Genomic DNA, 72089 nt, shown 5'->3' with positions numbered 1-72089 from the left:
GAAAGCAGGTACAGACAAATGTCAGCATCACTTAAGCAATGCCTAAACATGTGTTTATTCACGCTGCAGACGTCTCACCACTGCAATGCTGTGCTTGTCCCCAACACTTCAAAGAGGCCCTCAGAAGCCAGCTCTTTGTGTGGTGTGGCAGAGTCTGCATTGTTCTCATTACCACTCACAGAACTCTCATCCAACCATTAAATTATATAGCTTTCATCTGTTTCTTAAGAAGACAAGGCTAATGCAATCATGCCGAGTACGTGCATGTGTGTGTCCATCCATGTATCTCCCAGCAATTTTTGAGCATCTGCCTGACTTTGATCACTGCTGGCAGAAGGTCAGAGACCTTGACAGCACCAAGCCCATGAAAGTTGTCAGGAAAACGAGCACCTGGTCTGAAATAAGAAAAACATGCTTACAGTCCCAAAGCAAAAAAAGCTTCCCAGCTCACTCTTGGATTCTAAAGGATCCCACATGAGTTCCAAGATCAAGAGAAACAGGGCTCTGCCAGTGCTGCAAGCATCATGTTGAAGCATCACAGTATAGCAGCGAGAGGCACCACGAGCTGTGGCCTCCCACAAGGTACCCTGGTCTCCCAGAGCCCCATTCTGCCTTGAGCCAAGGGCTTAAACAGCCTTTGGTCAACACAGTCCCCTCCCAGCTCTTATTATGCCAAAGAGAGAGAGAAACACCAACTTTCCCATCCATATCACCTTTGGTGACCTCAACATGCCAGCTGAGCCATTAAAGATTTATGCCACATAACTCTCATGGGTTACAAGGAAGCTCTGATCTTGCAGGACTCAACAGGGGCTTCAGTTTCAGAAGAAAACAGAGCTGGAAGAGGCATACATGTCAGGGAGAGAAAATTACCCAAAAAAAGTAGTGGTGAAGAAAGTGCAACAGGATACTTTCTTGCAGACTTTTCCTGAGGAAAGTAAAAGGAATACCTTTCCTTGAAATCACCTGCTAAGATAGTTTAAAAAAAATAACACTGCAATTCTTCAGGATTCAAGCTTCTACATTCACACTATAAATAGATTTAGATATTTTTGTCCTCTTCCCCTGACTAGATGCACAGTGAGCTGGGAAGTCAATCCACACACAGCATGATCCCACAAATACTGCAGAGTCTGTTCAAGCCCTCCTCCTGATCTTAGAGCTGCCAGCTGCTGCTAAATGAATCAAGAGCATTACAACCAGCAGAAGACCAAGAGGCGTGGAAGTTGCCTTCCTTCAAATATATTCCTGTCACTCAGCTTCAGAGGACCTAAGCACGAGAACCAACCTCACCAGGAGGTCACTGTGAAAATGTTGCATTTATAAACACAAATGCACATACAGGTATGCACACACACCTGTGTGCAGACACAGAGTCCCAGCAGAGTAAACATGGCCAGCTGCTACACCTCTGCATAGCACGCACAGAGACATTCTCACAGCTGCCAGGAGAGCACCCTTTTGATATACAAACTACAGAGGTGAACTTCAGCTATTTTTAATGAAATACAGTGAGTGCTGCTTCTGGCAAGTGAACTACAAAAGCTAATATTTAAACAGCAGTAGCAATAAAAGCTATGAGTTCCAAGCAGCAGAAAAGATTTACGTTAAGAAAAAGAAAGTTCTTTTCTCCTCTTTTTTTCTCTTTTCAAAAAAAATTTGTGGTTTCAGGTAATCACTCACTTCAGTAAGGAGCTATGTTCTGTTTGGTGGCTGCAGCTTGAGCACGTGAGTCTAAGTCCTAGCATTAATCAGATTTTTAATTCCCTAGGCTGCCCTAGCTCTTGCCCATTTTTCAATTTTTTTTAATCATCTTATTAATGCTTCCATAAAAACAAGTGAAATATCCCCACAACCAATCCTTCCCTCACTTCAGCTGCAAATTTTTTTCTATTCAGACAACAAACTGAAAAATTTTGAGTGGTTTAAAAGTCAATTTTAAAAGCATTGTGCCTACACATCTTTTTTTTAATTCATTTCTGAAGTACTTTATATAGTTTTATTTTTTAAACAAAACACTGAAGGGCAAAGAAAACCCCTTTTTTCTTGCTATCTATATGTCATCACAAAGCTGTTGCAAAGCAAATTTCACAGAAGATTGTTTAAATTTTAGCAAAATTCATTCATACACCTTTATTTCTGGATAAGCCAAGGCATCCTAGTGCATAGCTAGCTCCCAGCTAATGTTCAAATCCCATTGCCACAATACCTGCTGTTGGGGTGCTGATATTTCCATGGGCAACTGATGCATCTTGCCATGTAATTTTAGCATTTCAAGGTCTAAAACAAGGTATTTCAAGAAAAATATGGCCATTCCATAATAAGCCATTCACATTTTTAGTGCAAGTTAAGGCATCTCTCATATATCACATATACACCAAAGAACAGGGCTTTTGGAACTACATCCATAGTATATCCCAAATATATCAGCAAGGAAAAATTCTTTAGTATAAGCTTCTTCCTGAAGAAACATTCTGAAATTATTTGCAAAGGGGCATGCATGAATTTGAATTTAAATTATTCAATATTATTGAAAAATGTTAAAGATTCATTTCTTGTGCGATCTTGTGGTTCATATGGTGCAACACTTCCTTCAACAGGCACCACATGAAGAAGCTGAGGGGCAGACACTGATCTCTTCATTCTCCTGTCCTGTGACAGGACTCAAGGACATGGCATGAAGGTGAGTCAGGAGAGGTTTACTTTGGATATCAGGAAAAGGCTTTTCCACCATGAGGGTGGTTGGGCACTGGAACAGGCTCCCCAGGGCAGTGGTCACAGCACCAAGCCTGACAGAGCTCAAGAAGCATTTGGACAGTGCTCTCAGGCACATGGACTCTTGGAGCATCCTGTGCAGGGCTAGGAGTTGGACTCATTGATCCTGATGGGTCTCTTCCAACTTAATATGTTCTATGTAACGACTGGAAAGAGAAGCCTGGAAAAGCAAGACCTCAGAGCAGACTTCCATTTTCTAAAGGGAGTCTACAAGAAAGGTGGGAAGGGACTTCTAACAAAGCCATGTAGAGCTAGAACAAGGGACAATGGCCTTGAACTGACAGAAGGCAGATTTAGATCAGATATTATGAAGAAATTCTTTACTGTGAGGGTGGAGAGGTATTGGAACAGGTTGCCCAGAGAAGTTGTGCCATATCCTGGCAGTGTTTGAAGCCAGGTTGGATGGGGCCCTGAGCAATCTGGTCTAGTGGAAGGTATCCCTACCCATGGCAGGGCTGTTGGAACTAGATGATCTTAAAGGTGCCTTCCAACCAAAACCATCCTACAATTATGATCTGGCTTAAAATAATGAAAAATAAAAGCATGGTGCATCAGATATGCTCCAATGGGCATTTTAAATCAGAAATCTGTCCAATATTATACAAGTAAAAGAGCACTTTTTTTTTCCTCAAGTTGTTAAATAAGTATAAAAAAACCACCTATATGTCTGCATGTGGTTTCATTAATCAGTGTGATGCACCGCAAACTAAGAGAACAAAATTTTTACTTCTCTTCTACTCTAGTAAAAGTGCAGTGTGGAAGTCATAGCAAATGTTCCCAACCTCCCAGGTAAAAATTACATTGACTGAAGGCAGCCTGAAATTCTTGTCTCACATTATTATCTCTAAGTTCATATAAAGACTTGTAATTAAAAACAGCTTTTAAATTCCAGCAAAAAGTGAAAGGATAGTCTGGTAGAAGTGAAATAGCAAACAAGCCAAAAAATAAAACCCCAAATTTTGAAGTTCCTGTCCCTTAACTTAGCTGACCTTTCAGGGGAAGCATACAGAAGGAGAAGGCTGGCCAGGCTGCTATATTCAGGGAGTGGTGGGAATGCCCACCCTACCTACACCAGAACTGGCCCCACACAACTCAGGAAAACACAATACACCCACTTCTCCCATAGCTGAGACCACAAGCGCCCCATATCGCACACAGACACACCTAAAGCTTGATTCACACCCAGCGCTGGTGAGCAGCAAGAGTGAATTCGTCTTCTGGATCCTATTTTCTTGTCCTGTTCCCGTGTCCAAGCAGAGCCTAAGCAGCTATGCCAACACATGACTTCTATTACATTCAGGGGGCTGCTGCCACAGCTATGTAAGCCCTGGGGCAAGACAGAGCAGCATATTCCCCTCCTGGTGAGTATTTCCAGCCTGACATTAATGGAAGCTCTGGACAAAAATAAGAGATGCATCTTTGCAGCTAGTGGGACTACTGGATTTTCCCCTCCATGTTCACTTGGTGGTTTTGAATTAAATCAAATCGGAGGGCTCGGAACGAGTGCTCTCCCAAAATAGCCCAGCTCAGCCTCGTTGCAGGGAAATCGTCTTGGGTCTCCAGTTTCTGCTGTGGACACGGCCTCTGACTCGGGGGTGCCAGGCTGAAGTCTCCCGGCACAATGTCGTCAAAACCTCTTCAAGTCAAGACAAAAGCAAAGCCATGAATGCTCCTTATTGCAAGCGTCTCTGCTGAATAGGTTGGTATTGCCCTATTCCCTATGACAATGGAGTTAAGGGAATGAAACATGTTGTTTGGAAACAGTAAAAAGCTGTCAGCAGTAACCACTGTCAGTACTCATGCTGGGCTAAGCTTGGTACTCCCGCTTGTCATTTATTTATTTACTTATTAAAAAACATGTTTGATACAAAACAGTTCTGTAGGCAAGCAACAATGCCAAACTAATAAACCAGTGATTAATTTTGTTCTTGTCCTAGGTTTGTTTTCTTCTTAATAGTCTACATAAATACATTAGAGAAAACATTCATTTGCCTAGACTTTATGTGGTATGAAGCAAACCCAGAAGCATTTTGCAAAGGCAGCTAGTTGTCACAGAAGAGCTGGGCGGGCAAACAAAAAAGAAAGACATGAAAACATATGTAGAGAGCTTAATGCAAGCTGTAGAAAGGAACAACAGACATTACAATTTAAAAAACAAAAAATTGCTCAGCATATTATAAAATGCTGCCAGTCTAAGAAATGGCGTTACAGTCTTCAGAAGGCAAGAAGTAGCCAGATGAGGAAAAGCAAAACAAGAATTTATTAATAATTTTAGAGAGAAGAATTAAAAAAAGGAAAGTTTGATGGAGGTCTCCACTGGTCACTTTTTATATATAGAGGTGCTTAAGATTTTAGATATCTGGATGCTTTCCCTTTAACAGCCAGCAAAAATCCTAACTCATACAGAGAAATACTTGTCATGGAGACTTTGCTTTTATTTCTGTGCCTGGGCTGTAGCAGAACAGTGCTCGTAGCAAGTTTTCTTAGATTGTTTTTGGTGCTACCAGCTTCCTTGCTCCAAAACAGTAAAGGGTATGCTCCTTCCCAAGAGCAAGGAGGGAAGCAATTCATGGAGTGCAAGAGTGCTGTTAATGCTGCTCGACCGGTCAGAACACTCCAGCTCTCAGAATGCTCTGCATACTTCTCATGCTAACAGTTTTACAGACAAAGAAGAAAACTCACTTCGCCAAATTGAATCCCCCCTCATAAAAATTCTTCAAACTGCAGCAAAGCTTGAGAAACAGAGAACATCACGTTCCATCTCCCTTTGGGGCAGCGGCAGCAGAGGACCCACTCCTACTGGCTTTTTGCACGCCCTCAGTTATTGCCAGCTCCAGTGGCAGCTTGGGTCATGCAAAAAATACAGAAATAGATAAAACAGTCATATTCCCCACCCTGGATGGTGGGAGATAAACAGTCCCAACAGGAAAAGTTGGGAGCAATGGCATCACCTCCAAAAGGTGCAACTTTGATGCACTAGGAGGTCATTTTTTTTAAAATGCCTAGAAAACATTTATATTCTATTATACTTGTGTGTATTCTATTGCACAACAGAAAAAATATGGTGCGTTTAATTTTTGCCACATAGTATTGGAAAGCTATTTTAAAAATGCTTTGAAGAACACTCCAGAATGTTGCTGGTATTGTTTTCATAATTCCAACTTAGCAGGCTACAGAAAAGAAAATGTTAATGAACAAATTAAAGAAACTTCTACTAAAAGTTGCCCTAGCAAGTAATTTTTCTGAAAATTATATGAACACTGGCATCCTGTCAACCAAGATATTTGCATGGCCACCTAGGCCACATTGTGTGAAAGTCTTTCATTTAAGAAAAGAGATCTATTAAATTAAGGTTTCTTTAAACTTTCAAGATTATAAGAAAAATACCATGGGTTAGTGGCAAGGAAACTTACAGCATTTTACACCATGCATGTGAAGTAGTGTACAACACACTGGCAAGGAAGACAGACAAATTCAAAGCCAAGATCTTTGCATTTGGTTCTGGATAGGGCATGGGACTATCTTACCCTTAGAAAAGGAATATTTAGTAGCCCAGCATCATCTCCCACCCCAGGAGTCTCTCTGTACTGCTTTCACAGCTTTTGGTTTCACTGAAGCATAACCAGTCTTGGTAGGAAGTTGTTGCCAAGGTTATCTCTAGTAACTAAACCCAGCCTTTATGTGGTTTTAACAGACAATTTGAGATGGAGACAGACAATTTCTTCAGGGAGAGCCAAATAGCTGACTTCCAGGGTGATGTAATCCTTGAAGGTCATTGCAAAGTAAACCCATAAGCACCACACTCTCCGTTGTTGGGGTTTCCCTCTGCTCCCCAGAACATGGGGTGTAGGAGTGAAAGTCTTCAAGCACTCAGAGACCAAAGTGCAGCCTGATACCTCCAGGCTTCAGGGCAGAGCTAAGAATCTTCCCTTCCAAATAATAGAGAATTTCCAGCTCTCACTCACGCTGACACAGGGATGACTCTCACGATAACAGTCCTGATTCATCACCCTAAAGACCTCGCAGCTCATGTGAAGGAATTCCAGATACAGAAGAAACAGCTCCCAGAGCAAACACAACCAGAGGCAGCCCTTGGGGCTGGGCTGCACAGGGACCACCAGCAGCCACATTTGTCCTTGCCTCATTTCCCAGCATGGGGAAGCAGAACACGGGTGATGGGAGATCACCCTGCATGGATGCTTGTCCAAGTGCTCTGAGATGCCCTAACTCATCCACAAGTGAGCAGGAAGAGCTGCACTGTTGAAATACAGATAGAGTTTGATTTTCAAGTCATGATGGTAAACCAGGTATCAATGCCCACTCTTTCCACAAGTTTGTATTGAGAGCATTCCTGCCAAAACTTTGATAAACAGACAAATCCAGTATTCACTTTAGCAATTTTAAAAGTCCTGTGAATTCATGTTATTTGAATTTTCACCAGTTCCCCTGAAACCCTTAAAAATCTATAAAAAACTTTTAAATCTTGCCTTGGCTTGCTTTCCCCACCCCCATTTTAACTTATGATTTTTACAGTCCACACTAAATAATCAATATTAGTTAAAATCTTCAGTTCTCTCTAGAGGACAATGCCTTCCAGGTTTATAATAAAATACCACAATGTTCAATCAGACTTGTATATCATAGATATATATTGTAAAATAAACATCTGAGGGCAGCCATGATTGAAACTCTGTAGAGCCAAGAATTACTCACTGCCTTTTAGAAAGCAGATGATGTTTACTCTTCCCGAAAGTTTCTGCCTCATGAACAACATTTCTTTCACACATCCTTCCCAGGATTACAATTCATTCTTTGATAGCCCTCCGTGATCCCTTATCTCAGTTTGCATGACATGCAATCATTCAAAATTGCAAACTGAATTTAATTGCCATAGACAAGTGTTAATAGATTTTAATAATGCTTTATTAGACTTTATGCAAATTGGACTGCACTGAAAAATCTGAATAAAATCTCAGCTTTAGCAGCAATTTCCTCCCCTATGCTGTCTTGAAACACAGAGCAGGAAGAGGAAGCTTTAATTAGTAGTTTCTGATGGAATCTGATGATGAAAACGTTCTTCTTCTGAATAGATATAGGTGACAAATATTATCTTTAAACCTGTAAGTTTCATGATTCATTAATTAGCACTGAGGGCTTTTCTCAGGGGATGATTTAATATTAATACCAGCCAACAGATTTTTTTACATTAGGATTTTTATCTCTATAGAAGTGTGGATGATGTCTCAGAACAGTGTTATGCTGACAACACTTTAGAGCATTCAGTTGACTCACATTTTGGTGCAAAAATAAGTAAAGAGGAGAAAAGTAACATATGAGCAGAGATTTTTGAAAAATTAATACAAAAATGATTCAAAATAATCCATTCTAGTAAGTAAATCTGAGTTAAATTATAATATAAAAGCTATTCAGGACTAATAACCATTGCTTTATTCTTCAATTCCTTTTGTGCTGCTTTTTCTTCAGCACAAAATCTTACGATGCATGGAAGGTTTCCATCTGCATGATAACTTCTTGGTGCCAGTGGGAGAGGCACACAAATCAAAAACCACAAATAGCCTACATGTATTTTTTTTTTTTAACTCATGAAAGAACCAAATTATAGAAAGGAGCACATTCATAGGACTATTTTTAGTTCTGCCATTATTAATTAATACTGGAGGAAAAATATCTCAAAATAGTTCAGTTTCTTCTGCCTACCCATGCATGTAGACACTGTAATTTGCACACCACATACGCCATAGTTAGGGAATCCTTCCAGGGTAGAGTTCCTTTGGAAGCATTGCTATTTCATGTTACTGACAAAGCTATCATATTTCTTCCTGAATCTATGAAGAAACAAAAGAAAAGCCTAATGTCATAACTAGCCAAGGTGATATAATATTACTTCAGGTCTTAGAAACAGCCAACCCAAATATTTTCTGTTGACAAGCTCCACTGAACAGTGCAGGAGCCAGGCATTACATCACACATGCCAGATAACACTTCCTATCTTGGATTAAGAAAATCTGCCAGAAGAGTATTAATAGTTGCTCCATTTAGAGATAAGGAGATCAAATTACTAAAATCTTACAGGGGTTTACTCAGAAGCAGTAAGAGCCTGGCTACGTTTAAGTTGGTGGCAAAACTTCAACAGAAGTAGGATTCCACTCACATATTTACTAAGCCAACTCAAATCCTTCCTCTTCCATCCCTTATTGCCCACCATAAAGCAATTACTAGGCATAAAACCAGCCTTTCCCTATGAACACAGTGCAAATCAATAGAACTTTAAAATTCACATACAAGATAAACAAAGATCATTTGTAGCAGATATACAGCGCTGTGACATGCAGCAGCTGTAGTTCAGAATGCAAGAGAACATTCAAAATAAAAACAAACACAAACAATCCTACCACAAGGCAAAGCTGAAAAGCAAACCTGGAGTCTGAGTTTTTTAAGTTAAAACAGATGGAGGCCATTTTTGGTAGAACACTAATTTCAATCATATAAAGGAGGTACAACAGAGCACAAAGGAGCATGAGTCTTACTGAAACTGCACAGATACCTCACATTTCTCTTCTCTTTGGAAAGCCTCCACCCACATACCTCACCTGAGATTTACAAGCTCCTTCTGAGCCACCTGAGGTAGCCCTGCCACTGCAGCCAGGCCAGCTGAGGGGCGTGAGCAAGGCCCTCACAGTGCTCATCACTTTCATTATTACTGCAAACCAGCAGCCTGCCACTGCAGCGCCACAGAGCCAGGGACACTGTGGGCCTGGGACAGGGACAGGCTGGCAAAGTTGTACCAGTGGCACATGTGGCTCTGTTGCTTTGAGGGTCCTTTAATTGCATGTAAGCTGACAAAACATAAAGCTCAAAATAAAAAATATAGGTTTCTCAAATGGAAATGATGACTAACCCTTAATGATAATTAATACCAGACACTCCCAAAGACCTTTTTTCACCTACAAATGAAACTAATTACAAGGACTTCTAGCTTATAGTTTGCTGTGTTGCAGAACAGCAGCAGCTGGGCTGTCTTTTTTATTTACTCTTGAAGAGCTTTCAGTAAATCTGTTTCAAATTTTGTTAACCCTACTCAACCTCCACACCCTCCCCTTTCTACTCCCCTCCACCCCCAATACTCATTCATGAGCTACAGCTGAGTAAAGTGATTTATAATAGTGCAATGAGCTGCAAAACATGCTCTGGCAAGGGAGCAAATTCCTCCGCCTTCCCTCAGATACCATCAGGTGTAACTGCAAATTCTGCCATACCCTTAGCACAGAGAGAGCAGATAAGCAAGACAGTGACTTTTCCTCCACAAGCTTGCTTGCTGGAGTGGGATGCAATGGAATTACACCCTGCCCCCCCAGTACTAGCCCCATCATGCCCAGGCATAGTGCAGGAAAGGAGGAGGGTCAGCTAATCCCTGGGCTTCTCTTAAAGCCTCTTGGATACAGTGAAAGGAAGCAGGAGAAAGCCTGTTATCCTAAATTCAGGTTCCATTTGCAACTAAGGAAAATTTGCTGATTAGCAAGTGTTCCACAGAGATTTTCAAATCCGAGTCTGCTTACAAATAGGAGCAGTGAGATATGGTTTCCTCAAACTACCCAACATAAATGCATCTGGTTTACTGTCTAAAGCTTTTTTTTTGTCTTTCCCTTCTCTGCAACATTATCATGCAGTGACTATCTGGACTGAAATAAAGCCATCCCACAAGAGTACAAAAACAGCTCTGCAGGGTGTATGATTTTATTGCACGCCTGATACTTCATTTTATTTTACGTCTTGACTCCTAAAGATAGGTCAAATTCCCAGCTTTCCTCAAATGGAAATAAGCCTTGAATTGAACTAGTCTTGGAGAACATTTTGTAAATGTGAACTACGAATACAAAAACAAAAAGAACAACTAATTTCTGTTAAACTCTGTCTCAGCAGTACTGAAACACACAGCTGTTCCCACAGTGGACAGCACAGTTTGACTATTTCAGCCACACAAAGTGTGAAAGAAATTATCAGATGGCGCAGGAAATTGAGCAGCTTTTCTAACAGGGAATAAATAAGTCAGAGACAATGTTGGTATAATCAGTGTTACGTTGCACAAAAGTGGGCTGTGTTAAGATATATCCTTAAAATATATATATAAATAAAAATAAATATGGAAACACATTGTAAATATGGAAAATATTGAAATAATTATTGAAATAATATAATCAATAAATAAATATGGAAATACGGGGGTTTTTTGTTTGCCTTTTCATACAGGGCCACAAGTCTCCTTTCCTGTTAGACCTCTGTGGATAATGAAAGGCAGTTTTGAAGGAAAGCTTTGAAAAGCAGTCTGAAGGCAAACATCAGCAGTGATTTGGAAATTCTTCTAAAGAAGGATCCAGAATGTAGACAGCTTGCACCACACCTAAAAATGTCAACTCTAGCTTTTATCAACATCTTAAAAAAAAAAAAAAACTCAGACTTTCCCTGCTATTGGCAATAAGGCAGAAACTGCTTCTATCAGCACATCTAAACACAAATTTTCATGTTCACTTCAAATGAAGCTGAACACATTTAACAGGGTGGTCAATCATTTGTGTATTTTATTTTATTTATCATTAACTTGTTAAACAAAAGGGCATCAAGAAAACCTTGCCTGGGTTCTGGATGAGACATTTCATTTACACATATCTCAACAGAGGAACGTTTTCCAGAAATGCACAGTAAAAACCGAGGATACTCAAGTGACTGGAAAATGGGGAAAATCATCTAAGTGACACACAAAAGAAATAGGACCCTTTTAATCTTGCAGGCATTTTTTAAACTCTTTTTGACAATCCCTTCAGGAGGGATTCTTGCTATTCAAGAAGTCACTTTTCAGTAACTCCCTTATGGTAACTTCAATCAAAACTAAAAGAACCAATACACCATCAGGACACCACAGCAAGGCTGCCTGAGCTATTATCATGAGTTTTCATTTCTAGTTTTGTAGTACCTGTTGTCATGGCATATTTGCAGTAAGCTCAGCAATAGTCCTTCAAGTACAATAGGACCCTTTCTGCTAACTCCAGCATTACTGCAAGCACCCATTCTTGCCAAGCAAGCTTTAGCCCTTGTGTATTTAAAGTTGTCTTACAGATTGATCAGCTCAGTAAAACACACCAAGAGGGGAAAAAAAAGACATTGTAAAGCAGATCTTTCAACGTGTTCCTGAAATAACACCCATGCTCTCACTATTAGGACAACGTCTTTACAGCACGGTCTTCAGCCAAGGTGGTGTTAAAGCCCTGCATAAACTCAAGCCCTGACCTAAAAAATGCCTCCAAAGGATTTAGACTCAGCTTGGAGACAAAGCACTTGGGGCTCCACATATGCAGAAGAGCCCTTGTCTGCAGGCACTGAGCCCGACACCCACTTGTACTGAGTGTGGTGCAGAGTTCACCTCTGCATCTCCCAAACACAGCAACACTTCAGCAGCACCTCGGTAAAACCCAGGCAGCACATTTGGGCCACAATTTAAAGGGTGTGTTTTGCTCTGGGAAGCAATTCCATTAAAAATAAGGCTACTGTACAGTTCTGCTTTGGGGCTCTGGCATCACAGCTTTTCCTCCACAGAGCTAGCAAAAATGAGACAAGCAGGAGTGATACCTTGCACCACCAACACAGATCTTCCTGACTTGTAGCCCTTACCCCCATGCAAGCAGACTTACAGGTGGGGCAACAGCAGCACCATCAGGAAAATGTGAGGCTCTAGGAAAAGCAAAGCTATGAAAAATGGTGTGAAACTTGCCTGACACTTGAAAGTACTGATGCTTTTTTTCATAGTAGCAAACAGGAGCTCAGCTTTTCTGCTTGCTCAGAGAGGTTCAAAGAAGTGGTTCTATTAATGCTAGTGATGTACTTCCCAATTTTCTTTGGATTCGGTGAGGTGAGAGGCATTCTAAGGTCTTTTGTTAGAAAAACTGAGCACAAGCTGCAAATGAGGCACATTTGGACTAACAAGGTGTATTTATCATTCTCACCTTAAGGCTTGTGAAAGTCTAAGTGAAAAAATGCCTAGAAGATACCAGTCACTCATCATGAATGGCCAGCCAGAAAGAAGCTTTTCTAGTTTTTCATCTTGCATCCAGCAAAGTGTTGCTGTATTAACACATGATGAACATGTACACCCCTTTCAGGTGTTTTCATGTAACACATGAATATGTACACCCCTTCAAGACCAACTCTAAAATGCTCTGTGCTCTCTGTAACAACTACTGAGGCTCCTGTCCCTTCTCCTCCCATGCAACATACATCCACAGAAACTAAACCAATGGGATTCCCCAGAGATAAAGAAAAGTTCCTCAGCTTCGTACATGAGAAAGAAAAATAAGTTTGCTGCTACATTCAAAGTTGCATCCACCGGCCTGAATTGTTTCTCTATTTGTTTATGGCGTTTTACTAGAGATGAGATACAGAATTTCTTATGAAGAATAATCTAAATACCACACCCTGAAAATGCAGTTAGAGAGCTTTATCCTGTCTTGATCTGCAAGCAAAGGAGAAACACTTATTTCCCTTCCAACCACCACGTCTACCTCGCTGTCAAACAACAGCCCCCAACTGACAACCTCAGGACCAAATATGTTTCCTGTATCAACACTTTGATCTCCAATTGCAACTAACCTAGAAGGGTAATAGTTACATTTGAGGTCACTAGGAGGTCTTGACCTCAGTTATTTCACCCTTCTCCAAAGAAACTTCTACTTTAATAATCAACTTCCGGGTAATCTATTAGTAACTGGCATAAATCATACATCAAAAATGGGCTCAGGCATTGTCACAATGATCCATTAAGCTCTTCCTCCTCTCCCCAAGCAAACACTACATTCTGACTTTTCAAAAATAAAAAAATTAATCAAAGATGTGCCTTAAACTTTCAATTCCTGAGCGTATTTGTTCTTCTTGAATACAGGCAGGAGAAAGGGAGGTGGGAAAGAGTAACCAAAGACAGAGCTGTCCTGAGATGCTGCTCAGTGTAACAAGCCAACATGCCAAAAAGCACATTTGTGCCTTCTCTCACCCATGCTTTCTCCTCACCACCATCCCAAAGACACACAAAACTGAAGACTGAAATAATTCAGGGGAAAAAAAAACCTGTGAGACTTGGCACATGTAAATTTTGCTGCCTGACTTCACCATCACTGATTACAGCTGACAGAGAGTTAATAAAAGAGCAAAGCTGGCTGTCAGAGCAGATTAGTGTGTGTAAAGGACAAGACAAAAGAATAATGCCGTCATTATTATTTATGGTCATTAACTGGGTTGAGTCCACTTCTACACTACCCTACCTGAGCAGTAAAAATGATCATCTAAACATGAAATACTACATTTAGAGTTAAAACACTAGCATTTTGCCTGCACATTGGCTTGATCTCTTTTATAAGAAGGTTTTTGATTCTGGAATTAGCCAGAGCGGGTAACACAGATTTAGTTAATGTGAGTAAGAAAACCATGGGATTTTTGACCTTAACAAAGAAGGAGCAGATAAAAGCTCACTGCCTCCTTGTCAAAAACAATTGAAAGGCAGGCACTATGGGAAGGACAGGGGAAGCAATGGTAGAGCACAACAGACAGCACAATGGAGGTGGAAATAACAAATACAAGCGAGGAAAGGGCATCCAAGAGGCAGGAAAAATGGGAGCATGTGGGGAGCAGGATTCTGGGTGGAAGACTCTGGTGGCAGGGACTTGAGAAAAAGTGAAATGACAGAGATAAAACAGGGCTGCTTTGAGCAACAGATGAATTCCAAGAGAGATAGATACTGTGAAAGTGGTGTTCTGGCTGGAAGAGAGAATGAAGATGACTGGGGGAGAGGAGGAAAATCAGAGGAGCAGAAGCCTAAAGCCTGAGGCAAAACATGGTAGAATATCTCACAGAAAGCACCACTGAGAAGCATCAGGAATAGAACAACTGGCCTTTGGGAGCTTGTGTCCAGAGGAAAGCAAGGCAGTGTCAGATGCTACTGCTGTAGCAGTCGCTGTGTATCTCTGGTCAGAGTAGGTGTGGGAAGTCCTAACTACAGGTTGGAAATCTGATACTCCAGAAACACTCCAAATCCCTTAGATGGTTGAAAACTGCATCAGCCCTTGCTGTCTGCCCGTATCTGCTGCCTCTTATCTTATTTGTTCCTTTTTGTTTTTTTCAAATAAGATCCCAGGGCTTTTCACCTACAAGACCTGAGCTGAAAACACTGACAAACTCTCTTTTTTTGTCCTTGTCTGGCAGGGTGATTAATTCAGCCATGGCTCATTGTCAACAAGAATGTCCATCAGACCTATGCAGACTACAGGCCATGGGACAGGACATCCTGTCATGCACACCTTGAAACCCCTTCTCATCACAGGGCAGATTGGTATTCACCATGTGACTGCAGCCACTCTTGCTTGGTTTTAATCATGTACGTCATGGGACAGGGCTGAAACAGGGTTCAACTCACCCACTGGTGACCCTTAACATTTAGTCCACATAGTTATAAAAGCCCTGACTTTGAGAGAAAAGGGAGAAATGGGGAAAAAAATCCATTCTTTAATGGATTTTAATGTACAGTCTATCCATATTCTTATACATACAATGACATCCTAATTCAGAGGCTGTCTGCTTAGTGTTATCCCTGAAGAAAAATGGGGGCTTTTCCTGTTCTTTAAACTAGAAAAAACGTGATTTTTCAACACTCATTGCAATGTTGCAATTTGTAATACCTGTATTACAGGTCTAAACAGAGAAACTGCAGCTGCTGATAAATGGAATAGCACCTCGACAGGAGTTCTCAATAGCAGACCTCTGTGTTGGTCTGTTCATTTATTCATTTCCAAGAGAATAAGCTGTTTGTTTAGACCTAGAGAGATTATATGGCTCTACCTGTGTGAAACTGCCTTTACCCAGGGCAGCTACTGTTGCTGCAGGAGAGCAGTCAGATTCACACTACACTCTCCCCAGTGCCAGAGAGGAAGATGCCATCTTCATCAACAGGCTCCAGATTTTGAGATTGCATCCTTCTAAGGAGATTCTGAGTAGGAGAATTAAGACATAATTTTTCGTGTAAGCAGAATCATTCACTGTACTTTTCTTATACCTTTGTCCATTTGGGATAAAGAAATCCTGTGCTTTGGCAGATTTAGTTTGGATGATATTTCTGTTCTGATGTATAATCAGGTTATAATCATACTTTACATTCTTACTTATTTTCTTTATGTATACTTTTAAATGACAATGATGCCATGAATTAGCATCCCTCACGCTATAGTCAGAAACATGATGCAGTCACAGAAGCTTAGCCAGTGACAGAGAAAGCTCAGTGGTGACATTCACTGCCATACCAGGAGTAGCACAGGGAGACATCAGGACACTAAAATACCAATATCTACAGGTACTCTTTCCTACAGACTGCCTCCTCGCTGAATAGCTAAGAGGACAAGACAGCTGTGAAGAGGACATGACAGCTGTGGACCATCTTAACAAAGGATGGAGTAATTTCATTCTTTGTGATAAAGAAGAATGGAATAGATGGCTTTCACTAATGCAGAGATGATAGTACAAAAGTTGTTCAAACAGAAACCTGGATTCTTTTTACTTCCCTAACTATTTTCATCCTCACTTACTTGGGCAGTTTTAATTCTGAAGAACATGCAAAGCTTGAAGAGCAATGTATCATATTTAAAATTCAGTTTTTCAGATCCAAATATGCTACAGGAGCAAACCTTAGTATACTGCTGATATCAAGTACCAAGCCTAACTTCAAGTCCAGGCCTGTCTTCCAATTCAGCATTGCCCATACTCCCTATGCTGAGCCCCAGAGGAAACCACAAGTTTTCATTAAGGACGAAGCCTTTTTAAGGATGAGGCAAGTAAAGGGAATAATTATGTTTTCAGATATTTTGAACAATCTGCCTAAACAACTTGCTCCTGCCAGTGGAAACTTAGGAAAGATGCTTTGCAGTTTAATCTACCTAAAGAGCTTTACAAATCTGACAACAGATGATGATGGCACCCTTGAGGGTGGAGTTTCACATTTTCTTGATATCTTAGATCTGAAATTCAGCAAGCTAAAGGAATGAATGTATTAAGAATTAGTTTTTCATAATCTTACTGCAACATTTACTAAGATTTTTTGTGAAATTTGCCAATTTTTAATGTGTATTCATTGCTACAGGAACAAATTGGAAAGGCCAAGAGACAGTCCTTTTTATTGATAAAACATGTCTTTATAAAGTGTGACTGTACCTTTTAAAAGAATGCCTCAACAAGGCATTATTCAAAAGCAGTTAAAGGCCATTGAACATAACTTTGGCAGACCAGTGATGGCATTCTGAAATCTTTCTCAAGGAAATTACGGGTCTAAGGTATGAAACACACATAAGGCTAAGCACATATTAGACACCTTTGCAGAAACAGTGTGCTCCAAAGCGTGAATTCAGTGTTAGCATTTTGTAGGCACAGTTCAATACACAGAGACTAAACCTTCATAGATCCTATGAGTAAAAGCAAATCCAGCACTCTTTCATCCTATGGCAATAACACATTGCTCTCTTTTCTAAGGAAAACTTTCATAACCCATCAACTAACCAGACTGGATGGACATCAGCTGAGTCACCACGGCATTCATCCCTTGGTTGCTTTCATTCTTCAGTCATATTTTACAAAGCAGTTCAAACTGGGTTTTTTCCAAAGAAAAACAACTATGACAGAGGGAAATGTAATCAACTTATAGTTTCACAAACACATCTCAAGGCTTTTCAGTAAAATTTGGCTTCTGTGCAAGCTCACAGTGCAATGACTAGATGGAGTTCTTCTTTTGAAGTTTTGTTTAAGAAAATTCTCCCAGGCTAAGACCCAGTAAGTTACAGTTTAGCCTGGAGCAAATTTTTACAACCAAGTTATAAACCCCTGGAATAGGAGTTCATAATGGAAACAGCTGCTCAGCCCTCACTATAGCGGGTGCAAGTATAATAAAAGCTGCAGGAGCTCACATTAACAATGGCGTCCCCTTACACTCTTTCCTGTTACCCATCCATTAAACAAGCAACACTACTTAATAGAAGGAAAGGCAACAAGCTTTCCTCTTTTACCTACAACCCTGCTTCTTCCCCTCAATAACTAGCTAAGCAATTTATAGGTGACAAAGAGTACACTCCCCAACACCCAGGTCTCTTTCAGCAAGGCATGCTTAGGGTAGGCTCTCCAAAACCAACATCACACACCAGTGACACAACACTGTAGTTCATTCCAGGCAAGTACTTCATATTATAGGATGCACAAATATTGCACATGACACACACCTGACAGCTTGATACTTGTGCTGGGCAATTCCCACTAAATCTCACCCCCAGCATAGTTCTTAATTCCTTTAACCCTCCCTCTGTGGATGATATTTGCAGCACTTTCATACACAGTTCATAGAATCACAGAAAGTTTTGGGTTGGAAGAGACCATAAATATCATCTGGTTCCAATTTGACTGCCATGAGCAGGGACACCTTCCAACAGACCAGGTTGCTCAAAGCCTCATCCAATCTGGCCTTGAACACTGCCAGGGATGGGGCATGCACAGTTTTTCTGAGCAGTCTGTTCCAGTGTTTTACCACCCTCATAATAGAGAATTTCTTACTAATATCTCATCTGACCGTACCTGTCAGTTTAAAGCCATTGACCCTTGCCTCTCTTTCCATTTTGGATGTAGCTTCAGAGGATTATAAAAGCCAAGGAAATGCACTGCAGACTGTGGGTAGGCAAAGAGCCCTGCACTATGATCAGGTTGCTTTCTTTCCCTAAGATGGCCCTTAGTTTTCCACACACTGCTTTTTCTGCCTTGTCTCCTATTTTCAGCAGGTTATGAAAATAATTATTCTGGAGTTCCTGTACTCCTCTGGGACACTGGTTACCCAAGCTGCAGGTTCTGAGTGTGAAATACAGTAACAGTTATGGGACAACCCCTGACACCACCTCCCAAGCTGGGATGACACCGGGCTAAAAGGCTACACAAAGTGGGTATCAAAAACCCAGCAGGAGTTCACAATGACAGCAGCACCTCTTTGGACGTGTTTTTTCCTTTCTATTAACTAGCAGGACTTTTTTTGCCTAGTATTTACCAGTGAGCAGCATATTAAGCATATTGTGACTCCCAGTGACACAATAGGACTGTCCCCACATATCCCAAACACTTCACAGCCAAAGCACCTGTGCAGCCAGGTATTGGAATCTGTGCAAAGGACAAACCCAAAGCTGTCTATAGAAGCTTACTTTTCAATGCAGCTAGGCTCAGGAGAGAGCTATCAATAGTATTGATTTGCAACAGAAATGTTGCTAGAAAGAAGGCAACTTGAAAGAAAGGAGAGGCACTGCCTCCACAAGAAAGGAGAAGGGAGAGATCAAAAGTTGGGATGCTAGACAGAACTTGGAAAAAGCATAATGTTTGCTCTTATTTCCTGTATCTATGTAGGGACTGTCACAGAAAAGGACACAAATCTCATCTTCATAGACAGTCTATCTGCAAATAGGCACCTCAGCCTAGTTAGAGGCAAGAACAGTGTGGCTACAGGTTTGTTAAAATTATTCTTCCTGTCAAAAATAAACCTTGTCTTCTGTGACTCACAAACCAGTAGCCTTCCAGACCCACAGTCAATACCTGCAGGAATTACACATAAGACCTGCTTAAACAATATTTTTTCTATAAATAAGGAAAGTATAAATTTTCCATCTTGGTACTGGCAGTTGTGTCTTGTTTACATATGACATCAATATAGCTAAAGGATTCTCTCCTCTGCATGTGATCAAGCAAGAAAAAGTATAGTTCTTAATATTGACTACTTAATTAAGAAACAAATCCACCTTTGAAGTCAAGTGAATGTAGGAAAGAAATATTATGGGAAGTGGTTTCAGTATCAAGTATTTTCACAAGAAGCCTGAAGAAAACACAAACATCATGAGGGCACATGTTAAAGAGCATGGGGCCAGACTTTATCTAGGGGTGAGCAATGACAAGACAAGGGGCAGCGTGCACAAAATAAAACATGAGAACTTTCATCTCAATATGAGAAAAAAATTCTTTGTAGGAACAGAGCACTGGAACAGGCTTCCCAGAGAGGTTGTAGAGTCTCTTCCTGTGGAGATACTCAAAACCTTGGATGTGCCTCTGTAACCTTCCTAAATGGTAGCAAGCTGCAGTGTTTATGATTGTTTAAATTATGGTGGAGCCATACAAAATCTCTGGCAGAGGAGCTCTTGCCCTGAAGACTTAACAATGCCAGCAAGGCTCCTTCCCGTCGTATCATGTACCAATTTTGTTTCTCACGCCGGACTTTGCCAGTCCCATCACCATATTGTACAATCCAATAATACATGAAATGCCAGCAGAGAACAGTTCTCTTGTAGGTTAGGGACTAACATTGCTGGTTTTGGTGACTGCAGCTCACTGCAACACACCCATTTGTTTGCTTCTAATGACCCCAAGCACTATGTCTGGGCACCATCCTCAGAATTAATGTTAGACAAAGACCACATTTTCCAAAGGCAAAGAAGGCCTGCCCTCCCCAGCAGAAATGTGGAGGCAGAAGCTCCTCTGACTTCTCCCAGGACAGACAAGACCAAGTCATGGTCCTGGTGCCCTTCCCTGTTCGTGTGGTCCCCTCCTGGCTCAGGGGGCAACTAGAACAGGGAGGACTTGCCTACATAGCTGATAGCATGCATTCTCACTAGCTTTTTATGAACATCAAGGTTATTAATCCCACATCTTCATTTTGATCAGACCGGCTTTCCCCTCCACAGAGGCAGTTGTGCATACTAGTAGGAAAAACACAGGACTTCTCACAGCTCCTGTCAGTTTCAAAAGAACAAAAATGATGCCTCATCCAAGCTGGCATAGAAAACCATGGCTTTTTATAGATGGTTGATGGGCTACTATGTAAATTACACTGAAATCTAACAGAGCAAATTACTGACTGTCATCATTAATGGCAAAGTATTCAACAGCAAAAGACTATCACCTTGAATTAATGCCATGAGTTAATATTTTTAAATACAGTATATTTCATACATAGATATGATCATTTTCCCTAGACAGACATCTAAAAGCGAGGTGCTTGGCTCCTTCTACAGTTAAAAAGAGGTCCTATTATAAAGCTTGATAGAATGCCTCCTTTTGAGCCTGTGTTTGCCCAGAAAAGTTCACAGAAACCTCTTTTTCATAGGGAAAAGCCCATGGGCCCCAGGAAGAAAAGCTGAAATGCTCTCAAACTGCATTTTTAAGGATGAGCAAGCAAGCTGGTCACATCAGCTCCCTGGCAAGCTAACCAATAGCAGTAGATATCTGTGGCTTTAAAAGAACTTTTTCTCAATGGTAAGCTTTTTTCCCCTACTAATTTAGGTAGCAGTAAACAGAAAACACAAGAAGACATGCTCACCCTTCAAACTAGACACATCAGACATAACAAAAAAAAAGGCTCTTTTATTCCTAACTGACAAAAGAGACAGAAAGAGAGTATTCTAAGAAAATTGATAAAATCTGCGAGATAGGTGGCAAATTAGGCCCAAAAATCCTGCCAGGTAAGTGACTTCTGCAACTGCACAAAATGAGCCTAAGGCTGTATTCTCCATCCATGTCTCCAAGCACCCCAAACTCTGATGATCCCATCAGCCACCCCCCTGGTTAACAACAAAAATACTCCTTTCAGAAGAAATGCTGTGCCATTTGCCTGATCAGGCTCCATGCAGCCACACAACTCAGCTGTCAAAGACTGAGCACTTACAGCAAACCACTGGCAATTAACTCAAGGAGTAAAGGAGGAATTAAGCTGCTGTTAAATCCAACAGCACAAATGCAGGAGAAAATCATAACCTCATTGCAGATGCTCTATTAGCCAGCAAGGACTCTGAATTTGCCCAAGTGTGTTATTCAGTCAGCCTACTGCTTTAAACAAAAATGAGCTATTTTCTACCATAACGCAGCAAATATCAAGAGGACCTGATCTGGAGTGATGCTGAAGACCTGATGGCCAGCTACTCTCTGTGGAAACAGTGTGAACATTGTACCTCTGGATTTGGCCAGTGATACAGACCTGATGAGACACACAGCACAAGAAATTGCTTTGTTTTCTAAAGCAGAAAAGGGGAAAGAAAAAAGGGGAATTTTTTCCTGTTTTTAGGCAGACCAATAGCTAACGAGTAACCAGTTGGACTGATTCTTTAAATGCTTCCATAGGTGTTTTGATGCAGCATTCAGTGTAAAATGGCATTCTAAAACCTATGTAAACCTCTTCATCTTGCTGTTTAAACCACAAGAGAACATGAGCATTTGCCTACACCTTCTCTAGACAGTAGACTACTGCAGAATCTTTCTGTATGCTAAACCAAATGTAAAGGCTCATTCCAGGAGTTACACATTTACTCAAGTTTTACTACTTAAACCACTTAAACTGAAATGCTTGCAGCCTCAAATTTAAATAGCAAAATTCCTCTGGAAGTTTCAATGAGAGAGCACAAGATTACAAATGTTTAGTCCAACATTTTATATAATACAGGAATTTCCTCTACAGTCTCAGGTGTAGAAATGATTTCCAGAGTTTGTTTGTTCAAAGAAAATCTTGAGAAAAAATTTCATTTGTTTGACAGTGTGGTAAACCACAAGCATGCTTTTCACAAATTATTTTGAAAACCTGCTTTAGTAGCTCACATATTACCAAATCGAGATAATTAGAAACAACATCTAGTAGTTTTGATAACTCCCCAGCCAGTTTAAAATAAAATTACTCAATTGATGTGATTTGCTGTCTGATTTTTGTTCTAAAACATAAGGTGTTCCACAGAAAACTGAGAAGGCATAAAACCCTCTAGGAAGACCCCAGTCAGCTGGCAACACAAAGTTGGAATATCTGCAGTTAGCCCAGACCTCTAACATCTTAACACCGTCTTGTAGGGCACAAAATACAAACATGTACATACATGTTTAAAGATATCATCTTTCCAAAGCAGCATTTGAAAAACCTCCCATCCATGAGCTATTGCTGATGGTGTTTTGATGGTTTGTGTCTCACTAACAAAAAAACATTTAAGTTCTTCACATATTTTATTTTCAAGTGTTTATAGTCCAGTTACATGAAGATTTTCTCTTTGGTATTTTATTCCATACCATTTCCTTAAAATTCTGTTTGTCTCTTAGGCAATATTTTACTCCAATGAGAAGCACAGCCAGCTGTCCAATGTCAGTGGACTTCTCCTACAGGTCAGATAAGCACATGTGACCCTTAGCAACAGTTTTGCCAGTAAGTAAGTGTTCTAAATACATGGAAATTCTATATTGTGGGTGCTCAACTTGAAGAATTACTAAATCCATAATACTATTTCTTCTTAGCAACTCACTCTGGAGAAAAACTCTCTGAATTTCTCCTTACCAATCACATCGTTATCATAATGAATTCATGTCCTAAAGACATTGCATTAAAGGAGCAGCTTGAGCTGAATTCACAGATTTTGCACAATACTAATCCACTCGTAAGACTCAGCCTTATGCTCAAAATATTCATTTTGAGTGAAGCCTCAAGGACAGGTGTTATTCCCAGCTCAAGCCACTGCTTCTCCCATTTTTACCCTCTCTTCTGGACACTTCCTGAGATGTCCTGTGATTCAAGATCACCTGCTCAGTTACAGCTTACTGAACATCCTGAGTAACCCCAGGTACACTTCCAATGTGTGCAATTAACTCTGTAGCCTTTCTCAGGCATAACTGGATAGGGGTAATAGCCAAAACAGCTCACAAGCAATGCCTTGTGATACAAGTACCCCAAAGTCCTGCAAGAGAAAAACAAACTCACAGTACCATATGAAAAAGTGCATTCATCACAAGCTAAACCTGAAGTGTGAAATCACACATTTGTGCACCTAAATCTCTTTAGTTGGTAAACATCATGGTCTGAAACTACACGTGACATATGGCTGCAACATGCTTGAAAAAGGCTGCCAAAAGTGGGGCTGTTTGAGAAAGCAGGTCACCATCCTTTGCATTCTGCTGCCTCACTAGCACCAGTGTTGCTCACAACCCAGGCGACAGGAACTTACACTGGCTCAGTAAAAATACTGCCCAGAACAACCTGCTCACTATGAGAGTGACACGCCAAAAAGCACCAAAAAATCCACAGAAAGAAACCTCAGACATTCCCCCACACCTCCCCACATGTGAAATGCTCTGCTCTTTCATATCTTTTTCCGGGGGGCCACATGTCATCGTGATATTTTCTGAAAAATCCCTTTGCCAGGATTTTTCTCCTGAGAAGCTGAGAAGCCTCAGAGGAAAAGAAACACAATAATTATCTGCTGCTGTGGAATGCAATAGGTACATCTTTGATTGGTTCATGTTGGTTGTTTCTAATTAATAGCCAATCACAGTCAGCTGGCTCGGACTCTGAGAGTCACGAGTTTTTGTTATCATTCCTTTCTATTCCTTGCTAGCCTTCTGATGAAATCCTTTCTTCTTCTCTTTCAGTATAGCTTTAATATTTTCTTTTAATAGAATATATATCATAAAATAATAAATCAGCCTTCTGAAACATAGAGTCAAGATTCTCATGTCTTCCCTCATCCTGGGACCCCTGTGAATGCCACCACAGCCGCGCATCCTCAGATTTCCCTGCCGTGTTCGCTCCCGCCCGCCTCCCCGGTTCATCGGCCGCTGCAGGGCATCTGCAGAGCGGTACATGCTGCCCTGCCAGCAGGGCACTGATGACACCCAGCTCCCCAGCTCCTTCCCTCCTGACCCAGGCACAGCTGCTGGCAACCTCAAACAATGTCTGGCAGAAATTGGTTTCTGGAAGAAGGCCAGCTGGCTGCTGCTCAACCTGGACAAGGCAGAAATAATGCTAATCAGCAAGGGGAAGTGCTTGGAGGACCTGTTGAAATCCATAAGTGCTCCGTCAGCTGAGGGCATTTATCTGGCCATCATCCTAAGCAGTGTTCAGTGCAACCACCAGATTGAGATTTAACTTCCTTACAAACTCACCAAAAGATTTGCTCACTCTTGGTTAAATGCCTGCTTCACTTAGAAATACCTCAACAGCTTTGCTTTGAGTTTGACTGTGAAAACTGCAATAGGAGCCTAGATAGATGGCCAGGAGTGCCCCTTCTGGCCCTCTTCTGGATAACAAACCAAAACAACTGCAAGCCTGTTCTCCGGTGTCTTGCACATCCATCATTTTATAGCATAGCTCATGTGGAAAAATGATAGTCACTTCTAAAATTGACATTCACTGATGCTTTAGATAAAACTTTAAAAGCAATTTACACTCCACCTCAGGAAAGCAGCAGCAGCCTGGTTATCCTAAAAATCAAGCAATGTGACCAGATCTATTTTCCTCGATCTAGTCCAAGGATTTTAAGTAAAAGATGAGCAACATGCATTGGGACAGGTGATCTCTTATTTAAGACAACTCATACTTCTCCGTTCTATCCTTATAAGGGGCAAATAAAATTCCCAGCATTAAAATTCCCAGCATTTTGCAAGGGATAATAACCCAGTGACTCAATTTACTCATTCAGAAGCAAGACATTAATATTTTCGAACCCCAGAAGCAAGAACAGAAGTGACACCTAAGTCCATTACCACGGCATGAACAGTAGAATTGACAGTACTGTATTTTATCTTTGAACTGCACATCTGAAGCAGGCATTTGGGGTATCTTTCTAAGCCATGCTGATAGTTCAACTACTGCTAGAAACTTCTTTTTCTTTCACAGAATGGGCCAGGATGGAAGGGACCACAGTGGGTCATCTGGTCCAACCTCCCTTCTCAAGCAGTCATCCCAGAGCACATGGCACAGGATTGCATCCAGATGGTTCTTGAATATCTCCAGGGAGGAAGATTCCACAACCTCCCTGGGCAATCTGCTCCAGTGCACTGTCACTTGAACAGTAAAGAACTTCCTCATATTCAGGTGGAACTTTCTGTGCATCAGTTTCTGCCCATTGCCTCTTGTTCTATTGCTCAGCACCACCGAGAAGAGCCTGGGCCCATTCTCTTGGCACCCTCCCTTTAGACACTGATAGACACTGACAAAGTGTACACTCAGTCACCTCTTCTTGAGGCTGAACAGGACCAGTTTGCTTAGGCTTTCCTCTTAAGAGAGAGGTTTCAGTCCCCTCACCCCCTTTGTTGCCCTCCACTGGACCCTCTGAATCCTCTCTTTTGTGACCTGTTACTGGACCTGGGTTTACACCAGAGGTACCTGACTTAACCTCTTCATTCAAGACAGCTACACATTAAACCAGTGTTGCTTGATCCATTTCCAGACCACAGTAAAGGCAGTAAAATCATAACAGGAGGCTCATTCCTAATGAGCAGTATTATTAGATGGTAAAGCTGCTCAGAACAATGCATTTTGCAAACATGAGGGAAGGGAAGGTAGTTTTATGAGCATGGTTTGTTTCCTTTCTATAGGTATCTTCTGTCAAACAATCAGCTTTACTTGTCTTTGTTGTCATCTTCAAATAGACAGTGCAGTAGGCCAGTGTTACAGGCAGAATTTTTATTTGCTGTACATATTTGTTTAAAATATCTATTTAAAATAACACACTGTTTCTACCAGCTATGTTGAAAAAAAAAAAAAATCACTCCCCCCCAAAAAAAAAACCACCAACAACAAAATACTAAGGTTCACAACTTCTAAGTCTCACAGGAATTTGGAGGCTGCTTTTTGGCCAAATTAGTTCTGGCCATATCCTTTTAACACTAAGCAGAGGCAATGACGCTGGTGAAAGAAGACAGGTTATGCAAGGCTGAGAAGATATCTTCTGCACAGTGTGTATGGGACAGCAGTTCTCCAGGGTAACAGACAATAGCTTCATTTTAAAAGAAAAAGAAAAAAAAACACAAAGGAGAAAAGCTGTGGAAACAAATTAATTTGGAATATGTAAAAAAGGATTATGAAAGAAAGCACAAACTTTCCTTCTCTGCCAAAAGAAGCGATTTACTATGCGTACATCTTTGCCTTGTTACAGTTTATTATGGAGTTGGGTAGCTAAAAGAAAAAGAATTCAAATAAGGAGAGGCTACAAAAAGGCTGGCTCCTACTGTGAGCACAAGGGTGAGGAGAACATGGAATAATACATGAAAAAAGCTGCTCATTGCAACAAAGTGACTTGTTAAGCCTTCAAAGTCTGTCACCAGCGCTCCTCCAAGCAGTGTAACTGATTGCATGGCACATCGTGGGGGTTCAATGGTGTGTATTTCTGACTTCCCTTCTCTGAAAAGAACCACTACACAGCCAAAATACAACAACCTTCCACTTGTACCTACATGCTGTGAACACCAAGGAGCAAATCAAGTTGCCAAGTGTGGTACATGGCAGTATAACAAGGGGTCATGGGATGAAAGCAAGAAAGAGAACATTTTAGGCTGAATATCAGGGGGAAAAGACTTTTGTTGAACTGTGAAAATGCTACATGCCCACGTTAAAAATTAGCTAGACAAAACACTAGAAATTACTTTGTATACTACAACTCTGCACTGGCAGAGAGATGGAGCAGAACTAATTGGCCGCTGCAAACCCTAACTTCTTATATCCTTCATAAAAAACAGTCTACAACAGCTCTTAGATTTAACAAAGGCTTGCACTTAGAAGAGAAAATGAAACTGGGAAGGCAGAAAATCTCCTTGCAAGCCTATTTCCACTGAGAGCAGCACAGCGTGGGAGGTGCAGTCGTTCAAGCGCTTTATGCTCTGGCTTAAGTCAAGAGAATCATTTACAGCAAAGAAACAGGAGGGATACCTTTTAGCATTTTTATCATGATGACTTTCTTAGCACACCACAGTCTGGGGAAAAAACAAAAAAGTAATCTGCACATTTTCTTTGAGAAAAGAAAGAACTCACTCTGTCCATCTATTAAATCTTTTTTTCACTTCCCCATCTATACATTAACCCAGGCCCAGTTTCACCAAACCCAAAAGAGGGGCTGATGTCATATGAAACATTGCATTCCTACACATTTCATAAAGTGCAACACCTGTGCAGGAGGGAAAGGCTCAGGTTAAGGTTTCCATTCAGTCACAGCTCTGTCAGAATTCACTCTTTCTGACAACACCTGGCAAACCAGCAGCTGATGCATCCTGGCCAGCAGCGATGCAGCTCTATGCTACCCACACCTCCTACCCAGTGGTACTGACCTGGGATGGCTTCAGAGGGACTTGGGAGAGGAAAAGACCTGCTCATATCCTCAAATCCCAGAACATACAGTGCAAACATATATATGCTCTCCATACTGACAGTGTTTACTTTATGGACATCCCTGGTAATAATCGGGGGATGAATTCTTGATTTCCACTGATTGCAATTTGTCACAAATATGGCAAGTAGATGTCATTGGTATGCAATTGGAAGCACATACTACATTAGGAAAAAGGGCCTGAATATCTATAACAGAGGTCATAAATAAAATGAACTAGAACATATGAGATGAAATTCTTTCCCTGGTCATGTCAGAGGCATATGATTTCCATTAGTAAAAGGTTCACTGTAAAACTTAGTACAGAGGAGCTAGCTGATTTTCCCTTGGCAGTCTTCTTCACTGTAGATCTTCAGAATTTGTTTGCATTTTGGTTAACATTTTTCCAAATATATATATATATATATATATATAAAATATGAGTGGTTTCAACTGCGCAGAACTGGTTTCTTTAGCTCCTTATGTGAAACTAGGAAGATGTGCTGTATCTTACATCAGCTGAAATTCAATTTTTCACAATTATCCAAACCAACAAAACTCAGCCTGCCTAATTCTCATGAACACACACAAGCACCTCCAACTAAGTTATAATTTGAGCAGATATTCTGCTCATCTGTCCTTGACAGCAGTACATGCCATGCAATTACCCTACAAAATAAAGCTTCTATCTGGTACACTTTGCACATGAATAAATAGTACAAGAGGTGAAAGAAATATGAATTATTCCTTAAAACTGCTGTTTGCAGGTGATAAAAAAAGCATACTGCTGGCACCATTCCCCTGAAATCTTAAACCCAATCCCAAAAAAGCACTAGAGAAAAGATTCTGCTCCAAGTACCTACGTGCCCATGTTAAATTTAAGAATTGGTTTAAGTACCTTCCCTAGACCAAGGCCCTGAGCAAGTGAAATATGATTTTTCTATTTAAAATATTAAAAAGACACAGGCTGCCCAAGTGTTTTACATTTCTTTTTCCTTCTTGACTTCTAATTCATTTCTGACATAGTGTTTCCTTTCAGTCTCTCGTCCGTACCATAAATCTACCTGCAATGATTTGGTACAAGTCACACACTTTGCATGAAAATGGATCCTGGACCCTTCCCAGTCACAGGATGTGAGGTACAATGTCCATCATAAGTCATGTACAAAGTATAGTTTCAGTAACCAAAATCTCTCATTCAGACATTGCATCCCATTGTGCATCCCAGTGCATCACAGACAGCTGGAATTAATTCAGCTGCTTACTCTGGAGCAAATCACCAACTCCATGGAACATAAGCAGCCTAACATCAGGAGTAGATGAGATCAAAATTAGGCCCTCTTATATGCACCTTTCTTTGTAGAAGCATTAATTAATTGTATTTATGGTCTTGGGGTCCCCATTATTAACAGAACTGAGATACCACAAATTGCAGTCACACACATACATCTTAGCAACTGGAAGAAAACATTTCAAATTTATTTTTAGAAAAAAATCCATCTAGTTTCACTTTTTTTTTCCCCTCAAAGCTCACACAGAACTATCCAGTCTCTGCAAACATGATCCAAAAACTAGCTGGGGAAAGCAGGAAGGTGCTAGCTAGGCACTGGATCAGGCAATAACCCAGCAGCTGACACAGACTTTCACAGCACTATCCTGGTTCTGCCTGATTGCACACTGTGTCTCTCATCAAACACCTTGACATGCAGCTGTCACACCTCCACCAAATTATTCTGGAATCCCAGCTCAAGAAGATGGGACAGACATCTCTGGGTGCATAAAAGGTTTAGAGTGACACCCAGGATGAAGCTCGCCCCTTATTTTCTGTAATAGAGATGAATAGGAGGAAAAACTGAAGGAATAGTTTCTCCAGCTGTTGATGATAAGACCCTTAGTATATAAATGGCATGCTCACCACATGCTACTGGTGCAGGGCCCTTCATATTTTGTGAAGTAGGATAGCCAACTTAGACAACTCAGTAAACACTGCTGAGCAGATATCAACCTGTCAAAATCAGTTTTACTTATTTAAGATCATAACCCTTTTTTTACATCACTAGGAATTTCTGGGGAACTCTAAATCCCAGACCTTGGACAATACCTTCCTTTTCCTAACTCATTCGGTTTTTAATGATGCATTTTTTGTTGGTTTGGGTTGAGGTTTTTTGGGGTTGTTTGGGTTTTTGGGTTTTTTTGTTTACAGCTCTGCTCATCAAATCTGCACAGCAGTAACAATATGAAGAAAAGCCAGAGAAGCAAACCAAGCTAATTGATAGCACAAGTATGTTTCACATAAACATTCATTATAAACAGTGGTACTGCTGAAGCTACTGCACTGGCCACAGACCCTACAGTTTAGTACCACTGACCTCAATAGCAGGCAGATGAAGAGCAGAACTGACATGTCAAGCATGAAGCTAGAGTAATTTGCACCCTTATGACCAGATCCTGAGCTGGCACACAGTGACCATAGCTTCCACAAGATCAATGGTATGAGGTCAATTTTTTTTCTAGCTCAGTGAACAACTTTTAATCTGAGCACCACCAGGAAACCAGAGAAATCACTCAGCATTTGTTAAACTGCCAAATTAAAACTTACAAGTTGCAGGTTCTTTCATCTTGATACCCATGTTTAAATACACATTTCATATTACTAGAGTTGCAAGAAATTAAATTACTTCAGATCACAGTTATTTGGAGACTCTTTTCCCCTCACTGTTACTGACTCAGAGGGAACCTACTGAAACTTCCCAACGGAATTTGCACACAGGGTTCAAATAAACATATATTCAATGCCTGTTTTACTCATAAAGAATAATACATCCTTTTCTGAGTGAATACATGGTGAAAATAATTTTCTTTTCCTCGTGACTTTTCTGGAAGGAAAACTGGGATACCTCATACCCACCAGAGTATCCTTGTCTTCCTTACAGTAGACAGGCTGTGCTATGGAAAGCTACTTGACATGTAGGGCAACTAAATCAGTGAAAGCACATTAACAAGATGGGTGTTTGCTTTGCCTTCACCTTGAGGCAGGAGCTGTGCCAGCAAACACTGAATTAAGAACACATGACAGGTAAGACCTCTCCATCCACCTAAACATTCCCCTCTACCCCTGTGAGCTGCTCCACACTTCCCTGTCCTTCCATGTGTGTTCCAGCTTGTCTTTCACCATCTCTTTGTAGTTCCATGCCAGACCCCTGGCAGTTTCTGTCCCTCGGCAGTTCTCCAGCACAACGCCCTGCTCGTCATCTCCTCTTTTGCATTGCTACACGTGATTGCTCCCCTGTTCAAAGGGACCCAGCCAGCACACGGCCACCAGCCCATAGTCACCAACCTGTCACTCAGCCACCACAAGTCACCCACCTGTCACTCAGCTTCCTTGCATCAGCACTCACTAAACACACTAGCGATGCGTATATGCAACAGCTGCAAACAAAAAATTTGCAACAAGACATATGCAGGGCAGTGAAAGCTTTCATTTCTTCTAATGGAATCATGTTAAAAGGCTAAATTTCCTCTGAATAAAATCTACAGAGATTACAAAATCCACAAGAGATGGAAAAAAAGTGAGGGCACAGAAACGGCTGAGACGTAGAGAGACTGAACATGAAAACAAAAAATTTGCAAAATTAGGTTCAACTTGGAAAAAATACAATACACCTACGTTTTTTCTTAATAAAAAAGAAAAAAACCTCCAGACCACACAAACCTAGAAAGCAGCAATGGGTAGGAGACTGAGGGTCAGTAACAGATAGTAAATTAGACATGAGTCCACAATGCAGTCTGACAGCAAAAAAGGTCACCACAATTTTAGGCTGCATATGCAGAGACAGCAAGTAACGGTTTTTATCTATATTGATCGGGTGCAGTCTACTATGGAAAAAACATGCTCAATTCTGTGTTTTGTGTAAACAAAAACTAATGGCAGTTTGGAGGGACATCATAGAAAACAGCCACAGAATAGCTTGGAGGGCTAGCAGAACTAACCAAGGAAGATGAAAAGTTGGCAAAAATAAAAAAAAAAACAAACCACAACAACAAAAAACCCCACAGACATTCTCTCACAAAGAAATTAGAACAATTCAAGAAGTTGACAAAAAGTTATTGCTGAGGATAGGCTAGGCAAACCTGCTCACTTTTGCTCCAAAAGCAGCCAAGACTTACTTTGAGAATTACCAAGTCTAACTTGGAATCTGTTAATATTGATGGGGCAATTATTTTCAGAACTGTTGCCCTGTGTGAATGCCCAGCTGCAGCCTGGTAATTGTTTCTGGTTCACACAATAGCTAAGAGAAGCTCAACAATGTGAAAGACTGGAAAGAAGATGTACCAAAGAAGATGCAAAACTTACTCAGCATTGCAAAAGGGAACATTAGTAAAACTTGGGGAAGAAAAATTAAGGAGTAGGCCTGGGCTTAACACTTGGGCAATATTCCTCAAGGCTGAGATCAATCAGTCAGGATGACCTTGTATCACCCGAAGGCCAAAATTCAATCTGACATAAGGGGGTTCAAAGTCTTGAAGCTGCATTGGAAGATTCATTATTGAGCTGAGGTGGACAACCAAGGCCAGTGTGTTCTGAATGAGTGCCTCAAAATGACTGGTGCAAGTTCCTCCTCATAACATCCTCAGCGGTAGTATAGTCCTAATAGTAAAACCCTGAGAAAAGTGAAGATTTCTGGCAGTATTAAAAGAGTTAACAGCACTTTCTGCTTCCCAGATTTCTGGGAACAGCTCAATCACGTCACACTCTCTGCTGATCAGAAAGCAGAAAAAGTCCTTACTTTTGGCCAAGGTCCTGCAGGAATCCAAGCCTACAAGCCTGGGCTTTGCTTTGCACTGTCCTCATGGCTTCTGGCGGGGCTCAGGGTATGGGCTGAGCCTGCTCCTCTCTGCAAATCCACTGCCTCATGAAACAGTGAAGTCAGTAAGCAACCATGCAAAAAGCATCTGTGTGAAGAGGGAAGGCAGGACAGAAAAAAAAATAAAAATCAATGCCTGAAGAAAGCATTGGCATCTCAATATGCCATTCAAAAGCAAACCCATCTTGATGTAGTGCAAGATAGCCAATGGAAGTAAAAGGACTGGTCTTTCTCAACATCCTATGCCATTTACAATTCATTTAGGCAATCAGTATATTTCAACACTCCTTTTAAATCCAAGCTGGAAGTGCTTAGTATTCAATTGGCACAAGTTTAAAAGAGGAAAAAAAAGGAAAAAAGCAAAAGGCAGTACAATAACAAAAGAAATCCCAATCCATCTTTTGACTGAGGTGCATTGCCTTGCTAATTTTGCTGTAGAAAAACAAAGCAGTTCTGGACAGCTGATTAAAAGAAGCTGTTAATTTAGAATAACCTGTTTGCTAATTGCCTTCAACCTTGGTCAGTCGGTTTCTGCACTCTAAACCCTAAAGGTAGCTTGAAACGAATGTATCTAGGGAGTGAGGAGTAATTAGTGCAAGCAGGCAGCCATGGCTGGAAGACAGAGGTCTCAGTGAAGGGAGGAAAGGTCTAAACCAGTGCACACGCTGCTAGGAATTTGCCCTAGTGCTTTCTCCCTCTACTCCCCCTCCTCCTTTTCCTTTCTGCTGCCGAGCTGCAGCTACAGGTGGAGCCCTCTGCCACAGCAGGGATGTCCCACCACTGCCCCTCAGGCACTCTGCCACCACATGCAAAAAAAAAAAAAAAAAAAAAAAAAAAACTTTGCAGGTTGGGGGGTTTTTTTGGCACAAACAGCAAAGTCTGGGAGCCATGGGAGACAGCTCACTGGGACCCACTGCACCACTCTCCTTTGCTAGAAAGCTGCCATGGACAAAAGATGCAGGTTTCCTGCCTCCAGCTTGTGAGTACTGGGGAAAATATCCCCCTGCATCCCAGAACCCCAAAACACAACCCATGTAGAAATACAGCTTCCACCAAGACCTCACAGACAAAGGATGATTTTCTGTTTTCCCAGCTTGCTGATCTCCTCTCACTGGGGTAAGGCTGCCCCATGACCACCTTCAGGGAGAGAGGCTGCAGAGCGAGTGGAAAGAAAAAGACTCTGGAAATTAGTCACTCGTTTAACAGGCTGCCTCCGCCTGGTTTGCCATGCGCTCAAAATAGAACAACAACTGACCTGTGAGTTATTTAAACATGAGTGTAACATTTAGAGGCACAAGGCAGGGCACACAGATTCTATCCTACTGATGTCTGCCTGACCCCTGCAAGTCCTCAGGTGACCCAGGCCCACACGGCTGCTGTGGCCACAGCTCCCTTCTGGTGTCCCCACTGCCTCCCTGGGTGCCAAGAAGAAACGTGGTGCTGGTTCACACTGTCCCAGGGGAAAAAAGTCTCCCTTAGGAGAGCAAGCAAGACTAACAGGAGCCAGGCTTGTTTCCTTATAATAAACATGGCATCATCCTCAATAGATTTCCATTCTGGAAGAAGCCTAGTGCATTCTCCTGCAACAGTGAAGCAGATGCACCATGTTTAGAGGGAGCTGGGAGCCACAGCTCTGGAACAGAACTTCCAGCAAGCTGTATATGCAGGGACCCACCATGTTTCCAAGGGACAGGAAAGAAACCTGTGTTCAGGTGGGAGTTTGGCAACACAGCTCCTCACTTCTTTAACTCCACCCCTTGAATGTCAACCAATCCCAGCCCACTGTGTTTTGACTTTTAATCCTTATTAAAATCACAGAATCATTAAGGTTGGAAAAGACCTCTAAGATAATCAAGTCTGACCTTGGACTGATCACTACCACACCAACTAAACCACAGCACTAATTGTCACATCCAGTCATTTCTTTAACACTTCCAGGAATGGTGACCCCATTATCTCCATGACCAGCCCATTCCAAAGTTTAACCGCACTTTCAGGGCAAAAGCTCTTCCTGACATCCAGCCTGAACCTCCCTTGCTGTGGCTTGGGTCTGTGTCCTGTCATCCTGTCACTGGTTGCCTGGAGGAGAGCCTGATCCCCACCTGGCTACAACCTCCTTTCAGGCATTTGTAGAGAGCAATAAGGTCCCTCCAGGCTCTTTTTCTCCAGTTTAAGCACCCTGCTCCCTCAGCTGCTCCTCATATGATTTAATCTCTAGACCATTCACCAGCCTTGAGTTTGTGATTTGTATTGTAACAGCCTATGCCAAAACTGCATTTGGAAAGGAAAACAAACAAACAAAGAGACAAAAATCTTAATAAAAGCTGGTTTCTAGCTTATACCATACCTTAGTATAAAGTCATCCCAATAGGCAGAGATGGGATGCACACATATGTATACTTCAGCCAGCATCACATTTAGGTCCCCAGCAGGAGCACACAGTTTTGTTCCTTTTATTTTCCTCTTAAACACAGCATAGCTCTAGGTTATTGTTTCTCCAGGGACAAGCACATTCCTGTTCTCCCCACACTGTTAAATCCAGTAGTGCCTTAAGAGGCTTTGTCTTAATAATTTTCATCACTGTTATTGATAGATGTATTGATATTGGAGGTGGCCAGGTCAGGTTGTAGTGACTCTCTGAACTCATGAGTTATTTATGAGCACCTGTTAATCTGCATCACGTGGAATTGCTGAGTTACAACACACACCCTCTTGTAACCCCCATGTTCTCTCATGCAGAGCACAGGCTGCTCCCATTCAAAAGGGGTCCAATACACCAGTGAAATCCCAGCTGTACCATGACAGCAGAGGCTTAGCACAAGCCAGCCCTTCACATTTGCCCCTTCACTGCTAACACCCAAGACTACCCTTTGCAAGGTGTTCTCCAGACATATTATGGTCACAACACCACCATATGGAGAAGAAAAAGAAACTGGGCAAGAAAGGTGGATTTTTCCAATGCTGAAAGTATTTTCTTAGCAAAAAATATTTCCGGAAAAATTATACGTGACCCTAAAAGGAGCTTCCTGTATCTTCAAATCCACATTGTCAGAGAGCAGCCACCTCTTGTCCCTTTTGTTAGCTTCCAGGCTGAAGGGAGCAAACGTGGACTTCCATTTTAGAAGGGAGGCAAGCACCAGCAACTACCCCAGATTTCCATGACAACTGCAAACTCTCAACACATCTTCTGATTTTGTTGCTGGTGTTTCTGTCTCTTGAGCCAATGCCAAGCTAACTCTAGCAGCAAAATTATCATGCAAAGGCATGTGGTCCATTAAAAATATGAGTCAGAGTTGCAGGGTGATGTCACATCAGCTGCCCCTGATGATAACTATCAAAAGTTAGCACAAGCTTCCAAATCACAAACGCCTTGGCTCTGATCCTATTTTAGTGAATCTGCTTTTACGATTAAACCATCACTGTAATTGGCACTGGAAGAGCATCGGCAGTCTGCTGTGGTCGCCTTCCCTGCAAAGAATGTTTGTGATGCTCATCTCTGAATGATGCATAGTGTCTGCCTGTATTCAGATTTAAAAAAGAATTTAAAAAAAGAATGCATGAACAGCAGGTAGACTGGTCAGCAGTGATTCAGTCCCTGGCAGCCATGATGAGAGCACCACAAGCTCAACTCAGCCCTGCTGGAGGTGGATATTTCTCCATTTCCTTTCATGGCATTGCACCTACATTACACCAGGTATGAAGTTTGACTTTCTATCTTTAATAAAATATGGTAACTGCCTTTCACTGACTACCAGCTTTTTTACAAGTGCTACACACTCATTTGGGAAACAGCTGGAATGGCATTATACTCCATAGTCAGATAGTGGGGAGAAGTCAGAGAAGGGGAAGAGACAGAGCAAGCAATGCGTCTTGTGTACTTAAATAGCTGGGTTGTCAGAGGAAAAAAAAAACCCACATGCAGCAGCAAAAACCAACCAATGCCTAGCAGCCAGGGAGAGGGATTTACACACTTTACATTTTCTAATTTCCCTCTGGATAAGAATCGTGTAGTTTATCTAGCCTTTTAAGCTGTGGAAAAGGGGAGGAATATGGGGTTTTGAACACACTACCATTGCACGTGCTTGCATTACAAAACCTGTCTTTTTTTTTCCCCCAAGCACAAACGGTAGATAAAATTTAAAAAATTAGGCTGGCATTGAGTATTGTGACACACGGGGCACTAAACGTTTGGGTGATTGGTGAATTTCTGAAATAGATTAGAAGTTAGCATGAGGCAAATGAAAATAACCTTCCCCTCCCCCCCACTACTAAATAAAGCACAGAAGGGAGAAAGGATGGGGGGCCAATTTCTCCTCCCCTTTTGTTGTCCCCCTCCCTTTTCCCGATATTGATATTGCTCTGCTTTTTGATCTCTGCACTTCTTTGTTTTGGCTTCACAGGTATCAAGGGAAAATGGCTAGCAGTGAGTTCTCTAGCTTTTCCTGCTCTACAGCCCCTCTGGCTTAGCCAGCTGGATCACACTGAATTAGTCAAGTACTTCATTATCTCCCTTCTCTGCACATTTAGCTCCAGGTAATAAAATGCCCAAACAAGAGAGCCAATGCCTTCTGCTGCACTGTCTGTGAAGTTTTGTTGTTTTGGCCAATTCTGCATATCAGCATTGTGCTATGGGAGGGCATCACTTTTCATCCCTTGCCTGCAGTGCTTCCCAATCTCCATTCAGTCACAGCAGTTAGCTAACCATGTAGCTGTTGATAACATAGCACAGTTTTGGAGCCCCTTAGCCTTCAGGAGGTCTGGGATTTCTCTTCCCAGTGTGGGCCTACAGGAGGAGAGGCAGCTAGCTGGGAGAGCCAGACCAATTACATGGTGAGGATGGATGCAGAGCTGCAGATGTGAGAATTGCTCTTATTAGCAGTCAGTGGGGTAGGAGTTTTGCACTAGGGCATTTTCTGCAGTGGTGAACTGCTAGCCAGATATCTAGGTCAGGTAGAGAAAGCTGTAGAACAAAATCCAGGCAGTTGCTTCGTGCACCCTTCTATCGTGAGGCGCTGTGCTACACAGAGGAAGGGAGTTTTTATTTTTATTGGTGGTGGTTTTATATTTTTTTTCTCCTGACTCATTGAAATATAATGGCAGCTTCTCTTTTTCATTTGTATTCTTCAGAACAAACGCTTAAAATCCATTTTAATGTATTTTTTTAAATACATTCTTCTCCTCCCCCTGCTCCATGGGATTTTTTTTCCCCTCTAAGATGACCTTTAGTTAAAGCCATAAACTAGCTTGAGGCAATCTCTGGCAGCTCTGTCATGTGATGGGCAAAATGGGCCGTATTTAAATCACATGAAAAAGAACAGAAAGAATCTAGTTCACCTCTTCAGTGCTTAACCTTATTCACAATGGTCAGTGCTAAAAATCTCTGAAATGTTCTCTGTTTAGGGGAAGGCATGAGAAAAATACATGCTGGAAAAAAGTCTACCATACATAGAAATCTAAGTTTTGATAAATCAGTTTTCCCTGTATGAATAAAAACAAAAAATGAAAGATAGGAGAAGATATGCAATTCTTTTTTTTGCAGTCACCTTTCCCCCACCCTTGTTCCATCAAGTTCTCCAAATTTCTTGTCTGAGACATTCAGCCCAGAGGAAAGCGGGTAGGGAAGAAACATGTGAACCAAATTCCACACTAAGACACATAGCATTAAAGAAATTCAAATTCAGAGCACTATAAAAGCAGGGAAAAAAGCTATATATGCATATTATAGATTTGATTCACAGCCTGCTGAAGTAAACAGCTGACTCTATTGATTTCAGTGATCTGTAGATCAGTCCTTAGCGACAAAGAGAAGGACCTCATAACAAAGGTCCAGACTGCAGCATTTAGATAAAAAAATTAACAGCAAAATATTGCTAAATTAATCCAACTTCTTTTGATTATTGATGTCCTACTGTTTTCTGCCTGAAACAACATACACGATGCATCAGTCATATATAAATTATTCATTCACAGTTATTTTGGCAGCAGCTTCTTTCCATTTATCAACTGATAAACGTACAGGAGATAAGAAGGGTAATTTTATAGCCCCTTGACATTTACCTTTGACACGATTTCCATATTTAATAAGGTAAAATACAAATGACATTTTGGGGATTCCAAAGTCCATGTTATAAAGCTTCACTTTGACTTTTGTATCCATGTCACTTGAGATGAGTGAACCAAGCACATACAAACCTCACGTGCACACAAGTCCCTCCGAGCTGGCTTCTCAAGTGTGATTTCAGCAGCCCTGAAATGTGCTTGCTGTGCCACCAAATTTCAGAGTCTCTTCACAGCTGCAGTGGGAAAGATTATGGTTGACTTCAGAGGCTTGGATAACGTCCAAAGAGCCACAGCTCTGGGGACTGTTGAAACCATGAGACATAGCCAGGTCAAGAATTTACTGTTGCCTAGCCTTGTTTCTAAAGATCTCATTCATATTCCCACACACAAAGCTTTTGGCCGTTTCAGATCTTTGCCCAATATGACTAAAATAGTCATTCCATATGCTCAGTGAAATTACATCTTATGAACCCTGAGGTTAAGATGGGGAAAATCAGGTTCCAGATATTCAAAAACTACATCTGTCTCACTGTCCATATTCATCTGGACCTTTGTAAGGTCTGCAACCCACTGGGCTGTGGTACCACAGCACATGACATGCGGTTGCCACACACCGGCAGAAGTGTGAGCCACTCCAAGGAAACAAAAAGCAAGTGGAATTATTTCCATCCTAGAAAAGAATGACAGCCTTTGAACAGCATCTGTCCTATTTTTCAGTCTAGCCTTTGAGACAATTAAAGACAGACTTCATTTTTTTTTTTAAGAGGAAAATAAAAAAAAAAAAAAAAACCCGCACTGTTTAAAACAGCAGAGCAGGAATAAATTATAACTGTACCATTAATCCCAAGATCTACAGAGACTACCAAAATCCTCCACACATGATAAAGTACCAAGAGACCACTGTGAAATTTGTATGCCACTTCTACAAGTCCTATAAGTATTGCACATTATGCATCTAGAAGTAATTACAGCACAGCCAATTAACTGTTGACTTGCTCTTGCCCTGTAATTCTAGACAGTATTCTTTGTGGAGTTGTTCTTTCAGGAGCAATATTATACAAGAGACATTAGCTGCCAGTTTGTACCTGCACGTACTTCAATAAAACCCACTACTGTTCACATGCAAGACACTGAGCTCTGTGCAATACCTAAAGGACACAAATGGGGAAACTTCAACTGACAGATTAAATTGGCCAGGATAGATTTCAGAGACAAAAGGAAACTTTTGGCAGCTGGGATCACAGCATAGTTTGATCACCAACATCATCCACAAGTGCCATCAAGATACAGGTTTTTAGAGGTCACATACACCCCAGCCCAATTCCCCTCTACAAGGTGTTTTTTCTCCACACTGTCCTTGAAAAGCCAAGCTAAACAGTCTCATGTTATGTGATGGATGTTGGAATATGAAAGCTCAATTAGAAGCTGAGTTATGGTATAATTTTTTTGATAAGTGTCAACAGATTAATGTATTCTGCACTAAGGAAAACAGTTCAACAACATCCACCTGTTCTCAAAGACACATAGAGCTTCCACATTCATGGCTAAGGATGGAGGAAATGGCAGCAAAAGTGGTGAGATGACCTTTCTGTCATCAAGCCACTACACATATAATTGAGGGGTTATTACTACTATTTATTCCAAAGAAAAACTAACAAAGCAGAACTCTAGAGGTCTGGGTTAAGTGTTAAGGGTTTTTCAAAGTCAAATTCTTACATAAAACTTTACATTTGGGAGACTTCTTGCCATAGCTTTTGCGCTGGTGAAAGCTGTCGGACCAACAAGTCTGGAGGCAAAGACTTCCTGCCTCCTCAAGGAAAAGGGAAGTACCGAGAGAGCTGTGCACCTTTTCTGCAGCAGGGCACTGAGAAATTTGGATCTAGAGGCAGAGATTACGGGGCAGGACGGGAAGCAGCAACCAAGGGCTGGAAGATACCACCCGGGTCACCTGAGATGTACATGTTAGAAGAATCCCCTACAAAACCACAGTTTCCCATGTACACCGCACACTATGCCATACCTGCAACAATTCTCCCTCCCTGTGCCCCATAATAAACTTCAGAGACTAACTACAAAAGACCAGGTGACTCAGAACAAAATTATCTTTTCCGGAAGTCCTTTCCTGTATTCTGTCCAGAGAGAGGTGATTTTCAGTCCTAGTACACTATGGTTCATGCTTCCATATTTGTTGGTTTCTTAAGTAAGACTTAAGTTTTATTCCAAATATATGGCAAGCCCCAGGGCTCAATTCAGATAAGCATGCTTCTGTTCCAGTGCCAAAAAAAATCCTTTTTTTTTTTTTTCTTGCAGCCATCATAAACCAGTCACCCTAGAAAAACCAGCTCTTTGTTCTTGGGGAAACAACAATTGTCAGAATATTTTACATGTAAATGAAACATGGGAGCTCATCTTCCTCTTTTATTTGTCATTGCAAGCTTTCCCCATTTACCATTCTGCTCTGATTTTCCCATTTAGTAGTGTATGGAATCTGCAATAGTGCATATTGTAATATGCAAATTGTATATAGCATTTTGGTGTCAGACACACTGAAATTAAATCAAATGGAAGAAAAAAAAAAAGAAAGAGTGTAATAAAGGTACCTTTATGGCCTCAAGCTGTAGATAAATTGTGGTCTGTGGTAGTTAAACAACAGCTGTTCAGATTTAAAACAAAATTATGATAAGGATCCCCAGAAGATAACACCTCTTGAGGTAACAGCATTTACCTAAATGCATCTGTTAGCAGCAAACACTGTGACTTAAGACTGTTTATGTGATAGTTTATTCCCATTTGTTTTCCTTCTCCTCCCCCCGCTCGCGTTGCTCAGTGAGAACGAACCCTTCCACAGCAATACCAACCTCGGGGGGCTCCAAGCACTTCTGCACCTGCCTCGGAAGGACAGACAGCCTTTCCCAGCTGCCCACAGGTGGAAGCAGGCTGCGAGCCCTCCATGCTGGTTAGTGCAAGGATTATAGAACAGCAAGAAAGCAAATTGCTACAGTTAAAGAAAGAAAACAGCAGGACTAACACGTTTTAGTAGGGGTACGTACACTGAGACTCAGCAATCTTTATACTCTTTGTGAACAGCAGTTCTTTAAGAGCTTTACACCCAATAAAATTTAAACTTTTATATATTTTTTTTTTCTTCGTTTATTGCACCGGGGGTTTTTATTGCAGACATGTAGCAAGCCACCCATATGGAATTTCAGCAAGTGGCAACCACGCTCAGCCTGAGCGCCTCAGATCTGCCCAAAACGAGCCTCAGGTCAGCAGCTTCAGGACTCAGTTTTTTGCGCTGGGTCATTTTGTTCCTTATACTCCTTCCCACTCCCTCTTGGCTGTATTGCATTGCCTATCATGTTAAATACATTAAAAAAAAAAAAAAAAGTGGGGGGAATTCCTACAAGAAAGAAACAGCAAAGGATTTTAGCTTCAGTCCTATAGTAGGAAAATAGCTGCTGGGGAGGATGGGGAGATTTGAATACCCAGCTTTCTCTCTTCTCCCATCTGTCTCAACAAAGGATGCAGGCAGTAGCATGGGGCACGCTGGCAGTGTGTGACAGCCCTCCATCCCATCCACTGCCCACAGGAACACCTATGCGCCCCTCCATCTCCTCAGCAAGCACGAGTTTAGCAACAGCAATTCATCATTGGGAGAAACATTAATATTTTACCTTAGTTACCAAGTGCACCCGTTCAAACTTTTATCTAAAACATTCTTTATCATCTTTTCATTAAGTTCTCAAGAGCTAATGGTTTCTGAGTTCCCGGGGTAAGGATGATGTTCTGAATAATGAAAGCTCATTATTTCTCCACAGAATGCTTGTTAATTCAAATGATGATATTAAAACTATAGTAGCCTTTAGCGCTGGGGTGATTTCTAGCATACTTTATCATGTATCAATATATACTCTGTTTGTCAAAACTGCCCAGGGCTGGGGCTGACATTCTCTCTGGAGGAGTCTAGTGCTTCAAGAGGCACTGAATACACCAAGGTGACAACTTGCAGAGTTTGCGCCTCTAGGAAATGGAAAGATGAAACTTGAAGTGCCATTGTCCCCCTTGATTTCCTTATTAGTATTCATAAAGAGACCGTATCCTCCTCTTTTTCTAGTCCTCACAGGCCTTTCTTTTGAATGAAATAAAAGGCGCACGCACACACAAAAAATACACATGCACAAGTTTTACATATAAAACATATTCCTTTGTTGCAATTTAAGCAATCCAAAAAATCCAAAATGTGTTTCTGGAGTTACAGGTAGGCATGCTTATTGCTTATCCACAATCAAATATAAAAAAAAAAAAAAAAAGTACCCATTAAAGACCAGGCAAAGACATTTTTTGCGCCCTATTGTTTTTTGCATCTGCCTTTTTCCCCCTCGCATCTCTCCAAATAGCCAGACTATGTTACCCAGCAGCTTAGCTGGAAGCTCCCTGACATCATGGCCCATTTTTCAGCTTTGATCACAAAACTGCCGTAAACATTGTCAAGGCCTCATTCTCCCCACATTGTGCCCCCTCCAAGAAAGAAAGGAAAAAAAAGGGGGGCGGGGAGGGAATAAAAAAATTAAGGAAAAAACTCCATCCATATGGAATCCCTTAGTGAACATTAAAAATAGAACTGCAATGAAAAGGCCAAGTAGAGTGGTCAAGAGGCATGTTTCTTCAAATAACATCACATTTCCTGCTCAAGGACTACTTCTCCCACCTCCTACGGCCTGCATAAATATGCACACCCTTATCTGACCACAAATTGTATCATCACCTCCCATCAGATCTTTTGCAATAGCAAGCCCTGGCACAGACTGGGAAGGAAGATGCTCGGACTCCAAACTGGTCCCCAATCCCTCATCAGCATTCCCTTGTTTCTCTGAATGCTCAACAAGGTAAAAACTGAGGGTTTGTAATTGAGCAAGCCCCTCCTGCTTCCACCCCAATCCCTCAGCTCTTTCTCCTGCAGTCTCCCAGAAGGAAATGTAATTCTGAGCATCACAGCAGCCCTGCTGGCTGCTGGGAGCAGCCAGGTCAGCATTCACGTGTGCTACAACACACGGCTCCGCGCCGTCCTCACGTAATTATCTCTCTCCTGAAAGATTTGTTGGACTTTTGCCCACAGGCAAAAATAATAAGAATATGGTAAACTTTTTCCAGCTTCCCCTACTGGCCTATCCTCAGAGTAGGAATTAAATATTAATGTGCTTTAAACCACCTAACTGGCTGATATTTTTCAGTTTTGCACAGAGGTGAGACCGAATTGCAAGTTTATTTATGCTGCCTCCCATTCTTAAGCAGAAAATACATGTGAAAAATGCATTTTCAGCCCTATTGCACAGACTTACAGGAAGAGAAGGACAACCATGCCATTTCAGCATTCCTGTTCACCTGGGGGCATGCTGTCATCTCCAACATGTCCCAGCAGTGTTGGTCTCCTCTGGAGAGCCCCAAGGCTGACACAATGCTCAGCCCATGGACACTGCTCCTGCCTTCCAGAGGTGGCTCTCCAGGAGCCCCACACCAAGCTATGGGTCTGGCTGTTAATGCAGATTTCTCACTCTGATTAACGCCCCGGTTATGCCAGAGTCCAAAGCAGCTTAATGAGAGAAGGGGCAGAAGCAGCTATTGCTGCACAGGTCCCTCAGCCACAAGAGGGATGTTTGCCCACAATGCCAGGATAGTGCTCCTGGAGGAATCGTGCTGTGGAAGTGACTCTGGCAGAGGCAAGGGCAGTGACACAGGGACAGGACATACAATTGCAGTTTATGCCACACACAAAAAACTGAAGAGAAGGAGAAGACCAGCAGAGCCATGCCACCCTGGAAGCCCCAACCTCCCCTCAAACCAACATTCATAAGGTAAAACCTGCAGCAAGGTCCAAAGCTGTGCCGACGTAGAGTTACTTTCCAACATGTTGTCACCCCCCTCCCACAGCCCGTGCGTGCACTGGTGACTGGAACCAGGAGCACAGCCTGGGGGCTCCAGGGGGGACTGCACACCATTGTGAAATGTGCTTATCTGCAGAAAATGAATTGTGAGAGAAAAATAATTGTGTTTCATGCCTTCTGATGGTTTGAAAGAACCATCAGTACTGGGCAGTGTTCGTTTCATCACTTTACGGCAGAAACAGATTTTTCAGTGCAACGTTTGTATGGAAAAAAAAAGCTTGGTTCTTTCATTGATTTTACTCTATTTTAATGACATCCTTACCATGCAAAGTCCAATTGACTGGTAGATATATGCCTGATGAGAACAGAGGTAGTGAGAGGGAATAAACCCACATATGCCTCTCAAGCTGTTCCTGCTGTACCTTTCAGTTGGATCTACAGAACCGCACAAAAGTTGTGAAACACACAGGCTAAACTATTAGTTGTTTAGTTCTGTGATAAAGGGTTCAAACCTGCAGGCAGACATTTGTGCAATTGTATGTGCATGAGCAGGGATGCTCTATGCTTTTCACACACAAACATTCATAGAACGCTCCTGTCAGACAATTTTTTTCTTCCTAGCAAATGTCAATGAAGCAGCCTTTTTTCTCTGCAGGGCTGAGAAATACATTTTTCTGTCTTCCACAAAGATTTGGAATTAAGGATTCTGACATGCTCAGATTTTCTAGCCAAAAGACATTGAATTTAAGTGGAACACAACATTCCAGCTTTGTCCTGAATCTGGACTGCTTCTTCCACTATCTCCAGACACACTTCCATTTCTTATAAAATACCCCAAAAATAAGAAAAAAAAATTTTCAAAAAACAAACAAACAAAAAAAAACCTTATCACAAATTCTTCAGACATTTTTAACAATCCTAAAAATTGTGAACTTAAAAAAAAAAAAAAGGACAAGTGCTGTTGTCCACTGAAAACGCTCTACTTATGAATCAAGCTAAGGTGGTTCCCGCCACCCCCTTTAGTTTCGGGGTTGAGTCTCTATCTATTAACTCCTCTTGGCAAACCTGGCATGCTTGCAGTATCAGAAGGGAGTGAAAAGAGGATGTGGATAGTAGAGGGGTGAAGAAACTGTTTCCCTGAAACTGTGTGGCCAGCACCCTTACCAAACCAAACCTGAGATCCAGACTTTACTGAACTACCCTGAAGTCCTGAGCTTCCCAAACCCTTTTCTTCTCTCTTTTTTTTTTTTTTTTTTTTTTTTGGTGAGGAAGACTGGCTAAGTGAAAATCATTTGCAAGCAAATGTTTGTCAAGAGCAAAGCCCTAAGTAGTTCCATGCTCATTTCAGAGGGTGACAATTTGCAGGACAGAATCCTGTGCAGGTTTCCTTTGTGCATTGGCATGCACAGAGCCACCACAAAGGAAAATGTCTCAAAAAGCAGAGCCCAGAGAATCCACCAGCATTGCCCACACAACGTCGCAGTGAGGAGGAGATTACACAACTTGACTAGTTTCTCGTGTAATTATTTTGAAAGTGGCTTTTGCAGTGACTACTGCAGCACTTCCAATGCCAATTATTTTAGGTAACTACAAGTCACTTGGTCAAGTAAAAGATTTAGGAGAAACAAGAGTGGGAAATCAAATTTATTCATAAATATTTTTTGCACTGGTAAATCAAAGCAATTCATCATCAAAATTAGAAATGTATTTTGTGCAACTCAAAATTCCCAAATTCAGAAGATGCCAGCACCTTGCAAGTCAAGGGAAAAAAACAAAATTAAACACCACACTAAATGCCCCAGGACACAAAAATCCAGAAAATTGGCAATATCACCCTGAGAAATTTGCTGGAGAAGCAGGAACATTGGAAATACCAAATTTGACAACATAAATGGAAGAAAAATAAAAGTAAAATTAAGTCTTCCTAAAGGAAGACACACTTGGCTAACAGCTCCATGATCACCACCTGAAACAATGCTTGGTGAGCGGCTGATAACCCTGCAACACTGCATGGAGAGAAAAGCAGGTGTTTCTGCAGATGGCCAGGACAGCCAGCCCAGGCTCCCAGCTCCGTGTCTGTTCCCTTCCCAAGGATCAGAAGCACCAAAGGCAGGTCTGTCACAGCCCCCTTCATGACAGCCCTCGGCTCCTCCGCTGCAGCGCACGCTGGACCAGCGGAACTGGTTCTACACGCCCTGGGAAAAAATGACAGCTTCTCCTTGCAAGCTGCACCGACCATAAAACATGGAAGAGGCTTCCCTGCACGCCCAAACTTGCCTCTTTCCGAACGCCTGCACACCCAGCACGGCAGGGCAGGAGCTCCGAGGAGAGCACTCTGGGCTGCTCTGTGGCTCAGCTCGGTGTGCAGCCCCTGCAGGTCACACTCCTGTCCCCAGCTCAGTGGCCTCCTTGCCGTGCATCCCTGCCCTGCCTTTCCTCCTCCAGCCCTCTCACCCTCCTGCTCTTGGAGCATTTGCCTCACTCTGCAAATGGCAGCAAAGGGTTCAAAGCATGGCAAGGGGCCAGCCTTGCGTTGCCCTGAGGAAAAAGGAGCCAACTGTTTTTTCCTGGAACGTGCTCCAAATTTCACACCTTTTTTCCCCACAAATGTGGGAAACAAGCAGCAACCCTTTGTACAAAAGGGTATTTTCACATGTGCAGATAAGGCATGTTAATGCACACTGCACTGCACTCCCATGTCCTCCCCAAACCTGAACTTTAATCACCTTTGAGAGTCCAATTAAGAAAAAGAAAAAACCAACCCAAACAATAACCCAGGTCATAAATGGCTGCAAACACCATTCTGCCCTATGCCAAAATCCTGCAATTCCTTTTAGGCCTCCACAAACCACAGCAGCCAGAGTTACACAGGCACCAGACGAAGAGCAAGCATGCTGGCTGCAGAATCTCTATTGGCATCGCTGAACCAGAGCACATGGCAGCAAAGCTCCTGTGCAGCCCAGCAGCCAGGTCAGTTACCTCTCTTCCCACTTCACATTTCAAGTCAAGCAGGACAGAGAAAAAGAAAAAAAAAATATACAGAGGTGGGAAAAAAAAAAGAAAAAAAAAGAAGAAATTCCTACCCTCTGCCCTACCAGATTGCACCTCCATCCACAGTGGAACACCACCCGGGGCTTTTGCAAACACATGAAGCTAAAAGACTGCTTTGGGCTGGGAAGCACAGAAGAAAGGGGAAATGCATTCATATATACACAGTAAGGATGACTAGTCAAAGATATAACATCACTTTACCAAGAGGAAAAATAAAATAAAAATAAAACAAAGCACCCATGCTGGCAAGCCACGCCAAGCTGAACAAACAAACCTCATGGCTCAGTTAACCTTTCCAGAAGTACTGGTCTCAAGTCAGAAATTTATTTGAAAGTCTTTCTTAAAAAATTAAAGACAAACAAATGGTATAAGGCAGAGAGGAGCAAACCTTGAAAGCCACAAGGTTTGGGGCCTTAGGCTATTTCTCAATATCCCTCAAAAGTTCCAGGCATTTTGCCAGCACAAAAATCTACCTTCTGGTGCATCTTCATTCAACTTTGCTTACATCCAACCTTACACTTTTACAGTCCTTTGGCTGCTATAGTTGCTCATTTAAACATCAGGGGAAAGCCTCGTCCCTAACTTCTGATAGCCACGTTTCCATGAGATTTTATTTTCTCTCTGGTTATCAATGTGAACGGGGAAAAAAAATCAGATCATTTATACACTTCATAGAGAATTTGTTTTTATAACTCTTCTAAACTCAAAATAAATAGGAGAGGAAACAGTAGCCTCCTACAAGGGTAGTGGGTGCTTTGAGATTTTTAAATGAAAATGGAAAGCTGTAACTACAACAGGGAAAAAAAAAATCCATAATAACGACATGTACATGGATTTGCCCACCCCTCCCCTGCAATACCACAGCATGTGAGCCTGTATAATCTCCTGATGTGAAACATTAGCAAGACCAGACTGCTGAGGGATTTACATGGATGTGGCCACAGTATAAGGAATAAATAAAATATCTATGGCTAATAAATATCAGAATGGTAAAATCAGAGTAGGGAGCGAGCAGGCGCCCTAAGCAGCAGCTTTCTCCATCTGAGCAAACTAAGTTGAACAACTGACCAAACTTTGCCAGAGGTTAAGGAGAAACCTACAGCAAGCAATACCAGGACTCAGATAATAAAAGCCCATTTTGTGTAAAATTTCCACAGAGATTTCCAGTAATTACTTTGAGGGGCAGGAGGGTTATCTTTAAATAAGAAGCAAAGATTGGGCCAAACTTGTCAACTTAGAAAATTCAGCACAAGATTTTTCACAGAAACGTTGCTCTTCAGGGGCTTTTGTTGTGATTTGGGGCTTACTATGCAGGATCAAATATGGGGATTTTTATGTAAAGACTGAAATTTTTGTTTTCCTTTTAAATCAAATTAACAATTTTCAATTCTATAATATATTGAAGTTATATCTCTGAAGAAAAAGAAGATGAGGAGTGACATTCAAATGAAGGAAAAGCAGTTCAGTACAAGCATCAAGCAAAGCCCACCCTGCTTCAGGAAAATTTTATTCATGGCTCACATGAGTTGAAATCAAGAAGAGGCAACCGGGAAGCCAATTGTGATCAAATGGACTGCTGAAAATTACTCAAGTAAGTAAATTCTTGGAATATGGTACTGAAAGTAGTAGGCCAAAGGTTAACAAGTAAGATGAGAAAAGCAGAAGGATGGGTAGTTCATGAGTTAGAAGCTCTCTAAGAACAAACAAAAGCAAAAGTAATTGCAAAATGGAGATTGCAGCCCCAGGAGCCATCTTAAAGCTGATGGGATTGAGGTGATATCATTCATTTACATGGATGCATTTTCTACAGTTTGTGGAAGAGATGGGAACTGCAGAAGATATGTAGGGCTCTTACAGAAACTATTTGTGCTTATGGTTTATGACAAAGGGCTGTGCCACCACTCTCTAAGGACATACGTATCGCCAGCACAAGAAGAGTCACTGCCTGTTTAGCGACCCTGGAGTATATTCAGAACAATTAGAATTTCCAGACCGTTGGAATACTAAGAAGCTAAAGATAAAAGAGGGAGATCAGGATTTTCCATCCTGATTAGACATTCAGAAATGTCAGATGTCTCTTTCAAAGCACCTGAGCAGGTAAAGCATGTAATCCTCACTGAAGTCAACAGAGCAAGGTGCCTGGCCCCAAGGTAGTTTAGCAATCTTCTCAGGCACCCATTCCAGCCAGAAAGACCTACATCACCTGCAGATCTGGCTCTGGGTGCTGCAGGTTGGAAAGAGAGGACACTCTCTTATGTGTCTACCTTCAGCTAAGAGCCATTTGGGGAAAAAGCTCTGGCAGGTCTGATAAATAGAGGCTACAGACAAGCAAGTGGAAGAGATCCCCAGATAGATTGAGGTTTTTTCTCTCCCAGGAACCAAAGGCTTTACAAGGCTGGGGGGACCATGAGCCCCTTCCACCTTGTGCAGCCCCATGCCCGGTCACTTGGCTCCAAGCAGCAGCCCCAGCAGAGGCACCGCCCTCACCCCTGCCTGCCTTTTACCATCGCTCTCATAATTGCCTGCAAGAGGTGCCAGATTGCAGATAATGGCTCCTCTGAGTTCAGGTGGCATACGTGCAGTCCCACGAGCCAGGTTTCTCTGGAGCTGTCGGGGCCTGATTTTTTGGGAAGGTTACGTAAGTACACGCTCAAGGAGCACCTACGCAGCGCAGGAGCTGGCCAACCCCTTCCTCCTCCCTCTGCCTGCTGCAACATATCAGGCCCACCTGTGGCCTGGAGAGCGCCTGCCCAACCTTTGCACAAAGCTTGGCTTGGTTTCCACACTGCTTTCAGCCTTGCATGGAGCTGCAGAGGACAAAAAGCAGTGAGCACATTTGTAGTAAGTGCTGCAGAGTGACCAGTCCGTGAGCAGCACTATCAGTCTGTGCAAATGTTCTCCTTTGAAACCTACCAGTCTGGCTGTGATAATCCTTATATTAAATATGTATAGCATATAAACACTCCCTTAAATGTTCCTCTTTATCGTTACATTGTTTTCCTGTCTTCTCTACATTAGTCTGCACTCCAACCTGTAGCAGCAGTGAATATCTCCAGAATCCTGCTCTTTCCCCAATTTCCATAGTCATTTCCATGCTGCCATGAATGCAGCAATTCAAAAGTTCTGCTGCTAAGGTCTAATTATGGTGCCTCAGATAAGGTCTGAACAAATTTTCCAGTGTAATAAATAACCAAAACTAGATGAAACAGCTGTGTCCCCACATTTTTCCTGTGTTATAATGCAGTTTGGATCACAGCCCAATTCTGAGGTGGAGAAAAGCTGATCCAATACAACCAACTGGAAAGATAGCAAAGCATACAGTGCCTATGAAGTGATTAATTTTCAACATTAAGTTTTAAGCATTAATTTCAGCTACTTTGGAAGGAAGAAGCAAGTAACTGCCAAGTTTAGTTAATTTTTGTTTTTAATAACTACCTTTCTTTTTTCCTTAAATTGCTTCTCCTGGAGTAAGTAAACAACTTTGTAATCTCAATTTAAAAAAAAAATATATTCTCATCTAAACTTTGATTAGAAACTACACAAGCTGTAAAGCCTCCAAGTAAGGGATTTAAACTGAAGTGGAACCAATACCTAAACAATAAAATGACAGCAATACAGAAGTTGCAGAGATAAAGTTGAAATTCTAAACAACAGTTATAGTTTCTAAGCCCCAGACATAATTCCTCACAGCAAGAGGGAAAAAGGCAAGTTGAAAAATAGCAAAATGCAACTTGTCAAATGCAAAATAAAAACTTCCCCTAGCTGCTGTTTCTGTATGCTGGGAACATAAAAATAATATATGAACAGGGAATGTGACAAGCAAAGATGGCCTCAATGATTGTTAGAGCTAAGAAAACATTTACTTCTGTGCTTTGTTCAGAAGTGCTGCTGAGTTTACAGGTTGTGTCGATGCAACCCTAGCCAAAGCATTACAGTGTTTTCTTAAAAAACCCAATTAATTTGTTTTTCAAGCCAGTCCATTACATGAAGTCAATTCAACCCTGTTTTGCTCCAGACAGTCTCCCAAAACACAACAATTCTATTTTAAAAAACAGTCTAATTTAAAAAGAAACAAAACTAACACCAGACAGATTTGACTTTGATAACTCTATTGGTAAATTCCAGTGTAATGGTTTTTAGTTCCATAAGGAAGGGAAATGAGACCTAACACAGAGGTACAGAGGAGCCATGTCTCGGTGTATGATGCAGTCTCATGCAGCTAGGTGTCCCATGCATGCATTTAGTTTCCTTTCACTATGGAAAAGCAACTGCATGCTTCAAGACAGACCTTTTCCAGCTTGGCCACCACCATTCTGGTGAATGCAGCAAAACGGATTTCCCTCCCACCTAGCTGACACAGGAGCCATTCTGTTGTATTCACAGCGCCCAGATATTTCTTCAAGAAACATCCAGTTCACTGAGATCTTCCATGGCATTTCAGACTAAGGTCCATTTTGAACAGAGCTTCAAAAGAAATTTATTTGTTGGTTTCCTTGACAAATCACTACATGCAACTTGGTTACAAAGAGCCTGAACTTCTCTTGTTGCTACTGTTGAAATCCAGAAGATGGTACTTTGACAAGGACTTTGTGACCAAGCACTTAACCTATAGTTCTGTGGGCTAACATTTAGTAAATTAACATTCATTGCTGCCTAAAATTACTCCTGGAAAAAAAAAAAAATCTTTGGAGGTTTTATGAATATAAGTGCATGATATTAAAAAAGTTACCAGAGAAGCAAAAATTATTCTGATACTGGAATTTACTCAAACGTCTCAGGTTGCCAGAAACATACCCTTGACAGAAGAAATCAGTAGCTCTGCTTTACCAGTCAGGCCACATCTGAGTCCTTTATTCCAGATATTATCATACATGACAAAAGGGCATCAGAAAATTAAAATCTTGCTGCAGGAGATAAGCAAATGAGCTGAATTTCAGTGGCCTGCTATCTACAAGATCTACAGCTCACTGATCTTAAACTGCATTCGCTTTCTTGTCCACTATTACAATATTGTTGATCAACCTCCATTTCAAGACTTTCAGGTGACTACCACTTCATTCATTAAATAATTACAGTTAATAACCAGACACTCTGGGAGTCCAAATAGCACCATGTATCTCCAGGAGCCTCAGTGCTTGTGAAATGACATGTAAACCCTACATCTCTATTAAACTGCTGCTGCACCTCAGCAAGTGATCAAAGTGAAGAATGTCTTAACCAGCAGACATGACCATAAAATACTGGCAGATCCCAAATGGCATCACAGGGGAGGCCCAAGCAGTTCTACTACTACTCACTACTTCAGTTTTACAACTCTTTCTAAGAGACAAACCTGCTTCAGGAAAGTGAACTGTGTTGCACGCAGTAAATTTACTGCCCTTTAAACACCCATTTCCAAATTAATTGTCTAGTGCTAAATGCCACTCAAGCTCTGCTGACATTCTTTATCCACCCAAGCCATGGCTTTCTGAGGTTTATAAAGCTAACAGAATAATTTGATTGACTTCCTGCCTATTAATTCAGGGGGCTATACATTATTCAAATTACTTGAATAGATGAAAGCATTTACTTGATTCTAAATTTCACTCCCATTGCTCTGATGAGACAAGTTCCCTCCATATAACATTTTAACTTAATTTTCTGTAGCCACTGAAAGATACTTCCAGAGTTACTGTGCTATTTCGAATTCACAGAAAACTCAGAAGACATTGCAGGGTTGGGGGATTTTTGCTTTTTCGGTCTGAAGCTCAATAAATGCTGAACTTCAGTTATTTTTAAACTTCTGTTATTTTCAAAACTTCTGTGATTTTACGTTCCCTCCTTGCAGAGCAATAAAAGTCCATTAGTCTCCCCTACTGAATGTTTTGTGAGTGCTGTTTATATGAAATCATATCAGAGAACTGTACCTTGGCTTATAAAAAGATGCTGACATCTATATATAATTTAAGTTTATTATTATTATTATTATTCATGCTAGGACAAATAGCAGGCTTCAAGCCCTTCCTGCTGGAAGGCAGCTCCACACACAGCTGTCCCAGGCTTGCAAAGTGCCCAAACACAAATAAAACTAAATCACATTTCATGGAGCCCATTGGGTTGTCCCATGCAGGATTCAAAGGCCTGTGAGGTGGTGTCAGTTTTTGGAAAAGGTGGGGAAATACTGAGAACAGATGACTGCAGGGCTCAGCCAAGACCCCTCCAACACAAGTACCTCTAGGCTTGGAGGGCAACAATTTTCAAAGCTCCCAAAATACCTCGAAAACCATTCACAGAACAATAAGATTAGTTATTAAACATCCTAAAATATCAGGTATTTAAACACCCCTCTGGCACTTCAGCTCTCTTGTGAATTGTTTGGGGATGAAGACACATCAGTATTATTTGTAGAGCTCTGTGCTCTTCAGCACTTTCAGACAGATTTAATCCCTTGGTCTCTGTCGCTGCAGCATCTAGAGGAAATTACAGTCCAGAACAGATTTCTGAAACTAGACAAGTCTCTGAGCATTATGATCAACAGGCTGCTACAAGGTACAATTATCTTTGTTTCTCTGGGCCTAAGAATCAAAATCAACTTCACTTAACCAGTGTAGTCTCACTGATAGATAATTGAGGCAGTGATAACCATCAGGTCCTTTGCCTGGAGAACCAGTGGTTAGCTTGCGCACATCAAGAGACTGATTTAAAAATGAATTAAAACTCTTGACATGGGGCAGTTTTCTCTCAAGGGATTTCAAACCCACAAAAGCTGGTGATAGGAATGCCAAAAAAAACAAAGAGCAGGTGGGGTCTCCAACAGGCACACATCAAGGGCATTTTGAACAGTTCATGTACTAAACTGAAGGTTCTTAGGCTTCAGTGGCTGAACTGGTCACAAGCAAGGTATCCTTAACACAGGCCCCCTTCAGTACAGATGATTTTATGTAAGGACAATGGGTGCAGCTTTCTAAAGCTTAGAAAATCTATGTCCACTTTAATTTAAATTAATCTTTTAATTAAAAAACACTGTGCTAATAATTAGCTAATAAACAGTCGGCCATAAAAAGCCAGGCATTTGAAGATACTTGTGGCTCAAAAAGAAGCATCATGGTATTTCTGCAATTTCGTCTCCTTCACCAGTGACATCTAGCAAACAAAGCCTAGCTTATGTGGGACAAATTACACCAAAACACAAAAGACTCAGGAGAAGAACTATAAGACAGAGACAAATAAAAGGAGATGCTAATATATCCTGCAGCATAATCAAAGGAAAAAAAGATAATATGAAAAGTAACACTGAATGATAGAAGGATGAGCAAGCATGAGAATTGCAGCAGGCAGTAAAATCATATATAAGACAGTCAGGGATGGACTGTAGCACCTGTAATATAGAAATTCTTTGGTAGTCCTGGAAGGAAACTTCTTCAGCCTTTATGTCCCAGCACTGTACTACACACCTGATCTGCTCAGACCTGAAGCTGACCTGTGATAGGAGGTATCAGCTCAAATACCAGACTCCACAGATGTCTCACAGCAGCATGCTGAGCATCATTTGTGTTAAACTACAAACATTCTGTAACCAAACTTCCTCTAAAGAAATTACTGCTTTTCATGGCTGCAGCCATCACACCTACCAGGCTTATCTAGCAAGTTCTGGGTAATGTTATACTGAAAAATATGCTTCATTCAAGTGTTTAGTCAATAACAAAATTTAGATCATGCTACTTAAAATTAAAGAGAAAAAAAAACTTTAAGTGGTTAGAGTAACTCTACAGCCATAGAGGCAGTCAGAAGTGGTCAAGCTGGTCACATTCAAATTTTTACACATACATGTTTCCATACAAGAGGATAGATAACCTGGGGCATGCCTACACACGTATCCTTTGAAAGTGTGGCGGATTGCACACAAGAGCCAAAATTAACGAGACCACCTTAACTCTTCCTCACTTCTTTGTGTCCTAAATAACACCTTCCAAAAGATTTCCTTTTAGCACCTTCACTAGGCAAAATGCAGGTTGCAGCATGCCTTGTCTGGAACAGCACAGGCACGGCTCAGCCTTACGTTGGGCAGGGTATTTGGTAGAGAAACAGGCTGCAGCTTCTAGAGAAACTTCTACATTTCCTGGCAGGGTTTCCCTATCCAGAAAGCAGTTCCACTTCATCCTTGCATGCTTCTGTTATGACTGAATCCCTCTTGCCACAAGAAAGATGGGAAGAAAGCAGAAGAGAAAGACCAAATATGAGGAAGCTTCCCAGCTACTTGAATTTCTCTTCTGCCCCTGATGTAACTTCTGGCTAGTGCTACTTCCAGTTAGATTGCATTATTTCCCTTCCCCCAATGCTGCTTTGGTTTGGCTAGGAGACTAAAAATCCACTATTAACACAGCTTTAGTCATTAATCAAGGTAACCCTTTTTCTGCTTCCCAAAGTTTCTCATGTTCTTATCTTTGCATAATTGAGCATTTGCATTTCAGAAGAGCATCACCTGAGGGAGTGGGGGCAGATTTTGAAAGGTTTGGGGGTTTTCTTTCCCCCCCCTTAAGTTTCAAGTTAAAAAAAAAAAACAAGGAGAAAAAAAAAACTTTGAAAAGGGATGAAGTTAAATTACCAAAGCCTTAGGGCAGAGTAACTTAAAGACAGATAATAGGTAAGAGTTTCTCCCATTCACCACAGAAACTAACTTTTCACATGACAGGAAATCAACAAGCAATAGAGTCATAACATTTTGTTCTTATGGAGAAGCTTCTTATCAAAAGACACCAAACTGCCTCCTAAGCTTTTTTTTTTTCTTGATACCTTTCCAAGACAGAGACAACTGTAGATTTTCTGCACACCTGTGCTGGAAAACGCCACCTCATCAGATCTGGCCGTTTCCATAAGAAGTTGCAAGTTTGAGCAAACTCTGCCCAGTCACAGTCATGGTCTTAGCAGAGCCCCCTTTTCTGGGCAGGATGCTCCATGGGCAGGTGTTTTGGGCTGCCAGAGCCTCAGGGAACTTTATCTGCCAGATCTTACTTTAACCAGGAATTATTTTACAACCCAAAGGCCCTAAAAGTCCCCAGAGGCAGTGCAGTAACACCCGGCATGCCGCTAAAGCCAGGAACAACACTGAGCTTTTGGCAGGGCCCAAATCATGACCAGAATAAAGCAGTGCAAGCAGCCCAGAGAGCCAATTACCTTGTCTGTATATTTTGCACAAGTGTCACAATCACATTGTTTCTGAAAAGAATTTGCTGCTTAAGGCTGCACTTGTTTCTTCCCACAGGAGAATCGTTCTTAATATAAAATTAGTTTCTTCTACAAAAACACTTTTATGCTCACTCTTTCCATGGACCAGTAAGAAATTCTTTTACTTACATAAGGAAGAGGAATACAAGTAGGAGATTTAGGAAAGCAGGGAAAAAATACTGCAACAGTTGTCTAATGGTCCCATACTACCACTATCCTGAAAAAAGACATGAAATCAAATATCCTGCTTCCAAACACTAGCCACAGAAATCCACTCTCAATGATGCAGCTAATTTTTCATGGTATATTTGTTATTTTAGGCTTGATTTTCACGGAGGAAAGTAATGTCTTCCCTGCTGGTGTTACTGGTGGTGGAAATACAACTTAGTGTAAACATCCACAGAATCAAGATAACAATTCACCTATAAAAACCTGACTGCTGGGACTAAGAAAGTGTTCAAAGGCATTGAAGAGAATCAAAAGTAGTTAGCAAGACAAGGAACCACCTTTCTTTTTATTCCCTCCCACAAGTTGCAGACTATTAGAAAAGCATTATGGCAACACTTAGATCCCACCAGTTAATTTGAGGCAGCCCAGCATAGAGGTCGTGTCCATGAGACTTGGCTCCCAGTACTGCCAAGATTTCCCTTGAATTGAAGGAGAGATTTCTCTCAACAAAAGCAAGTGCAGGAGCACACTCGGGCAGCAAGAGAAGTGTTTTACACTCAAACAGACAAACAGTGACTTAGTCCAACTTTGCCCAGACAACTCTTCAGACAGTATCCCACTATGGATACTGAAAGCCCAGATCAATCCCAACACAAACCCTTCTCAATGCACAAATCCGTTTGTGTCCCAGCCCCACAAGTCAGAGCGCTGGGATGTAGCTTATATCAACTTGGGTTAACCGTGCAATACTCCTAATCCAAATAATACAAGCAAGCAATTCCAAGACTAGAAAGTCCATGACACCAAACCTTCTCTCTGCTGATCCAATCAGAAGTCATTCCAATTTAAATCCTGGAATTCTGATGTTGCCTATACCAGCACCTTCTAAAAGGAAACGATAAACAGAGATTGCTTTCTCTCTGGTCCACAAAAATTTACTCACAACTTCCTTGCTGCATTTTCCAGCTTCTACAGAGCTAGTTACTGGGAGTTTCTTTCTTAGCTCACCTAAACTTCAGAAAGTTTAGGAAATGGAAAAAAAAATACAAAGTCTGAACCAGTTTGCATTTGTTTTGAAGACAGTTACAAATAAACCAACACACAAAAATTTTCAGAACATCCCAAGCACCATTACTGCCTCTATTTCCTCTAAAGTTTGCAGGAAGTGGTTCAATTTGGTTTTCATTCTACATCTTGCAGCACTTAGGCTATGCTTTTATTCAGAAATAAAATTTACTGAGCATTGGAAGATTAGGAAAGAGCAAGATGTGCTTAACACTGCTGCACTTTATTGAAAATGTAGAACAAGCAAGGCTTAGCTTAGCTCTAAAACTAATAAATACTTTAGCTGTTTTGTGTTATGGGTAGTGTTCAGTGGCTTGCATGACTAATTAAACAATCTTGAGTTTGCTTTGAAGGCTAAGCCATCCTTAATGGCTTTAAATTACATTCTATCAAGCTAAGCTCAGAATTAAAATCCTCATCTGTAATAAGGAATTCCACTGTGTATAAATGCTAGTAGAGAGCTGTATTGGAAAGTTTAATAATCTGGATGGTTTCTGGCCCTCACAGCAAAAGGAGAAATCCTGTTGTTCTCACTGCATTGAGAGGTGAAGCTCCCCAGGGAAGGTACAGAAAGAAAAGTGGTTTGGGTGGGGTTCTGCATAAGATGGTAACTCAGGGAGGAGGCCAAGGTGTAAGTGGGGGTGGGGAGCAAAAGCAGATGGTCAGGGAGGAGAGCTGTGAGAAAAAAATGTAGTGGCTGTTCTTGTCATGTGATCCTATCTACTGCCAGCACTGGGGAAGCCCAACTCTGATCTACTGCTACCCAGTCCTGAAAGGAGTCTTCAGCACATCCTACATTCATTTTCATAAACAAATTATTTGAGATTACAGCTCCTCCTCTGTATGCAAGACCCAGGTGCTCATTCTCTCCAAGCAAGCACACCAACAGCAGGTTTTTTTCCGTCTGCAAACACTCAAGAGTCACCCCTAGGCACACAGGGAGCCACTACGCAGGATGCAGAGCACAGTCAGGCACAGACACACCACACAGAGCAAGAACAGCATTTTGCAGCAAAGGGTTTGTGCCACAATCCCTGACTGTGCCTGCAAGTCCTCTTTGTGGGAGGGGGAGAAAAGAGCTGTGTGCAGTAAAAACACATCCTGCAGCTCAGTCTGATCAGTTCCAGGAGCAGATGCCCCTCACATCAGCTCTCCCTCATGCCACTTCTCCAGGATGAAGCACACAACCCACACCTGCTGCAACAAGTAGATTGAGGACATTTTTCTGAGCAAGGCAGTTTTGATCCCCAAGCTATCTGAAGTCAGTGGACTTCAGCCCAAAAGTGCAAATGCTTTCAGAAGCAGATTTTTTTTTTCCCCATTCAAATAATCAACCCACCTTTTTCATTCATCCAGCAGGACTGGGGCCAAGCCTGCCTTAAGGGAGGCATAACCCACCACTCATCCTTTTGGCTGCTGCCTGCAGCACATGTGGTGTGCTCAGTCCTTTTGAGTCACTGCCCATTAAACAATTGTTCCTCCTCCTCTTTCATTAAAACCATCCTCAAAATCCTGCCCAGCATCTCCCTGAAGTTAGCTTGATTTTTCTGTAGTGTTTGTATGCATGGAGGAGAATTCTTTTTTTCCATTATTACTTTCCCCACTGATCCGGTGGTTGAGAAATACCATGTTTTCACTGTTGGCCTTTACTTTTAGCTCTTCCACAAATGAAAATGTGAAGCCATCCGTGCCTTATCTGGCACGGCTCTGCCTTGTTTTCCTTCCCCACTTAACGGACCCATTCATGTGTAGGAGACTTCTGATCCCGGGTTTAGATATTCATCCCTTTTTTACATAACCATAAGCAATGGCAGGTACTTACGTAAACTACAGCCGGGTCTTTGCCCCTGTGCACAACAAGCAGAGAGGTTTTAAGCCATCAACAAACAACTGCCCTCTGCTTCCAGGTGCCCCTTTGCAAAACACACCACTGGCAGAGAGAGAGAGGGGGAAAGAAAAAAAAAGAGCTGTCAATGTACAGGGAGCAAATGCAAGAAACTCTGTCTGGGACCTGCCCCTGGTTTGCTTCTTGTGCTGACTGGCTGCCCCCTGACCAAGGACAAGGCCACTCAACCCAGCACACACACACCATCCTTGCTTCCAACCAGGCACTCAGCTTTGGCAGCTGCTGTGGGGCTGGGATGAGGCCATTCAGCCTCATACTGGTGGAAAGGGGGGCAGAGAAGGTTGGTTGTTTTAAAGCTTCTATTTAGTAGCTCAGTGACTACTTAAGAGGAGAAGTTGGTTTCAGTGCCTTCCACATTCAAAGAAATTAAGGCCCACAGTTCCTGCTTCCAAAGCAGAGTCCCTGTTATCCCCAAAAACACAAGAAACAGGCCCCAGAGAACAAGGAATCCCTGAAGGGCAACCTGTATTGTTGGGCCACAGAAACACCCTGGAAAGCTGTTCCAGAGTTTTCCACTTTGCAATATAAAACCAATTAAGAAAGAGTGGAGATTACCCAAAATACCCAAAATAAAAATATCCAGCACTGAATACATTAAGCTAGTAACTTATTTTAGCTACTGCAGCCACTGTAGCATACTAGTGTCCTGTATGTAGACATTATATTTTTCCCAGCTCCTCCCTTCCATGCAGTTCCTTCATACACTGTCTGTGCAGAAACACCCATGCAGCCACTCAGCATAAGAAATTAAAGTTACTTACCACATGGCTTCAAATTTCCAGCAAGCCCACCTCTGGAGAACATCCCTGTGCTCCACCACAACACATTCCAGCAGATGGCTGTGGGACAGCACTGACACTTTAAAGGCTCTGAACAGCTCATGGTCTCCTGTCCTCTCAGTTACTGCATGAGTCTCTCCAGACAGTCAATAATATGGACTGTGTTTGCTTCCAAAAATGATTCATCCAGGATATTAGTGCACCCTAAAACCACCACAGAGGCGTGCTCTAGAGTTTAGCTCAATGCCACTGCAAGCCACAAAAAGAAAAAGGCAACCCATGCAAGCAGGAGCATCATAAAGGGAAAAGGAAGTGGAAATAAAAGGAGAGGTAGGGGAAAGAAAAGCCATTAAGTAGCCACAGGTTCTGCCATAACTACAGCAGCTGATTGCAATGAATGTGAGGCAACTGTGCCTGTCACCTGGGCATCCTCCACACACTCACCTGGGGAGGATCTCAGCTCAAATGCACTGGCCCCCATCCATTCCTTACTGTCTAATTCATATTTAATCCCCTTAACACCAGGGCAGGGAGCTAAAGATCTTGTAGCCCCTGAGCAGCACTTTCTAAGAGAAATCAGCATGTTACCTTCCACTACACAGCAAGAAAAAGAAAGAGAAAATAAATGGTGTTATTAGATGTGGATTTACTTAAGAAAAATATTGTTAGAATCTGAACAAACCCCTACAGTTCTGTGCTGTGGATGGTGCAATAATGAAAAGTATTATTGGATATAAAGGAAAGTTATGACACTATAATGTAACACAGACAAGTGAGAAGATGTATCAGTCATTATCTAGAATACAGGGGACTCCTGTGGTTTCATTTTTCATTACTAATTTAATGTACTTACAATGCTACATGATAAAAAGTGAAAAGGAACAATAAGAAGCGAACATTGTCAGGACTAACTGGGATCTGCATAATTCAGAGATTTCAATAAGTTACTTGAGGAAAAATGTCCAAGATCCCTCAAGAACTGAGTAATATCCATGAACATCCAATAAAATATCTAATAGCAGAAACAAAAGAAATGTGAAAACAACATTTTAATAAACACAAATTAGGAAGTACATTTCTTTACGTATTATAGTTGTGCTATAGGAAATTATTTCACACAGAAAAAATCACTTTAGCTAAGAAAGGATGCTCTGAAAATGTTAGCTCAGCAATCACACTCCTGTGATTCAATACAAACAGTTTATTCTACATTCTCCCATGAAGCCTTATGAATCTCATGAATCCAAGACCCTTAGGGTCTTGCAGTATATTTTCTTGTAGCCATGTAAATGACAAATAGTCCTATGCAAGTAAAATGAACTTGCACCACAGTCAAGCTGGCACGAGAGGATAATCACACCTTGCATTGTTTGCTGGGAAAACAATTACAAACACCCTCTGTGTGTCTTTCTGGGACAGATTCACCAGGCAGCAAACACAAGCCAAAGACACCTCGAGCTCGGTGGCTGAGCCCAGGTCATTCAGATTCCCAGGACTGGCTAGAAGGTACTGCCATAAGAGCCCATTTAGCCAAAAGTCAGCTAGTAGCAATACTTTGAAAAAACTCGTGATATCCAGTGACTCTCACTTGGGACAAAAAAATATTGAGTGTCCTACACTCTTGTGAGGCAACTTATGGCTCTGTTTCACTGTGGTCTTGATCAGGGTTCCCTTGCTCTATTCCTCAGACTTTTTTTAAAGTCTAAATTAAGGTTTGTGAACTTCTATTTTTGTCAATGTTTGGGCCTGTATCTCAGAGAATAATATAGTAAATACCAGTAAGTCCAGGTGAATTCACAGAGACCTTTCAGTGATGCTTGGGTATCCAATGTTCCACTATGATCTTCCAAATCTTAGCAATGAACAAGCTTGTTGGAACATTGGCTCACAAAATTGAAAATTCAGAAATCCTCAGCAAAAACCAGCCTGTGACTAGGCAGAAAATCTGCTTACCTGTACCTATGGAAACTGGCTGGGAGGAGACAGAAGATACTGTGTTAATACAAATGAAGAAAAAATCTATTTGTCTGCAAAATTATCCTCACCAGTAATATTTCCTTCAAAGTAGAAACTTTCCCACAGCGGTTTTGACCAACTTGTGCTCCGCTGCAGTGTCTGTAAATTGTAATTAAGGACTGTGGGCTTGGAGGAAATGAAGGATCTGATTAAAATTATGGAAAGGAATGCGGGGTAGGTTTGGGGGGGTACTAATGGGGGCATGATCCAGCAATATTGAAAATAAACAGTAAAAATATTTTCAGATGAATAGTACTTTCTAATGGAACCAGTTTCTCTTTGTGTTACTCATACTCAGCAAAGAGTTCTTTCTTAATAAAAAGGAACTCTGGGAAGGTTTCCCTAAATTACCTGTAGCAGAGGAAAAAGCCATTGTTGTCCTTGATAACTTTGGACTTATTATTTGCCACCAATTTATAATGTTGCATTTCACAACATTTTGGGACACCTGAAGCTTGTAATATTCATGCCAGTAGATGCAAACCATCTGTCTCCTTTATAAAGAGTGAAGCTTTCATGCAAAAACTCTCCCCCTCCTCTTTCTCACACACTGAGGTAAATTTTCACCACCTGAATTTTGTTTCTTTTTCTTTTTTTCTTTTTTTCCTTTTATTTTGGCTTTATGAGCTGTGTCATCGGTGACTGAATGCCATCAAGTATCACTTAAGCCTGTTTCCACAGTAAGAGAATATTGGAAGTAAAAACTGCTCAAGGAATGATTTCTAGTCCCCTTAGAAATGCAGAGCTTGATTTGCAGCTGTGGTGAACAGGAAAAATTCTGGCTGGAGTCCATGGGAGTTATGTTTGCTCAGCATCCCTAAAAAAATCATATTTTGGGTATCTTGGTTGAAATACACAAAGGGAGGCAGCTGCCTATGTTTTTGAAAATCTAGCCTTATGTGCATTTCAGATTGAAAATTTTCACTCTAGTCTCTCCACAAAAAAAAAAAATTCTCCAGAGAGTCTTACAGTATCCTATCAGATGTTTGGTATTTAGAGAAGTTGAAGGAAAAAAAAATCACGGATTACAATAGAATATTGGGTCCTTTAATTCTCTTGGAAATGCATGTGGAAAAGATAACATTAAATGAATCTCACTGGGCAGTGCATATATTTGGTAAAATCTATTTTAAAGATGGATTTAATTGACAAGCCTATCACTATTTTAAGAAGAATGAGAAACATATGAAACCAGACATTTCTGTTGAACTATTAAGTGTGAATTCATAGCTGGACATAGTGCCTGTGTGTGCACAGTTCATTAACTGCACAGCTATTTGGGCCAAGGCACTTACAGGCTCTTCTGTGAAAATTTGAAGAGAAGGAACCTATGAAATATTTTGGATTTACAAAGCAGTGAGCAGAGCTTTTAGATACAGCCAACTGCTCAGGCTCAGACTAAACTCTCTAAAGTGTGTTTGTAAATCCCCACTAGGTGTGGAGAGAGAAGATATTGAGGTTCCTCTGGCAACATCTGTGGGACTTTCTGCATCACACAAAGCTTTCACCTGTGGGTGGAGGGCTAAAGCAGCTAATAGACAGCACACAGTAAGATGAGGTTCTTCTTTGTCACCCCAAAAAGGAAAAAACACTGCAAAATTAACACCAGTGAAAAGTGATACAAAAAAATGACATGCTTGTAAGTCAGTAGTTACCAAGTCCATGATGTGCGTTTGGGCTGGATGGGGGGGTCTGTTTTAAGAAGAAAATACTGTGCTTTGCTTACTGTGCTAGCTTCATCTCCCATGCAGCTCTGGCAAAGGTGCTATCCCACAAGAATTCCTGCCACTGTAGTGCACTTTGTGCAGCAGGGGAATCCTGTGGCAGGACACAGAGAGCAGGTGAGCAGCAGTTTCGCCTGGATGGCCACCCTCGCTCCAGGAACAAACACCAACCTCCACTTGGAAAGCAGTGCAGGAGGAGCCTGCTGAACAAGGCACTGTCCCACCCTCCTGCCTGCCCCTTCTCACAAAGTACATCACTGCAGAGCAAAAACTCTGTAACCAGTAAAAATGTTCTGCTGTAAAAAGCAGCTTAAACTTTGCCACAGCTGCAGGTCTGAGCCCATGATTTGAGGGAGCTGGAGCAGAAGTGATGGCACAAAACTTGGGAACCACCACTGGTAGCACTGGTTTCAGCTAGGCCCACATGAGAACAGCTTTTCTCCCAGTGGTGTGCCATCAGCACTCCTGGCATATCCAAAACCTGAAAGGGGACAGCCAGGGCAGGAAAGCCAAGCCACACTACCAGGCTGTTCTGTAATGCAGAATGCCTTTTTGAGGCAGGGTGTCCCAAGGAAAAGGACCAGGCGCTAGAAATGTGAAACTGCGTCTGAGCCACCTTGAATGCATAGGCTTTTCATTTGTAAGGCATGCAGCTGATCCCTGCTTTTGAACACATTCCCATCGGTATGGCTGGAAATTGCCAAAGGCAGGCGCCTGTGTACAGACTTTGGGGTGTGCAGGGCTGACACGTTCTTTGGGAGCTGCTCTGTCCCTGCACCCACAGAACAAGCTCTGGACAAGTGTATCATCAGAAACCCCATGCTTACTTCTCTTCTGATGGAATTTTCAGCACCCTTGTTGCTCAGCTGTTGACAAGATATTTGCTTGTTTACTACATCCATTGTTTCCTTCCAGAGACAGCATTCATTTCAACTATTTCAGAAATACTACATTCATTTGAAGCTGGAGCAGCTTCCATAAAGATTGCAGCTAGACCACACATTTACACACAGAAACCAGATTTGTGTTTGGTGTGGATTGTCTGCATGTTTACTACAATGCTTATTTTCTTCTTTGAATAAAATTGCAGATTTTTTTCCTCCGTTATTTGCCAGTGCTATTAACCAGCCTCATTCTTTCCTTTTGTTGTATAATCTGTGTCCTTCTCTGATCTTCTCCAAAGTAAACAAGCCATTTTTGAGTCCAAGATGCTGTGCCAACACCACCACAACCTTGCCTTTGCAATAACTGTGCCACGAGGAGAGGCACTGTTGGGTCTCCAAGAAGAGACCCTTTATGGCAGGGGTAGCTCAACGCTGCTGTTCACCCTGGCTAAGCTCCTACCCCGACTCCTTAAGCACACAGTGGGGTGCTCAGTGCCCAGGAAGACCATGTCCAGAACAGAGGATGGACAGGAGGAGCTGGGGCAGGCAGTACCACAGCTCTCTCTCCCTCCTCACCTATGGTCTGGGGAGAGAGGAGGGCTCTCCCCTCCGCCACGGATGCTGGGCCTGGGTGCTGCTGGCACATGAGGGTGAGGAGTGTGCACTGAGTACAGTCCTTGGAGCATGAGCCAAGCAGGAGGCTCTGCAGGGGGTTGCACAAGCTGGTTTTAATGGACTTCGTGGAGTCTGAGAGCCGGCGTGGCCGCCTGTGTAAACACAGGCAGTAATACTTCTGATGTAAAACTCGTGTTGTGAGACAAGAGTCAAATGCTTTTTATTCCCCCAATACCTTGTTCAAAGCTTTATCAGGCAGATGAATCAGATCTCAGTCTCCTAATGTCACAAGTGTTTAGCCAAATCTCCCACTGTTCCCCAGTGTGGGCAGAGCCAGAGAGCAGCGTATCAGCTCCTGGCTGCCCTTCCCTGTACTTTTGTTGGGGCTGGGGGAGCCACCAGAATGCTGTTTAGTGCCTCTGCAGCCATGAATGGGCTCACAGTTGTAGCAGAAGAGCTCTAGCTAAGGGAAGAGCATGCAGCTTCATGGGGCTGATGTGGGAAGTGCTGACAGTTCTCAGTCTGCCCCTGTCTCACTGACCGGATATTGGAGTCATGTTGGCCAGGTGCGGAGTGATCCCTTCACATCGCTGATACTCCTCAGACTCCTGAAACCTGAGCAATTTGGGAACTTTCTGGGGTGATTTTGGTGGAACATTCTTCTGGATCCAAGAGGGGACACTGCCAAGAGGCACCATGATCTCTGAGAACAGATGAACAAAGAGAAATATTTCTTTCCAGACATTTTTCATGAACAAATGCATTTAAGGACATATTTTTAACTATGAGAAACTTCTGTTTTGAGCTGTGCCACGTTGCCTGCTCCTACAGTATTCCCAGATGTCCTGTTCATTTGTGGTTTTCTTCAAAACTGGGGTATCTCTCTTGCCCCATGTTGTCTTCCATCAGCATGTTATCTTCCATCAGCATCCTACCATGAAACTACATCCTGGGAGAGCTTGAACATTTCAACAAGGCTCATGGAGGCATATTTCTGGAAGAACAATTAAGATGTTATTTATCAGACACCATGTGCAGCAGACAAATTGATGTCCTTTGACACCACTGTTGCAGAGGTTTACTGATAGGGCTTGGTAACACTAATTGAGGCGAAGAAACCCAGTCCTGAACCTTGTGGGCAGGCTGAAATGACGAGGGCTTATGGCTCACAGCTTTATTCATTGCCAGTTGAGTACAATTATGGATGTTAAAAAGGGAAACTAAGGAAGCACTGTAGTTATGGATCTCCTTAGGGGAATAGGAATAACAAAAAAGAAATGTAAGTGGCAGCACACAGGTGAGTCTTAAAACAGAAGACATGATTTCTATTAATAAAATACTCCATTTCCACTCTGTAGATTGATACTGCTATTTGTGCAGCTCAAAGCCACTTGTGCCTTACTCACTTTTTAGGTAGATAAAATTCCAATTAATTTCAATTGAAGGGCCTCTATTTAAGTGCCTTTGGTATAGTCAGTCTATTAAAATGGGAGGTGTTAATTTTCCAGTAATCACTACACTTCTCTTCCTATCTCTCAGCTGAAAGGACAGCCTCATCCTGCATAGTTAAAATGTAGTAATGCATTTAATGCCAGGCCATGATTTTAGACCTCCAGCTGTTTTACTGGTTGTGTAAGTAAAAATAAGATAATGTTATGCTTGGTAACCATGGTTTTGTAGGCATTCACATTTTACAAATCACTGCACAGTATGCAAACCATTATATATATTTTAAATGTTTAAAATCAAGACTACCAGGAGTCTACCACTTCCATTAGTTAAGGAGGGGGACTGCTAGACTGTGAAGAGTGATATATTCTATCAAGCTACTCAGCAGAGCTATATTATCAGTGCAAATTATGTGAAAATACGTGCTTCAGCGAGACAAGAAAGGAGTATTCTCTGCTATAAAAAGTGCACTGTGGGAAGCTAGATGGAGTCATTGGTTTGGTGTAATATATGAGTAAAATCTTATTTGTTCAAATAATAAGAAAGGAAGAAAACAGAGCACAGAGAGAAAGGAACCATGAAGTACTTGGTTATTCCCTCCATGTACAAAAACCTGTTTCTGCCTCAAACAAAGGAATTGAGACTTATCTCCCACAATTTTATCCAGGTGTAACTACTCATCTGAGCAGAGGTCTCCCTGATTTATATGGGCAGGAGCAAAAGCAAAACCAGGCTCAGGAAGAAGCAGCTTACTGATTTGTTCCATGCACACAGGCAAAAATATTATACATCACCAGCATGATCATAAGCACGTTGTTAAATCCAAGCAAACCTTAACTGGAATATTTCTTTGTAAGAAAACGCTGGTTAGTGGAGCTATTGACAGCTGCATTTTCAAGAGCATCTGCTTTTGGAAACAGCAGCCATTCAGAACAAATGTTTCTGAAGGCAGATTGTGCTGCTCTGATTAGGAGTACAGGCAAAGATAATGGAAATGGATAGTGTTTGGCTGCACCTGGAATTGCCTTTAAAGTTCAGTAGGAAATTTGTAGCAGGAGTAGGGGAAAAAAATGGCTTCTGCTTGTGCTGTACTGTTTCAGAGAACGCACATGTAGCTCTCTGGACAGTATGAGCTCTCAATTTTAATTAAAAAATTGTAAGTACTACATACTACAGTCAGAGCTGATTAATCGGGGTGGAGCTGGTTTATGTGTATGTTTGGGAGTAAAAAATACTTTGGTTATTAATCAGGGATGCTGTATTTATTTATTTTATATGTGTATTCAGATTGGTCCCCATTTGCCAGCATCCAGCATTCAAAAACATCCATCAGGGTAAAATCACAGCTCTGGCTTCCAAAAAACAAAAAATAAAGTAGAGGAAAGAAAGAAAAAAAAAAGTTCTTTTTCAAGACATGGTCTTTGTGTTCTTTGTTCTTTTCATCTTCAGGATGCATTTGGGTTAACTTCAGAGCTCTTTCTTCAAAACTGGAAGGAATAGAAACCATCATGTCCAGCATCCAATTAAATAGAAACCTTCCACCATTCAATTAAAAGAAAAAAACAACCCAAAGTTTGAAGTTTAAGCCAATAACCCAGCTTCATGAATGGGACTGGTAATTAAAACTTTGACTACAGCAAGAAGTTTGTATGTGAATGGTGGCAACAATAGCTTTAATAACATCTCTTGATACATGCCCAGAACGTCCCACAAAACTTATTATAGCCCAAGAGGTCCACACATGTATGTTGCCAATAGTGCATTCATTACCTGTTTGAAGGAAGATTTCAGCTGTGTAAAAAGCTGAAATCTGTTTAGCTTTTAATCAGGAAAATCACCAACTGCTGCTCTTCATCAAAGGAGGAGTTTCAGCCCTGTGTCCTGTTCATCTCCCATTTCTTTGGGAAACAAAAGATGGGCAGCATGCATAGAGTTCTCCTGAAACACTCCTGCCTCTGGTGCAAACTGTAGGCGGCCTCCAAACAAATAATATCTGACACAGAAAAGAAATGTTTTGTCAGCCTGAGCCAAAAGGGAGAAGGGGTGGGTTTAGCCTGATACGACAAAGTGGGAACAGATAACCTATTTCCATTAGGACAACCCCCAGTGGTCTTACATCACTGGGTTTTTGTTATTCCCTGGATTAGTGCATTTAACAATGAAGACAAGCATCTTGAAATATTTTTCTTCACAGTGAACAATCTAGAAGTGTCACATAAGGAAACCCCTATGTACATCTGAATTAAAATTCTGACTTCCTTTGTGTTTTGGCCACAAAATCTTAATTTCAAAAATCTCACATTATTCCTTCTGCTGGAAACATTCTAGATATACTTTAATAATAATTTTCACACACCACATCTGTGAAAACCTGCTTTACAAGAGTTCTTTCCTTTTAACAGACATCTAACAACTTTGCTCAACAAACTCACTCACACAGAGCGGGATTTTATCTATATGCTTTGCATTCATGAATTCCCTAGAATAATAGGAAACAGCTACTTACATAAACAGGCTCACCTTGCCCACACACACTTTTGTGAACAAGTCTGTCTGCAAAGTAAAAATAACAATTTGTCTTTATACAGTATTTTCAACCAGAAAACAATTTGCTGCTTGTAAAGTAGTAGTTGTGCCTTTGTGTTTCTTCGGGGTACCGCAAATATTAAAAAAAAAGAAAAAAAAAAAGTAGTGTCATTAGAAAAAGTTCAACCTCTCTCAGACAAATAACATCTGCTGACAAGATGTCCCTACATTGCAGATGGGCACTCGCTTCCAAATTCAAACTACCATTGTAAAATCTGTGTATATTCACGAGTTAATGAAAATGTGGTCTCTATGTCTGTTTAAACTTCAGTGGGGAACACTTGAGATTACACAGGTTTCCATCTGATGAAACAATGTGGTTGCACCATGTTGTTCTTGCTGTGTTCCAGAGTGAAATGTTTTTGTGTGCCCGAAGAAAGTGAGAAATAAAAATGTGTGCGCCGATGCAGAGACTAGAAAGATATGTCTGAGCTATAAGGGACTCAAATTTGTTCCATCTTTTACTGGCCCACAGCTCATCACTGGTAATCAGAATAGCTTATGCCATCAATCTCCTTAATTAAGAAAAATAAGATTAAAAGGCTGGTTTATCTTCCTGAGTTCTCATGCTAGGGTATCTAGGCAACATTCAGCATCCCTAGGGAATCTCTGAGGGCTCCTCCAAGGCTGGGTGAAGATGAAGGACCCCTTTAGCTCAGCAGTCTTCAACATTTGGAGGAGTACCTCTGGACAACTCACAAATTAATTTCATGGAATCACTGGATATCCAGTTGGCAGAGACCTCAAGGATGATCTGCTCCAATCTTTCTCGGCTAAAGCAGTCTACACAAGACAGCTGAACACTCTCTTCAGCTGAATCTTGAAAGTGACCAGTGTTGGGGTTTCCACCACTTCTCTGGTAGATTATTCCAAAGGCTGATTGTCCTGATTGTAAAAATTTTCCTCTTGTGTCTAATTGAAACTCCCCAGGAGTAATTTATACCCATGACCTTTCATCTTTCCTTGTAAAAAGGGAGTTTCAGTCTTTGTAGCCACTGGAATATTGTGAAAATATTTCTCTGATTTGTCCTCTGAAGCCAATACAAGGCATGCTACTTATATAGGGTTCAAGAAAGACAAGAAAACTACTTTCTCCTCTGCTGGAGCATTATTTGAATTTGTTACAAAAAGGTTCTTCTGCACAGGCTTCTGCAGACAAAAAGGCAGCCAGGCTGAACTCCCCTGGGTTATATCTGCACCATGGCTCTTGGTCAGTGGGAGATGAAGGGGTGGAAATATCACCTGATATTCCTGAAAAGGGGACCTAAAGGGACACCCATCTCCAGGCTAGCCTCCCCTCCAAGGACTTTTCTAACTGTCTCAGAAATAGTGACAGTATGAATGTCATCAATGTACAAAGACAAGGTCACTTTACCTGCCACAGCAGGACAGGGGCGTGTTGTAAGCTCTCCTCAGCACTGGACGCCCCGTTTGCTCTGGGATGGCACTGCACAGTGCAGCAGCAGTAAAGTGTGGTGAGGACACCCCCAACAGTGGTTAGTCCATGGCTCTGATTTCCTGGGGACACATGGATAGGCATATCTGTCCCCTCATATTGCACTTTTGAACCAGTTTGCATTGGTTCAGCTGAGCCAAGAGGTAGGGTAAGTGTCCCTATAAGTTTTATGAAAAGAAGTGGACAAAAAGGTACAAGAACTTATTAGTGCCAATGAAAGGAAAAAGCTGATGATCTCTGTCTCAGCCAGCAGAAGACCCACACAGAAAGGAGCTGTGGAAGCTATTTGAGGAGAGCTTTACTGTGCAGCTGACTGAGTGCTGGAACAGATTTTCCACAGAGAGACTCTGGAGTCTCCCTCACTGAAAATATTTGAGAACCATTTGGATG

General features: G+C 41.6%; 1 long non-coding RNA gene across 1 annotated transcript; it reads right to left on the bottom strand.

Annotated features, from left to right (window-relative positions):
* Positions 1-38912: 38912 nt before the first annotated feature.
* Positions 38913-61203, bottom strand: LOC132072372 (uncharacterized). Its single transcript, XR_009418357.1, has 3 exons — positions 60952-61203; positions 60107-60214; positions 38913-39147 (listed from the first exon to the last, which is right to left on the bottom strand). It is a non-coding gene; the product is annotated as an uncharacterized LOC132072372 (long non-coding RNA).
* Between the last annotated feature and the right edge of the window lie 10886 nt (positions 61204-72089).

Source organism: Ammospiza nelsoni, chromosome 1, assembly GCF_027579445.1.
Source record: "Ammospiza nelsoni isolate bAmmNel1 chromosome 1, bAmmNel1.pri, whole genome shotgun sequence".
NCBI lineage: Eukaryota > Metazoa > Chordata > Aves > Passeriformes > Passerellidae > Ammospiza > Ammospiza nelsoni.
The sequence above is the reverse complement of the archived record's forward strand: the minus strand, read 5'-3'. Positions and strand labels throughout refer to the sequence as shown.